The sequence below is a fragment of the Cebidichthys violaceus genome, unplaced genomic scaffold (assembly GCF_023349555.1).
Source record: "Cebidichthys violaceus isolate CVI_PGR_0920_01 unplaced genomic scaffold, fCebVio1.0.p SCAF_27, whole genome shotgun sequence".
In the NCBI taxonomy this organism is placed as follows: domain Eukaryota; kingdom Metazoa; phylum Chordata; class Actinopteri; order Perciformes; family Stichaeidae; genus Cebidichthys; species Cebidichthys violaceus.
Window position 1 is genome coordinate 5173306 of NW_027176450.1, and position 72089 is coordinate 5245394.

The 72089-nt window shown below is 42.4% G+C and overlaps 1 long non-coding RNA gene across 2 annotated transcripts; it reads left to right on the forward strand.

The window, feature by feature from the left end:
- The first annotated feature begins 13178 nt into the window (after window positions 1–13178).
- Window positions 13179–57307, forward strand: LOC137880181 (uncharacterized). 2 transcript variants are annotated; one of them, XR_011103794.1, is made up of 4 exons: window positions 13179–13662; window positions 43370–43438; window positions 56102–56257; window positions 56889–57307. It is a non-coding gene; the product is annotated as an uncharacterized lncRNA (long non-coding RNA). The 2 variants fall into 2 exon arrangements; XR_011103795.1 differs by having other exon boundaries at window positions 56893–57307.
- The last annotated feature ends 14782 nt before the right edge of the window (window positions 57308–72089 follow it).

Below are 72089 nucleotides of genomic sequence, written 5' to 3' on the forward strand. Positions count from 1 at the left end.
GAAGTATTTGTAATTAAAAGAAGCAGTATAAGTAGTAGTATCAGTAGTCATAGTAATAGCTGTAGTAGTGGTCGTAGTATTTAATATAACAGTAGTAGTAGTAGAAGAAGTAGTAATAGTAATGGCAGTATTTGAAGTGATAGCAGTAGTATTAGTACTAGTAGCAATCGTACTAATAGCTGTAGTAGTATTGGTACTGGTAGTAGCATGAATAGCAGCAGTAGTGGTAGCAGAGAGAGAGCCAGAGGGAGAGAGGGAGAGACAGAAAGAAAGACAGAGAGAGAAACACAGAATGACAGGAAGACAGAGATAGAGAGACTGAATGAATGAGTGTGAGAGAGTGAGAAAGGCAGACAGATAGTTATTTGTACTGAGTGAATGAGACAGGCAGACAGACAGTTATTTGTACTGAGTGAGTGAGTGAGACAGGCAGACAGACAGTTATATGTACTGAGTGAGTGAGGGAGACAGGAGGACAGACAGTTATATGTACTGAGTGAGTGAGGGAGACAGGAGGACAGACAGCCATCTGGATTGAGTGAGAAGAGCAGACAGACAGTTATATGTACTGAGTGAGTGGGAGAGAGAGACAGGCAGACAGACAGTTAGATGGACTGAGTGTGTGGGAGCGAGAGACAGACAGACAGACAGACAGTTAGATGGACTGAGTGTGTTGGAGAGAGAGAGACAAGCAGACAGACAGTTATATGAACTGAGTGAGTAAGTGAGACAGGCAAACAGACAGTTATATGAACTGAGTGAGTGAGTGAGTGAGACAGGTGGACAGACAGTCATCTGGAGAGTGAGAAGAGCAGACAGACAGTTATATGTACTGAGTGAGTGGGAGAGATAGACAGGCAGACAGACAGTCAGATGCACTGAGTGTGTGGGAGAGAGAGACAGGCAGACAGACAGTTATATGAACTGAGTGAGTGAGACAGGCAAACAGACAATTCTATCAACTGAGTGAGTGAGACAGGAAAGACAGTTATATGTACTGAGTGAGTGAGAGAGACAGGTGGACAGACAGTCATCTGGATTGAGTGAGAAGAGCAGACAACAGTTATATGTACTGAGTGAGTGGGAGAGAGAGACAGGCAGACAGACAGTTACATTGAAAGAGTGATTTGGAGAGAGAGACAGGCAGACAGACAGTTACATTGACTGAGTGATTTGGAGAGAGAGACAGGCAGACAGACAGTCAGATGGACTGAGTGTTTGGGAGAGAGAGACAGGCAAACAGACAGTTATATGAACTGAGTGAGTGAGTGAGACAGGTAAACAGACAGTTATATGAACTGAGTGAGTGAGTGAGACAGGCAGACAGACAGTTATATGAACTGAGTGAGTGAGTGAGACAGGCACACAGACAGTTTTATGAACTGAGTGAGTGAGTGAGACAGGCAGACAGACAGTTATATGAACTGAGTGAGTGAGTGAGACAGGCAGACAGACAGTTATATGTAGTGAGTGAGTGAGTGAGACAGGTGGACAGACAGTCATCTGGATTGAGTGAGAAGAGCAGACAGACAGTTATATGTACTGAGTGAGTGGGAGAGAGAGACAGGCAGACAGACAGTCAGATGGACTGACTGTGTGGGAGAGACAGGCAGACAGACAGTTATATGGAGTGAGTGAGTGAGACAGGCAGACAGACAGTTATATGTACTGAGTGAGTGAGGCAGACAGACAGTTATATGTACTGAGTGTATAGAGAGAGACAGACAGACAGACAGAGAAAGAGAGAAAGTGTGTGTGTGTGTGTGTGTTTGTGTGTGTGTGTGTGTCATTGGTTCCCATGGTGACGACGCAGCAGTTGGAGAGTCTGTGAGTCTGTGTGTTTATAAACATTAGTAATTAGCTCAAGCACGAACACCTGTGAGCCTGCCGCCTTTTCATGAGAAAAAAAACAGGAAAACACCGGTCAAACAAAACCACAAAACCCCCATAACCATAGCCCCTATTGCTCCGATATTAAAACTGAAGTGCAAGGATGACTTGAAGAACAGATCATGCGAATATTGGATCTGTAGTGTAAAAAAAAGTGGCTTCAATGGCGATTTAGAAATGGGGTACGTTTGTCTGTGCAAGACTTTTTTGAAGTACGTTTTAACATTGGGGTCTATGGAGGAGAAAGTTGGTTTTCCTCTCAAGTAAAGGCTCTTGAGCCAAATGTGTAAACCTGTGGGATTCCAAAGTCATATGTCTATGACAAGGACAAGATTAGCTACGTTTCCATCCAAAAATTATGCATGTAGAGTGAAAATTGAGGAGTCAGTCGCAAAAGACAAATATTTTTTTTCACAGGAATCTCAGGCTTCTCTTCACTCTAGCGATGACATCACGCACTCTAAGCTGCGCAATACACACCCATTATAAAAGCAGAAAAGGACTGAAAAACACATGAAAGCAAAAATGCTACTATTCAAAAAGTGTAAAAGATATCAAAATGATTATAACATACAATCATTGGTCAGGGTTTTCTCAACATTTGAAAGTTTAAATGGTGTCTGTAGCTGAAAGTATGAGGAAGTAGAAGGATCTGAAAGTTGAACAAGTTTAAGAGGATTTAAAAATATTCTCCATAGACATCCCATTCAAAAAATAAGTTGCAAAAAGCTTAATAATTCAAAAAGTTGAAAGATTAGAAAAATTATGAGAAATAACACCCCTCTCCTGAAAAAGCTGAACATTTATATAGTTGAATGGTTTCTGTAGCTATTAAGTGCCAAAATACGTACAGAAGAAATAGTTGAATAAAGATTCGAAGAACAATACTTGGAATGCTGAATCAGCATTCCAACAATAACTAGAAAATGCATTTCCTGCTGAAAATGCGTTGGAATGCTGAAAGCAGCAATTAATTGCAAAAACATTGCTGAAAATACAGAAATGAGAGACTACCTGTCTGAAAAATGTTGAAGCCCGAAAGCATTTAAACTGCACTGCTGAAAACCCTTCTAGTTGAAACGTCTAACTATGGTGTCAGTAGCTGAAAATATGAGAAAGAAGAAGGCTTTGAAAGTTGAAGAAGTTTAACAGGATTTGAAGATTTTCTCCATAGATATCCCATTGAAAAAAACTTGCAAAAAGCTTGATTCAAAAAGCTTAAAGATTACAAACATGAAAAATCATATCACCCCTCTCCTGAAAGAGCTGAACATTTTGATATTCTAACGGTTTCTGTGGCTTAAAAAATTTCAGCAGTAGTGATATTTGTAGTAGTAGTAGTAGTAGAAGTTGTAGTGGAAGTATTGTTTAAAGTAGAAGTATTAGTAGTATTAGAGATATTTATAGTAGTAGTAGTAGTAGAAGTTATAGTTGTAGTAGAAGTAATATTAGTAGTAGAAGTATTAGTAATTAGAAGAAGTGGTAGAAGTAGTCGTAGTGATAGCTGTAGTAGTGGTTGTTGTATTTAATATAACAATAGTAGTAGTAGAAGAAGTAGTAGTAGTAGTAATAGTAATGGCAGTATTTGAAGTAGCAGTAATAGCAGTAGTAGAAGTACTAGTAGCATTCGTACTAATAGCTGTAGTAGTATTAGTACTGGTAGAAGCATGAATAGCAGCACCAGTAGTAGCAGTTGTAGTATAAGTAATAGTAGTAGTGGTAGTATTAGCAGTAGTTGTAGTAATAATAGTAGTAGTAGTAGTCATAGGTCTACGACAAGGACAAGATTAGCTACGTTTCCATCCAAAAATGATGCATGAAGAGTGAAAATTGAGGAGTCAGTCGCAAAAGACAAACATTTTTTTCACAGGAATCTCAGGCTCCTCTTCACTCTAGCGGTGACATCACGCACTCTAAGCTGCGCAATACACATCCATTATAAAAGCAGAAAAGGACTGAAAAACACATAAAAGCAAAATTGCTGCAGTTCAAAAAGTGTAAAAGATATCAAAATGATTATAACATATAATCATTGATCAGGGTTTTCTCAACATTTGAAAGCTGAAAGCTGAAATGAATTGCAAAAACATTGCTGAAAATACAGAAATGAGAGACTACCTGTCTGAAAAATGTTGAAGCCCGAAAGCATTTAAACTGCACTGCTGAAAACCCTTCTAGTTGAAACGTCTAACTATGGTGTCTGTAGCTGAAAGTATGAGAAAGAAGAAGGCTTTGAAAATTGAAGAAGTTTAACAGGATTTGAAGATTTTCTCCATAGATATCTTATTCAAAACAAATTGCAAAAAGCTTAATAATTCAAAAATGTAAAGATTATAAATATGAAAAGTCATATCACTCTCTCCTGAAAGAGCTGAACATTTTGATATTCGAATGGTTTCTGTGGCTTAAAAAATGTCAGCAGTAGTGATATTTGTAGAAGTTGTAGTAGAAGTATTGTTTGAAGTAGAAGTATTAGTAGCATTAGATATATTTATAGTAGTAGTAGAAGTTGTAGTTGTAATAGAAGTATTATTAGTCGTAGAAGTATTAGTAATTCAAAGAAGTAGTAGAAGAAGTCGTAGTAATAGCTGTAGCAGTGGTTGTTGTATTTAATATAACAGTAGTAGTAGTAGAAGAAGTAGTAGTATTAGTAATAGTAATGGCAGTATTTGAAGTAGCAGTAATAGCAGTAGTAGAAATACTAGTAGCATTCATACTAATAGCTGTAGTAGTATTAGTACTGGTAGTAGTATGAATAGCAGCAGTAGTAGTAGTAGTAGTAGTAGTAGTAGCAGTTGTAGTATAAGTAATAGTAGTACTGGTCGTATTAGCAGTAGTGGTAGTAATAATAGCAGTAGTAGTAATGGTAATAGTTGCAACAGCAAAAGTTGTAAAAAGTTAAAGTAGAAGTAGTATTAGTAGCAGTAGTAGTAATACTAGAAATATTTGCAGCAGTAGTGATAGTTGTCGTAGTATTAGTAAGAACATTAATTATTTCAACAAAAAAGCCTCATTTTGAGCTTAATGTTTAAGTACAGTTAATCCATGGGGCTTTTATTTTGAAAGGGTGGGGCTGGGTGGGTTAGACAGGAGGAGAGGAGACTGAATCATAATGTTAGATAAACACAAACAGGTTATTAAATGACAGGCTTCATCAAAAGCATTTCAGTTGGAATTCATTCGGTGGGGCTTGTACTTTAAAATGGTGTGTGCGTGTGTGTGTGTGTGTGGGGGGGTCCTCTAAAAGTCTCTAATACCTGAATGACTGTATAAGAGATACACACGCAGAGAGAGAGAGACACACAGAGAGATAGAGAGACACACAGAGAGATACACACGCAGACAGAGAGAGACACACAGAGAGAGAGATACACACGCAGAGAGAGAGAGACACACAGAGAGATAGAGAGAGAGGCTTGTGTCTGTGAGTCTGTGTGTTTATAAACATCAGTAATTAGCTCAAGCACGAACACCTGTGAGCCTGCCGCCTTTTCATGAGAAAAAAACTGGAAAACACCTGTCAAACAAAACCCAAAAAACACAATAACCATAGCCCCTATTGCTCCAAAATGAATACTTGAGAGGGAGGATGACTTGAAGAACAGATCATGCGAAAATTGTGTCTGTAGTGTAAAAAAAAGTGGCTTCAATGGCGATTTAGAAATGGGGTACGGTTGTCTGTGCAAGACTTTTTTGAAGTACGTTTTAACATTGGGGTCTATGGAGGAGAAAGTTGGTTTTCCTCTCAAGTAAAGGCTTTTGTGCCAAATGTGTAAATCTGTGAGATTCCATAGTCATATGTCTACGACAAGGACAAGATTAGCTACGTTTCCATCCAAAAATTATGCATGTAGAGTGAAAATTGAGGAGTCAGTCGCAAAAGACAAATGTTTTTTTCACAGAAATCTCAGGCTTCTCTTCACTCTAGCGATGACATCACGCACTCTAAGCTGCGCAATACACACCCATTATAAAAGCAGAAAAGGACTGAAAAACACATAAAAGCAAAATTGCTACAGCTCAAAAAGTATAAAAGATATCAAAATGATTATAACATACAATCATTGATCAGGGTTTTCTCAACATTTGAAAGTTTAAATGGTGTCTGTAGCTGAAAGTATGAGGAAGTAGAATGATCTGAAAGTTGAACAAGTTTAAGAGGATTTGAAAAGTTTCTCCATAGACATCCCATTCAAAAAAAAATTGCAAAATGCTTAATAATTAAAAAAGTTGAAAGATTAGAAACATAAAAAGACATAGCACCCCTCTCCTGAAAAAGCTGAACATTTTCATATTTGAACGGTTTCTGTAGCTTAAGAAATGTGGACGTTATTAAGTGCCAAAATACGTACGGAAGAAATAGTTGAAGAATAAAGATTCGAAGAACAATACTTGGAATGCTGAATCAGCATTCCAACAATAATAATAATAATAAGCCCGCAGGATTACAGTCAGTGTGCTTTGGCACAGGCAATATTACTGCCTTGTGCCACAAAGCCACACTGAATAATAAGCCCGCAGGATTACAGTCAGTGTGCTTTGGCACAGGCAGTATTACTGCCTTGTGCCACAAAGCCACACTGAATAATAATAAGCCTGCAGGATTACAGTCAGTGTGCTTTGGCACAGGCAGTATTACTGCCTTGTGCCACAAAGCCACACTGAATAATAAGCCCGCAGGATTACAGTCAGTGTGCTTTGGCACAGGCAGTATTACTGCCTTGTGCCACAAAGCCACACTGAATAAGCCCGCAGGATTACAGTCAGTGTGCTTTGGCACAGGCAGTATTACTGCCTTGTGCCACAAAGCCACACTGAATAATAAGCCCGCAGGATTACAGTCAGTGTGCTTTGGCACAGGCAGTATTACTGCCTTGTGCCACAAAGCCACACTGAATAATTAAAGCTGCAAGCAGCATTGATCGGGCCCTCGCAACGTCACACACGTCGAGGGTACTGGCAGGACTCTGGTTGATGCGGCAATGTATTTCTGTGACCATCATACACTGCATGCACAAGTTAGATGATATTTCCTGCGTCGACCAGCAGCATAGCAAGACCATGTTGCCAGGTCTTAAGCCTCAAATGTTTTAAGTGTACCTCCAATACAATCATAAATGTAAGCCTGTTAAGATCATTAAGAAAATGAAAGTGTGAATGTTCTTCAGTATTTGTAACATAACAGACTGTCAGGTTACTGGGATGGAGATTAACTCCCTGCAGTGTCCTGCTGATTGTATTTGGACTTACATGAAAGTTAGGAGAACAGTAGTGTGATTTGCTTGTACTTGAACACTTCAATTTAACACTGTTTTCATTTTAATTCATTATAACATTTAACCTGATTCTCATGTAGAAGCTCTGGGCAGATCATTTATACTAATGCCCACTGACATGGTTTGAGAACCACTGTTGTCTAACTTTTGCTCTCCAAGCATCTTAGTTTGCACATATTCAGATCAGATAAGTCTTTTTCTCATGGTGTGACCACAAACCCTTTTATTAAGTTCAGTGTTTGGGCCGCTGTAATTATAGAATCCTGCTTACGTCTGTGGTTGCCAGTAGGTGGCGCTATGACTATGAGTTAATATTGGCATGCAGATGTCCTAAAATCATGACAGTAATCAAGCATGTCAACTTTGGGACAGTTTTGACAAAGTACAGTTGAGTTACAACAGCTTGATGGATGATGGCGAACCATGTAAAATGGCCGCTACACCAAGTCCATGTTTGATGAATTCTAAACTTTTAATCACAAAGGTCTTTAGATTGTTCTGACCAAATTCTAAGCTGATCTGATTAATTACCTAGGACTAGTTCGTAGTACAGCACCTGGAAATGGGAAAAATACACGAGAAATTCATACAAAATTAGAAATGGCTGACTTCGGTTGGGTTTAGAGCATAGACCCCTAAGACTTTTTTTTAAATCCACATGTGATACATCTGCTTACCAAATGTTATACGTCTAGGTGAAACGTACTGCGAGGGCTGCATCGTCGAAATATTGTAGGGGGCGCTATCAAGCCGAGTTGCCGCTCTGAAGCATTAAAATCACATCAGATAACTACATTCAGGATTTTAAATGTGTGTGACAAGTTTGATTTTGTTTTGAGTATTTTTAGCCCCTCAAAAACACTTTTGTTTTTCATGGCAAAGAATGCGTCGCCACGGCAACGGCATTTCACGAAACAACAACCTTTGAGTAACTTTTCATCACAAAGATCTTTAGATTGTACTGACCAAATTTGAAGTCGATCTGATTAATTCCCTAGGAGGAGTTCGTTAAAGTAGAGCACCTGGAAATGTCTAAAACGACACTAGAAATTCATACAAATTTAAAAATGGCTGACTTCCGGTTGGGTTTAGGGCATGGCCCCAAGAGACTTTTATTTAAGTCCACATGTGATACATGTGCCTACCAAATTCTGTTAATCTATGTGAAACGTACTGCGAGGGCTGCTTCGTCGAAATTTTGTAGGGGGCGCTATTGAGCCGATTTAACACTCTGATTGAATAAAATCATATTATAGAACTACATTTTGGCCTTGTGATCTGTGTGTCAAGTTTGCTTGTGTTTCGAGCTTTTTTAACCTCTCCAAATGACCATCGTTTTTCACGACGAAGACTGCGTTACCACGGCAACGGCGTTCGACGAAACATCAAAAGCTTAGAGAACTGGCATTATGAACTTCTTACATTTGTGTGGAACAAATTTGATGTTGATCTGATTTTCCAACTAAGAGAAACAAGCCAAAGTATAAAGACTTTAACTTACTGTTGCCAGTAGGTGGCGCTATGACTATGATTCAAAATTGGCTTGCAGATGTCTTCAGGCCTGGAGTTTAATCAAACATGTGAAATCTGGTAAAGATCTGATGATGCGGAGTCGAGTTACATCAGTTTATTCGTTCATGGCGAAGGATCGAAATTTGCAGAGCCGCCACGTCGCCACGCTTCGACAACTTCCTACAATTTTCACAATGAAGCATTATCAAGGTCTTAAGGCTTTTGTGACAAAATTTGAGAGGGATCCGATTAATCTGTGAGCAGTAGGGTGTCAAAGTACACAACCTATGACTTCCTGTTGCCACTAGGTGGCGCTATTACTATGATTCTAAATTGTCATATACATGTGTTCAGGGTGAGGATGTTATGACATATGAGAAATTTGGAGCAGATTAGGCAATGTACAGCCGAGTTACAACAACTTCCTGTTTCATGGCGAATGGTGCTTTTTTGCCGCCACGCCACGGACACATAGTTCGAGAACTTTTTGATCTTTGAGTATCGTTTCACTGCCAAGGTCTCAAGAGCATACTGACCAAATCTGAAGGCAATCGGGTTTAATCTCTAGGAGGAGTTCGTTAAAGTAAAGCGCCTTGAAACGGTCCAAAAACGTCATAAAATTCAAAATGGCCGACTTCCTGTTTGGTTTAGGATATACCTCCTTTTGACTTTTTTGTACGTCCCATCACGTTCCACATACCTACCAAATTTCATACAGCTAGGTGAAACCCAAAGTTGGGGCTACTCTGTAGGGGGCGCTATCGAGCCAAAATGTCATGCCGCAGCTGGACACCCCAATAATACTGGAATTTTCACCACGATTGAATTTTGTGCCAAATTTCAAAAGATTCCCAGTATCCCAAGCAACTCCTTTTTGCGATGAAACTGGTACGATAATAATAATAATAATAATAATAATAATAATAATAAAAAACATTAGAATAACAATAGGTCCTCCGCTCCGACTACGTCGGTGCTCGGGCCCTAATAATAATAATAATAATAATAATAATAATAATAAAAAACATTAGAATAACAATAGGTCCTCCGCTCCGACTACGTCGGTGCTCGGGCCCTAATAATAATAATAATAATAATAATAAAAAACATTAAAATAACAATAGGTCCTCCGCTCCGACTACGTCGGTGCTCGGGCCCTAATAAAAAACATTAGAATAACAATAGGTCCTCCGCTCCGACTACGTCGGTGCTCCGGCCCTAATAAAAAACATTAGAATAGCAATAGGTCCTCCGCTCCGACTACGTCGGTGCTCGGGCCCTAATAATAATAAAAAACATTAGAATAACAATAGGTCCTCCGCTCCGACTACGTCGGTGCTCGGGCCCTAATAAAAAACATTAGAATAGCAATAGGTCCTCCGCTCCGACTACGTCGGTGCTCGGGCCCTAATAATAATAAAAAACATTAGAATAGCAATAGGTCCTCCGCTCCGACTATGTCGGTGCTCGGGCCCTAAAAAGCAGTAATGGCATCGGCAATAGCAAGCAATGAGACTAATAATAATAAAGATAGTAGCTGTGGGCGTCCGCAGGACCACAACAGGAGGGAAGACCGGGGTCCAAATAAAACCACGATCCATGGAAACCTGTGAGGAGAGAAAGCACAAAGACTCTGAGGAAGACGCAAAGTTAGTAATGAGCATTAATGAGACATGAATTCATACAGAAGTAGATGAAGAAGAGGAGAGAGGAGCTCAGTGTATCCTAGGAAGTCCCCCGGCAGTCTAGACCTATAGCAGCTTATCTAGGGACTGGTCCAAGGCAAACCTGAGCCAGCCCTAACTGTAAACCTGAGCCAGCTCTAACTATGAACCCAAGTCAGCCCTAACTATAAACCTGAACCAGCTCTAACCATAAACCCAAGTCAGCCCTAACTATAAACCTGAACCAGCTCTAACCATAAACCTGAGCCAGCCCTAACTATAAACCTGAGTCAGCTCTAACTATTAACCTGAGCCAGCCCTAACTATAAACCTGAACCAGCCCTAACTTATCCTGAGCCAGCCCTAACTATTAACCCAAGTCAGCCCTAACTATAAACCTGAACCAGCTCTAACCATAAACCTGAGCCAGCCCTAACTATAAACCTGAGTCAGCTCTAACTATTAACCTGAGCCAGCCCTAACTATAAACCTGAACCAGCCCTAACTTATCCTGAGCCAGCCCTAACTATTAACCTGAGTCAGCCCTAACTATAAACCTGAGCCAGCCCAGCCCTAACTATTAACCTGAGTCAGCCCTAACTATAAACCTGAGCCAGCCCTAACTATTATCCTGAGCCAGCCCTAACTATTAACCTGAGTCAGCCCTAACAATTATCCTGAGTGAGCCCTAACTATAAACCCGAGTCAGCCCTAACTATAAACCTGAGCCAGCCCTAACTATTATCCTGAGCCAGCCCTAACTATTAACCTGAGTCAGCCCTAACAATTATCCTGAATTAGCCCTAACTATAAACCCTGAGCCAGCCCTAACTATAAACCTGAACCAGCCCTAACTATTATCCTGAGCCAGCCCTAACTATTAACCTGAGTCAGCCCTAACTATAAACCTGAGCCAGCCCTAGCTATTATCCTGAGCCAGCCCTAACTATTAACCTGAGTCAGCCCGAACAATTATCCTGAATTAGCCCTAACTATAAACCCTGAGCCAGCCCTAACTATAAACCTGAACCAGCCCTAACTATTATCCTGAGCCAGCCCTAACTATTAACCTGAGTCAGCCCTAACTATAAACCTGAGCCAGCCCAGCCCTAACTATTAACCTGAGTCAGCCCTAACTATAAACCTGAGCCAGCCCAGCCCTAACTATTAACCTGAGTGAGCCCTAACTGTAAACCTGAGCCAACCCTAACTGTAAACCTGAGCCAGCCCTAACTATAAACCTGAGCTAGCCCTAACTATAAACCTGAGCTAGCCCTAACTATAAACCTGAGTCAGCCCTAACTATAAACCCTGGATTTCATTAGAGTATACCATCTGAGTATCGCCATCCACAGCTCAAGAACTACCTTTGCAAAGGTGCACCGTATTCATATATATATATATATATACATATATACATATATATATATATATATATATATACGTATATATATATGTATATATATATATATATATACATATATGTATACATATGTATACATATATATATATATATATATATATATATATATATATAGCATCTTATATGTTGTGTTGTCAGCAATGTCCTCCTGCTGTTCATTTATAGCAGTGTTATCATTCATGGTGGTTGTTGATGAGTAGCTTATTTTGTACAATGATTAAAACAACTAGAAAACATAAAATATAGATTAAAATCATCTCTGAGCCTCCTCTACAGTGTTATGGCCCTTATTTATATGACAGCATCTTCAAATTCAGTCAACATCTGAATTAGCAAACCTCACAATATATAACCTTTACACATATTAAACACCTTAATACTATTCCTCTGTCCTCTGTGCAATATTACTTTAAAGACTCTCAATATCACGCACAATATTACTTGACTATTTTAGTTTATTTTAGGCACTGGTCTTATGCACTTTATTTATTTATTTCATTCTTATTCTTATTGCCGTTCGGTTTTGCAATGGTGTCAGTATTACTTCTTATACATTACATTACATTGCAGTCATTTAGCAGACGCTTTTATCCAAAGCGACTTACAATTCAGTATCTATCTACACACCGTAGACGCAGCTACGGGAGCAATTGGGGTTAAGTGTCTTGCTCAAGGACACATTGACGCGAGACTAGTAGAGCAGGAGCCGGGGATCGAACCGCCGACCCTCTGATTGAAAGGCGGCCCTGCTCTCCACTTAGCCACGGTCACCCCCATATACACTATATTTACTACTTTTTATATAGTATATACAGTATATATATATATTTATATATTTATTTATTTTTTACTTGTTTTTTCCTATTCTGTTGTAATCTTTGATTAGTCTCTGAGACTTCCCTTGGGGATAGATACATTCTATCTCAGCGTGCATTGATGGTGACTCTTCAGTGGTGTCTATGTCCCACAGTATTATCTCCCTCAAGTGGCTGTGTGGCTACGGTTATGTGATCTTGTGAGGCCAGGCTGGCCCCTGCAAATTTAAGTATACACAGACTTAACTTCCCTGCCCCTCTATCACACACACACACACACACACACACACACACACACACACACACACACACACACACACACACAGAGTCTGACCCGGGGGTCAAGGTGCAGTGACTCTGAGGGTTGTCTAACTGGGCCTCTTGAAACTCTTGCCTTGCATTCCAGCGCCCGGAGGAGGAGGTTGTTGCCAGAGAGAGAATGTGTGTGTGTGTGTGTGTGTGTGTGTGTGTGTGTGAGAGAGAGAGAGAGAGAGGGAGAGAGGGGGAGAAGGGAGAGAGGGGGAGAGAGAGAGAGAGAGAGAGTGTAGTGGGGGTAGAAAGAACTGGAAGGTATTATGCACTATTTCCTCGGCTTGTTCCCTCCCTCTCCTACGACACAGCAAAGGGGGACGCTGAAAACTTGAACCTGCTATTCTCCAGCTGCCTCGGCCTCCTAACTAGCTCACTTGTTTTCCTGTCGTTCTCTCTCTCTCTGTCTCTCTCTCTCTCTTTCTCTCTGTGTAAGAGGATCACTTTGTTTCCATTGCCTTTTTTTCAGCGGGGCTGCAGACACACATGGAGGAGAGGATTGGATTTGAGGAGATACTGACGGGGGTGCACAGCTGCAACAGTGCCCTCCATCCAGGACTAATGCCCCCCCCCCCCCCCCCCCCCCCCCCCCATCTCTCACTCTCTTTCTCTCTCTCCGTCTCCCTGTGTGTTTGACTGTCCCTTCGTCGCACTCTTTCTGCCTCTCGGAGGGGTGGGGGGTGCCATATGGGAGCTCAGAAAAATGGAAGTGGATTCGAGATAGGCAAGAGAGGAATCTGTCATTCTTGGGCTCGGATGTCGGGATCTACTTGGTAAGTAAGCGCTTCTCTCTTTCTCTCTCTTAGCACTTTTTTTTGGGGGGGGGTTGTGTTCTGTAGGCGAAACAGGACTCTCCACATGCCCTGCTCACCGTGTCCGATCCCTCCATGCTTTTGATTCATGTGCTGCCAGCAGTTACCTGTTTTGACTTTTACACTCAGATGCTGTTTTCTTCCACTTCCCTTAAATGTGTCAGAATGAATTTGTCCGCTCTGGCGGTGAGAGAGGGCTTTGTGCGTTTTTGAATTTGCACCACAAGTGTTGAGGGTCAAGGTAGAGCGGAGGCCGACTTGGGGGGAAGGGATTCTGGAGGGGTCAAAGAGAATGACACTCAGTCCAGCAGCACAATGGCTCCAAACTATTCATTGTATTAGTATGACATCGTCACTGTGGAACATGTGCTTGCCTCTGAAGTTGGACGCCGCTCTGCATGTTTCAGCTGGCTTTGTTGCGGAGGCCGTTTAGTTGCTCAGCGGTTTCACTTTTTACTGAGTTTTGAATTTTCACGTCTTGGTTGAGCGAAGTTCTCAGATACTGAGCAGCTTTTAACGTCTCATTTTAATATGTTTTAAAATAATTTCTTTTACAGAAATGAGCCCAGAGAAGCTTACTATCACATTCGAAGATGAGAAATGTATTGTTGCTGACAGTGCAAACTAATGCTTCAGTGCAGCCTCACTGAATGATGTGATACATGTGAGAGAAACCTCTTGGACTTGCTTATAGAGCTACATGTTTGTTTCTATTTTAATATATTTTGTAGATTTTATAGTAATTTTGGTGATGAGGAAATATTGCAAGAAATGTTCCCCATACATTTTATTTATTATTATAATAATTAATAAAGAATCAATAAAGTTACAAAATGTATTTGAAATGTTTTTGGCTAATTTTCTAATACAGATTATTGACTGAGATAAAACTGTTTAAAAACCACAAATCCCCCCAAAAACTTGTCCTTTACCAAATCTCACAAAAATCTACAACACAACATACCATTTTATTACTCAAACACTTTCTGTGGCATTAATTCAGAGAAGCTATGACCAGCCTTCTCTCTTCATAGAATGACTTATTAATTAACTAGCGTGCATCTGTGACACGAGTCCAGTTAAGTGAGTCAGGAATTGAACTTGAGAGCAGTGATTTACGTGTCCCACCTGGACGCTTCATCTGCAGTTTGGGACTTTGACCTCGTTCCCTTGTCTCTTTGAGCAAATCACTGCCGTCTCTGTGCCCGACCCGCTCTGTGCCTCCCTCGCTCCCTCCATTCATTAGACATCTTAGTAATGTGGGAATGAAGTGTCTTGACCGCCGTTAGCGGACTCCTTTCTCCTGTGAGAGGTGGTATTTAAAGCAAAACAAAAGTGGAGTTTAGTTGCGCCTGTATGATTGTATTGTTAGTGTGTTCTCTAGTGCAGCATAATGTCTTCTGAACTAACTAAGCATGCTGGGAAGATTTTCAGGATTTCACTCACTACTAATACACACAAAGTGCCCGATGCAGAGTCTAGTTCTCTATGTGGGGCATGTGGGTCAAGAGCTAATGAAACAGCGCTGCACACCTTAATGACGTTACTGTGAAGACGTTTTAGTCCTGGTTCAGCTGTGTAACGTCACAAACTATAGAAGCATGAATTGTCTGCTCAGCACAGAAATAGAAAATACATTATGGATTACTTTCTTATTAATGAAGAGTTTATTACAGAGTTTCTAATCTTTTCTCAGTGTTTAAAGCACCAGCATGTGCTGTTTATATTGTTAATATATTTCAGTTGGGGTGATATTCATTTCATTTCTATAAATCATAAAGCACAATTGTTAAATGATTAAGAGAGTAAACAAGTGAAATAGACTAACAGATAGCACCATGTACAGTAACCTCCCCACTTACTTACATTAAGAAAATTCTTTTTTGTATTACAAGTTTTCTGAATTGTTTTTTTTAAATATGCAAATTGTCTTATGTGCAATATTTGCACACATTTCCAGAACAGAAATGTGAACATTGGATAGACCAGGTTCACACTTCTTCATTTTGTAGAACATTAGAGTGAAATGTCTTTAAAAAGGTCAGTTTGGATATCTCTTTGTATCGCTCCGTAAATCAGAAAATACTGTCAACAGCCATAAAAAAATACTTTGCCATCATGTTTTCAGTAATAAAATATGATATAAATGAGTCTCTGAATGAGATGTGAACAAACCCTGTAACACTGTGGAAACCTTCAGAGTACAGAGAGGAATGAAAGAGTAACGTTTGGTGAATGTAAGAGCTACTGAGAACAAAGTAATTTAGAGAAAACGTCCTTTAAAGAGATGTTAAACATAAGTTAAACATCAGTAATCAACTGGTGAAGTTTCATGGTGATATCTATTAGTTCATTTTTTACCTATCCTCCTGTAGTGTCTTCGTAATGTCTGTAATTTAATTAAACATCTATTTAAATATGCGAATGAGGCATTATTTAATGGTTATTTTCAGTGAGTTTAGTAGAAATCTACAGATGCAAAGAGACAAAGCAATAAAATAAACACCTAAATGTGTATTTTGGATGTTTTTCCACTAGTCTGAAAGAAGTTTATGGAAGAAGCAAAATAGCCCAAAATCTCTAAATGGACCAGTGCATAAAAGTATTGTTTTTCCTATAGTGTCTCCCCTTAATACTTTGTGAACCGTAATAAAAATAATCATTTAAACATGTTTCTGAATTCATATGAGATAAAGAACAGGACTACAGTGTTTTGTGGGTCACTGTTGAGTCCTTTGGTACGGTACAGTTCATTCTCTCTCCACGGAGCCTTTATTTATTGCCATATTTCATGTTTTTATGAATAATATTCATCTGGTGTCTGTCTTCAGATGATCCTAGTTGTTGGTTGTCCTTCATGCCAGATGAAGACATGTCGCAAGATAACCTGCCTGACCTCCACAGCCAATTTTAGCCTCTCCCTCATGCCTCCTCTGGTTATAAATTAGCCCGGTTGCTGTTTGCAAGCAGTGAAAGGAAAAGCTCACTTAGTAGCAGTGATTTATTAGCTGTTGAGCCTCCTGCTGCCATGTGAAGGACAGAGCTGCCATTCAGGATGAAAACAGAAACCCTGACAGCAGGCAGGATCTGACTTCTTCAGGAAATAGGAGGTAGTCCCTCTTCTGCCACTCAGCCAAGAGAAGAAAAGAAGAAATGCATTTGAATAGTGCCACTGCTACTCCACATGAGTTGTTTGATAGCTATCAGATCTGTGCACACCTACCGGGAAACAAGAAATAGGAAAGTAAAGGAAGAACTGAAGCACCGTTGATGTTTACATCACCTTAACTCAAAATCTGCAGTGGTGCTTGCATTGGAAATCCATTTACTGTTGCCCCAAAAAGCAGGTTTTATTTTTGCTCGACAAACACACTGCTTTGCATCCGGTTCACTCTGGGACTTTTGTGGCACGGGAAAACAAAATCAGCACGCTGAAAGAAACCACTTTATAGGGTGATCCATCCCATAGTACGCTCAATAAACGGCCTCCCACTCTTAGGCTACCTTTAACGGCTAGGTTCCAACACGTGCACAAAGCCTACGCAGTCTACCCAGTGAGCAAATTAGAGAAAGAATGATGAATTCATGTTTCTTTGCACTAACATTACTGATACAGCACACACATTGGAAAGACCTAAAGACCTAGCTAAACGGGTAACAAAGTAGCCAGGAGGCCCTTCCCTCTCTTCACCACGGCATTAATTCAGCACCCTCCGTCAACGGACAGCAACACATAGCAAAGGGAGTACCCTCCTCATCAGTAAACACAATATAATGCAGGGTTGTCCCAAATAGTTTGAAGCTTCTTTTCTACATGGACATTCACATTTTAAATCAACATTTGAATGCCATGCAGATGTCCATTCATTGTGATCAGGCTATTGTTATTTGTATTACACTATTTGTAGAGTTAGATTCCAGTGGTGGCTGCGTACGATTGTTTCAGACGTGTGTGATGAGAACATTTCCAGTAACTCCAGAGGATAGATGAAATCATTTTCAACATGTTGTTATCTAACGAAATATTCTGCTTCAATCAATATTTGTCTCATATTTCTAATTCTTTTCCATCCCGTGAATTAATGCGCTATTGTGCGTCGGATTGTTTCAGACGTGTGTGATGAGAACATTTCCAATAACTCCAGAGCATTGTAAAGTCCAAACGTACACCAGTCAATGGCCGTCAACTCTATTTGTGTGCATCATCTTAAATGCATGTCAAGCACATTATTAAATAGAAAAAGAATCCAAAGACCGGGACAACGTTATAAAAAAGGTAAGCCCGGTGTGTAAAACATTATGGCGGACTGCGCCACTGAAGGGTGCACACACATCGAGGGTCATGTGAGAGATGGAAGAGTAATCCATCTCTGTAAATTCAGTTGTGCTTACTCTGTTTACAACCATGATGCAAGAGCGATAACTTTGTTAAGAGGGTTGTCTGACAGTCACAATATTCTCAGTATTGCTTTACTCGGCTTGTGATGAAATTACTAAAGAGCATGTAAACACAATGAGTCACAACCCCGTGTGTCTCTCCTGTTCTGTCCACAACACTCTCCGTCTCCCACAAAAAACATCATGGCAGACCAGGACAAGGACTATGTTGAGGAACAAACTCCAGACCGCTCTATCTGGGTTTTTTCTGTTGTGAATGGGTAGAAGATGTGAAGTATTCTTAACGATATGCCACAGTTCCTCACTGACAGATCAGTAGTGGACAGTTACCCTCCTGGGCCTGGACAAAGGGACATGCCTCTAGTTGAGTTTTGCTGACTAATGTGGGCGCACAGTGGCTGACTGTGAATCCGCGCTGTTCCAGGAAGGCATATGATATGAGTAGTTATGAGAATAATGCTCTAACAACGCAGCTGTTCATGCAGCCCAAGGAGTTCACAACCCTGGAGCCTGAATGACTTTGTCTGGTCCCACCCTGGTCTCTCTTCAGTGCTTGGACTTACTGGCACAACTATTACTTCTTTAGAAAGACCTCTTCAGGATCCAGCTCCTGCACATTACCAACGTGACCATCCGTGTGATTATGCTCAAGAAGGAGGTCCCGCCCAAATTTGGATGGCAATGGACAAGCTCAGTCAGACACCGACACCAACGCTTCAAGGAATCCTGGTGTTCATGTGTTTCTTTTAATGACAGCAGTCAATACAATAACTGAATGATTGTTTGAACTGTACATTGAACAAAACATCAGAACATTTCTTTTTATGACAATTATCTACAATTTTGTCACTGCAGAGTATCTTTCTGGGCTTCTGGAAGAACATTTCCAGAGCCTCTTGATATGTATTTATGCATGTATGTACGTATGTAATGTATTTATTTATTTATTTACTTACCAAGATCAGTCTTGTACAGCCAGGGGGAGTATTTCCCCTCTGACTGCCAAGCTGGGTCAGAAAACTGTCATCTGGTGGTGACTGGACTTTAGCTGCTTGTGTGTGTGTGTGTGTGTGTGTGTGTGTGTGTGTGTGTGTGTGTGTGTGTGTGTGTGTGTGTGTGTGTGTGTGTGTGTGTGTGTTTTGGTGAGTGTGAACTCTTTAAAACTCTGTTTGTGATACAGAGAGCAGAGGAGAATTGTAAACAGACCGTGTAGAGACAGAAATGACATGCCGTCTGATATATAATATCAGGGGAAGGTAGGGGAAGCACTGCAGTTAATGTGACGTCAGCATTTTGAATTCAGACGTCAAGTGATATTTTAAAGACAGTGAGAACATTTTTCACTCCTCATCATGTGGCCAGTGATTATCTAAAGAAGTATTGATTCCTCAACATGGATCTGAAAGCTGAGCATTCAGAGACACAAGGGCCATGATATGTCTGAAACAACTTCAACTTTATGAAAGACAGTCTTGGCATCATGGGTCATTACACGACTTACTTTGATTAATAGTATCAGGGACATATGGACGCAAGATGTCATTCAACACTGAGATAATGATGACAGATGATATGCATCATAAGTCAGATTCTTTATTGAATTATTAATGACTTTGAGTCCTGGGCCCTGTCAGTGGAAAGCAACGCAGATGTTTTCTGCAATAAATGAATACCCATGGCTACATTTTCAGTTAAACCTATTATTGCCATATGAGTAAGAAAAGCAGAACAACATGTTGGTGTTTGAACCGAGAGCCGTGCAAACGAGCTATCTCAAAGACAACCAGGTCGTAGCACACACACACACACACACACACACACAATCTCAGCATTGAATTCTAGCACAAATGGCCCCCAATGGGTTTCCTTTAAAGGGGGTGAGGTCATGTCTGTGATGGAGACTGTGTCCCTTTACCACTGATCCATTTCTTATCCAGCTGTCCTCACTGACACAAAGCACAGTGGAAGAAAGGGAAGGACAAAAGAAAGAAAGCCCACGTTTACTTTATTTTTTTCTCACCCACAACTTTTTCCTCTAACATTGAAATGTCGCTTTGATAAGTTAAACAACGCTAAGATAAACTTGCTACTACTGCTATTTAAACACTTTATTTTCAAAAAACGTGCTGATCTTTGTCTGTGTTTCGGTGCATCTGATTTACATGTTATTGCACATTTCATTTTGGTTTCCATCAATTTGTATTCTGGACCGTGGCCTGTGTCTCGGGTCAAGAGATCATTAGCAATTTGTCTGCTCGCCTTTGAGCTAAATGGAGCTCTTCCTGCTTGTTTGCTAGTGAAGGGGGTGCGGGATTTCTTTGTGGAATCAGTTGTGTGTTTGTGTGTGTGTGTGTGGGCTGAGCCCAGTGTTTCTAGCCACATGACTCTCTACAACATGACTCTGTCTACAACAGCTCGGCTCCTTTAACCGCCTCAGCCTCTCGGTGGTCACACAGACGTGGGGTGGGGTGGAGGGGGGGGGTTGGGGTCCACGGGGGAGGGGGGGCATACAGAGCTCAGGGGCACACTGGGAAATGGCTTCCATGCATTAAGCATTTCCTCTTAGCAGTCCGGTGTGGTGCAGTGGAGTTTGTCGCGTCAACGGCAGGCAGCGAGGGAGGGGTGGAGGTGCTGGATAATGCAGACACAACGGGCTAAGGCTAACACTGGGAGTGAGACAAAGGACACTCCACTCAGGTCACAGGGGGGAGCGACTCTTCCCATTATCTGGGGAAGTGATCTTAACTGAGGGACTTTTTTTAAATCCATCAGCAAATTAGTGGCTGCGCTGAGTTGCTATGTGCGCTGGGTCACAATCAAAGCCTGAAGAGAGGTTCCTGGTGTTGATAGAGGACAACACCATGAACAACAGCAGTCACAATACCAGGAACAACAGCAGGAACAACACCGGGAACAACACCAGGAACAACACCAGGATCATCACCAGGAACAACAGCAGGAACAACACCAGTCACAACACCAGGAACAACAGCAGTCACAACACCAGGAACAATACCAGGAACAACAGCAGGAACAACACCGGGAACAACATCAGGAACAACACCAGGAACAACACCAGGATCATCGCCAGGAACAACAGCAGGAACAACACCAGTAACAACACCAGTCACAACACCAGGAACAACAGCAGGAACAACACCAAGAACAACACCAGGAACAACAGCAGGAACAACACCAGGAACAACATCAGGAACAACACCAGTCACAATATGATGCGACGCCAAGCATGCTATCATGACCATGTTGTCACTGTCACAGTCAGGGGTATGTACACATGGGGAGCAGCGAAAACACCACAAGCACCAAGTGTCATAGAATGTCAGCTGAGTGCATCCAGCACAACCAGGCGCTCACATGTAGGTCAGCTTTTAGCGTCTTTTATTAGCTAAACGGCCTGTCAAGTTGTTCTAATTTAGTGCTTGAAAACAAGGCGTCAATTACATGCTAATTACACGCTCTTAAAGCTAGCGCTTAACTGCTAGACATTATGAGCATTGCTTTTGTTGTCTCTCAGTAAAAATGCGATTTACCGTGAGGGTTGTTTAGCCACCGGGAAACAACAGAATCAATTCAATTAACCGCTTTGTATCAAATTAAGAAAAATATAACCAGAAAGGAATATGTAGACATGCAGAACTCTATTTCAGGGTCTTCAAAACGGTCTATATATTAACATGTGCTTGTCCAACTGTGGGTGCTGTTTGGGTTTAGTTAGATTTTTGTATGAAACACTATGCGTGTTTGTGTGACTGAAGGGCCATTATGGGACAGGCTTTTAAGAGAGATCTGGGAAGTGGAAACCTAATACTGCCTGACTGCTGCTCTTGTGTACATGAACCCCACAGCTGCTGGAGAGAGAGAGAGAGAGAGAGAAAGAGAGAGAGAGAGAGAGGAATGAAGGAGAGAACTGAGGGAGAAAGGGAGGAGTGGGGTTTGAGGAGGACAGCGTGGTGCGCTCAGTAATTAGTTGTCTGGTTTTGTATTGACCAGTCTGGTGCTGGGGCCTTGGGGACTGTTAAATTTGCTATTGAAAGTGAAAGGATTATGCACCCAAAAGAAATTAAACGGGCGCAATGAATAGATTGTGGGCCACATGGTGGACTACTGCTTAGTTGTTTTCCTTCTTCCACCGGCCTTCACTCTTCCTCAGTGAGACGCGGTTGTATTTTCCCTGTCAGAAACGTCTGTTTTTCACGTTAAAGGTAAATTGAAAAAATACAGCACAGGGTCGTGACAGTTTTACGTTGTGATAATGACACCTCATCTTTAGACCCATTAAAATAGAACACTTGTTCGCCCTTTGACTGTCAAAGTCTTCGTCGGGCTCCGTTTTATTAAATGGAGGCTAAATCCGTAAAATCATTTCTGCATGTTAGCCGCCGAAGGGCGCGATGACGAGGGTGTCTTGAAATGTGTTTGAATGCAGACGTGCTGATTGTTGGGAATTGATGCCTCCCGCCTGGACCGCCTGGAGGGAAGAGAGCTTTGTGTCTTGCGTTGGCTCCTGCTGAGGTTGGTCGTACACATTACAGGTCAGGAGGGAACATCCTCCACATGCCCGCTGAGGCGCAAGACCCGGGGAGACCGCATTCCCTCCAGTGTGCAGCACGGTGGAACTGCTGTCGACCTCCAGTCTGTCACCAGTTCAGTGACAGAAGAGAATCCGCTTCAGACCAAACCTTTGTAATGACTTCCAATGTGGGTTAAGCAGGCCCGCGCTCTGCAGGGTTATACAAGTGTGGCAATAAGATAGGAAAATGCTAAATATTTTCCATCAAAACTATTCATAAAGACAACGATGCAACAGTATATGTAGAGCATGAACTAGATATTTTATTGAGTTTCCTTTTAGTAAAGTGCTCTTATAGAGTTTGAGTTCCCTCTGGTAAACGGTTACTGTGTATGTGTGAAGGACTTTTATTATGAAAGGTAATAATAGAAGGAGTGGATCTGGTCTGTGCTGCCTTTTGTCAAGGTTGAAAGGAGTAATAAAGTGTGCCGTCTTAGTTCGGACTACTTGTTGTTGTATTACAGTGTGTGTTTTAGAACTGTCTGTTCCGGTGCGAAAGCTTAGAAAAATCAACCTGTGTTCTGTACGAAAGTACTCTCAACAAAACCAACGGTTCGATTAAAGATGTTGACGTGTGAATTATTCGCTGCGTAAAGGCCTTCAAAAGAAGGATAACGGTAAAAGACTGTATTTCTGACACTGTTCTACCTTATCGGATACAGCGCTTACAAACACATACTAGGTGCTGACCCGCTCCACCAGGAGCATTTAGGGATTTAGGGATGTCTTGCTCCAGAACACTTGGAGCGGGACGATGCGAACCCTGCCATCCACCTGCACTGAAGCGAAGATCTCTGGCTCAGTGAGTCAACATTAGCCACCATCTGCATGGAGCACTTGAACCGGCTGAACCGTGAGCCTGGAGGGAATCTGGACGATAGAGGGGTGATGTCATGTTCTCTCTCACTGTTTGTATAGCTGGCAGAGGGTCAGCCGAGACCAGAACGGCCCAGTAGGACATTGTCCAAAAACATGGGATCAGTTTTGTTCTTGCTGCCACAAAAAGTCCACTCTTCTTTTTTGCCTCTTTGATTCTGTTTTGACACGGTGATTTGAAATCTGGCAGCAAACATTCCGTGTTTTTAATCTGTTAGTGTGAGCGGTGCTCTTTGTAGATTAGACACATATCTACAAAGAGCACTCACTGTAAATACAATCTGGTCCAGATCCCCCTTTGTGATGATCACAACCTAAATACAGGAGGGCCCGTGCACAGGGGGTGGGCGCTGGGCTGATGGTAACCAGACCGGACCGGTCCCTGCATGTGGACAATAACTCACACAAACGGCACAGAAGCATCACACAGTGGAACGTACCGTCATGGTCAAGAGTGTAAACCGAGAGCAGGTCTCACAGTGACTGGTCCTAACGACCTGTGTCTCGCAAGGGGCAAAATCCTAGCCGCCCGATTGGCTCTTTCTGAATAATGACGCGTGACGTACGGGTCTGGCCAGGCCCAGTGATTCACTGTGCTCCAGACCCAAACAGTCGGGAAACGGAGCCCGTTGAGAGAAGTGATGGGGGGGGGGGGGGGGGGGGGGGGGTGAGAGTCTCACTCCTTTACATTAATGCTCTTACACAAACACACGACTCTGCAGAAATAGTGTACTGCTTGGTAGAGTTTGGGTTTGTGGGGCACATGTTGCTCCTACAGATTTAGGTTATTTGTTTTACACAAATAGTTATTTTACATACGCATAACTGGTTACAGTAATATTGTGTAAATATCAATTTACACAATAAGATTTTTGATAAATAACCATCAGTAATGTGGATATAGTGACTAAGTGGGTAAAGGCAGACAATAGAACAGCTAGAACACTTTAAAGAACAACACTTTAAAACCAGGAACAGACACTTACCATATCCAAAATGTAAGAGCATATCTTGTCTCATATCATATCGATATGATATTGATTTATTGCCAAGCCCTATAATAAGTAGGAACCAAAACTGTTTTTAAACTTGTGAACCATCCAAAAATTAATCTAGATCTTCTTACATAACATATAATTATTCTCAGTTAATAACTTAAAGCCTAAAATAAAATAAAATCAGTCAGATTTGATGTCCTATTGCAAAAAAAGTTAATTAAATAAGTAAATAGTTTTTGAATTAAAAATAACGACATGTTTGCAACCCATTTATTTATTTTTGTTGTTTTAATCAAAACTGCTTTCAATTATCAGTAATATCTACCACAGTGATTTGATCATCAGAGGACAAAGAACCAACAATAGAAACAAAATGATGTCTAATATATCTGCTAAATGATTTTCAATGAGTTGGTTTCTCCGTGTTTATCTCAGGGATGAATATGTGTGGTAGGTTCAATAGGAGGCTCAGACCTGTTGTGATAATGTGAGAGGTCGTCTGTGGTGTTCTTATTTCATGCCTCAACACGGTGAAAAAGGATCATTGCACCTGTGTAGCTCAGGATGCTCCCCCCCCCCATCCCTCCTGGCAATAGATGGCCTCCTTGCTCCGGCTTTGAGCCCACCTTTAAACGTCCAGACGGGCCTGGGGTTTGTCTCCGGCCGAACGAACAATGGGAGCGTGACATTAGGAGGCCCTCGCCCTAGTGATGCGGCGTCGATGGTGCGCCGCTTCGGCTTGGGCCTGACAGGAAGCTGCAGAGAGAGAGGACGCCGTCTTCGCTCTCTGCAGTCCGCCGCTGTTTGTCCAACATGGACCGATGCAGCGCTCGTTGCCGTCACCGTGCTTCCTGCTGTTTGTCTTTCAGGACAAACCCCTTTGTCCCGGCAAAGCCTTTATGCGGTGACGGGAACGTGTGTGCGCTCGTCCAGTCATTATAAAGCATCTCTAAATATGCAATGTTTTGATTCATAAGCTGCAGGGCCGACGGCGGCAGCAGCGGTGACCTCGGCTGGGTTTCCATGTGTGTGGAGATGAGATAGAGAGAAAGTGTGTGTGTGTGTGTGTGTGTGTGTGTGTGTGTGTGTGTGTGTGTGTGTGTGTGTGTGTGTGTGTGTTAAAGCTGTGTTTTTATTATTCTATCTAAACGTGCTCACGGTGCCAATATCTCTGTCATTTGCCATGGGGGAGGATACAGAGCCCTCCCTGCTCCTCACCCTGTGGGACGACGATCCTGCTCATTTTTCTTTAGCATATTCCACATTCATATGGAAATGTTTTTTTTTTGGGGGGGGGGGGGGGGGGGGGGCAGAGGAGGGACAGAATCTCACATCAACTTGATCTAGTCATGAATAGCTGCCAGTGTTTGGTCTGACCCAGAGCTGGCTTTAAAGCCCCCCCACCAGACCACAGAGCCGAGCTCATTTTCAGCCGCGTGTTCCCATGATGAAAAGACTAGAAACACCGAGCGCTGCCTCTGTCACCTTCTAACAGACGGCCACGTTAAATCCCACTGTTGCAAAACGCTCTCCTCTTTCTCTCTCTCCATCTCTCACACATAGTGGTCGCTTTAGCAGGAAGAAGGAAGTTTCACTGTTGGTTTTAATTCATGTTCATGTTTTTTTTATTCATTTTACTACAGTACTAAAATGTATTTAGTAGTACATTTTTTTTCCTCATTACATTTAACAATTAAATTGAACGATTATGTGTTTATGTTCATTTGGGATACAAAGAGAATGTCATGAAGGGATTTCTATATTTTATGAGAACAGCTGCAATCGATACAGATGTAAACTAAAAATGTTGAATGTTGTGTTTTTGTGGTTGGTGAATATAAAACTGTGCCACAGAGAAATTGCATGCAGGCCTCAGTTAGGTTGAGACGGTTAGTCTGTGACTCAGTGTTGTGTTTGAGGAGTCCCGTTGATAATGCAGTTTGAGTGCGTTTCCTTCTCGGGCGTCCCGACACAATGGGCCTCCCGGACCGGCAGTGGGGATCCATCAAACCACATTTGCCTCAGTGGATATGGTGCTTTTTTGTCCTTTCAGGATTAGAGCCCACCACCCGTATTCAGCCCCAGTCTGACTCTGTGTGTGTTTTATACATCTGGACCGTCACCAAAACGTCTGCCGGGAGAGATTTAATTAATTTATTTACAAATGAGCCTTTTTCTTTTTTCTTTTCCAACCTTTTTTCATTTTAATTTTTAATTTGGCTTATTTCAGTGATCCAAACATTTTATCAAATTCAAAATAGAAAATCTGATGAAATAAATATAAAGTGCAAACTAGCTTTTCTTATACAATTTAATTAAATACCAAACTGCTTTTTAAAAATTAGAAAGATTATTTACAGTAAGTGAATGCCTTGACATTATTACACGTTCCTATTTCTTTCTGCATTTTAGCAGTGTTTCATTTTTGTATTTAGGATTGAATGAATTAAATAATATTTCATATATAATGTCTGAATTATGAATTTAACAGCAACCTCATTAGAATGTCTTTATTATTTATTTTGAAAGGTAATACTTGCTCTTTTTGGTTGTCGGTCGTTATGTTCAGTCGCTGCATAAAATGTGTCGAGCTGAAGCGTGACATGTTGTCCCTCAACTCACGAGCACAAGTGTCCTCAGTCTATAAAAAGAGCAACGCGCTGCAGGAGGGCCTCACACTGTGTGTGTGTGTGCGCGCGTGTGTGTGTGTGTGTGTGTGTGTGTGTGTGTGTGTGTGTGTGTGTGTGTGTGTGTGTGTGTGTGTGTGCTGTTTTGTCTCTCCATTAGCACCCATTCAGGAGACAATGAGTCAGAGAAGCAGCCGATGGGCTTGTTAACACACACGCATTAGTGAGCAGTGTGTGTATTTGTGAGGGAGGGGACGCTCCTCTAGTGTTATGACGGGAGGCTGCTCCCCGACGACGCACTCCACTCCAACGACCACAAGTGTGTGGCCTCTGAATAGGGAGGATTTGTTGCCCTGCACCTAATTAAACAGCGCTTTGAGGAGCGGTTACGGCGAGGGGCCCCTTTGTTCCAGCTCACCTTGGAAGGCTTAATGTTTGACTCCGGGGACAGGGGAGCCGCGTTGCTGCGACACATACAGGAGCTGAATGATGGGATGCTCTTCACGCTTTTTAGTCCAATGCTGTGCGTTATCTCGTTAGTTGGTGCACGTTTTCATAAAGAGAGGAGTTCCATTTCCTCGCGGGGTGGCACTAAAGCCAAAAACACTGGTCCACTAACAGATTTGATCTCTTTTGCTTCCATAACACGTCTTCTTTTAGACTCGTGGACAGAAAACACCCAGAATACACATTCAGGTGTTTATTTCACTACTTTGTCTCTTTGTGTCTGTAGATTACCGCTAGATAATCCCTCATTTGCATATTTAGACATATTTGAGAAAAGTTGTACAACAAAAAGTACTTGTCTTAATGTAATAACTGGGGAAGTTACATGTGATGTTTATTATTTGTTGTTATTTTCATGTTCAGTGTGATACTGAGTCTTCTCATCCAGAGGTTCCTCCTTCAACCAACAGCAGCAATCTGTCCGGATCTGGTTTTCCGCGCTTATTTTTTCATCATTCATTTTGTAAATTCATCCTTCATTTGAAGTCTCCCAAGGAGTCGGTGTAGTCCGTCACCCTGACAACTCCGAAATAATGAAATCAGTTTCAAGTCTAAATGTGTGAGAGGCCTTTAACATTTTTAACATCCTGACACTAATAGAATCTGCAAGGTGAAGAGGACTGCATGGCCTTCATTTCTTTTAGTCATGAGGGGATTCAGCAGAAATCCACGTTGTGTCTTCTCCTCATGCACAGATAATAAAAAGAATGATCGCTGTGCAGATGTTAGCCGCAGTCACACGGTTTGCTCTCTGGCCAATCTGCATTCAGGAAGCTCGGACAGGACCGGTTCAGGGACGGGGGGAGGTGGGGGAGGGTGCTGTAACTTGTCGTGGTTTCTGGTCGGCCTTGATGCCTCGTAATGACGTTTGTGTGTGTGTGTGTGTGTGTGTGTGTGTGTGTGTGTGTCGGTCTTCAGCGGCAGCAGACGTGGTGAGCTGCACTCCGGCATCGGGCCGCCTCTGTTCCCAGGCAGCATGATGAGGACGGGACGCTGGTCAGCTTGTGTGTCCCAGGGAACATCTGCCAAAGCTTTGTGTGTGCATGTGTGTGTGTGTGTGTGTGTGTGTGTGTGCGTGTCTGTTTGGGACCCCCCCCCCCTCCCCCCACCCTGGATAATTTGAGAAAGAAAATGATAACAATTGTGGATTAATTCAGCCATGGTGAAGAAATAACTAGTTTGGGATTGGTTTCAAACAGCAGTGAAACATGAAATGCTTAAGGTAGTATTTGATCCTGTTATACACAAAGCGCTACATTATATCATTGTATTTAGTATTTGGTGTCTGTGAGTAAACATGACACTAGTGTAATATGAGACGTGTCGCTTCAGTCGAGATACCCCCCCCACCATCTCCCCCATTGTTCCTGCTCACACCAGCCAGCTCTCTTTTTTGCACCAAAGGTTGATGATTAATATTCAGCATTTTTTGGGGATTTTATTTTATACTTGTTTGTGCTCTACCTTCCTTTTTAAATATTCCTTTTTAAGTGGAAGAGATTTCAATAATATAAACATTTATAATTACATAATATAACATTTATAATTACAGGACATTAATGTAAAAATTCTTCACGTTGTACTCTTTAAAATAAACTGTATTAATATTATTAACATTTCTGTTCAAAATAGGAATGTCAAATTGCAAGAATTGTAATTTCGTTAATTACATTAGTTTTATTACACTGTTTATATATATATTACATCTATGTACATATAATACTCCATATGTTTGTATTAGAACCATTATGTAATATATTTATTTGTATATATAAATATATATATATATATTTGATATATATTTATATATAAATATATATATATATGTAATATATATATATATATATATATATAAATATATATGTAGTATATATATAAATATATATGTAATATATATATTTATATATTACATAATGCTTCTAATACAAACATATAGAATAGCGATTTTACTAAATATTATTTTCATTTGTCAGAATTGTTTGTGAAGAATTTTTTCTCAGATTATAATCTTAGTAAATGTGTATCATGTAAATCTCAAAGTAATCCTGGTGGACACATTGCTCTTTAATAACGCGGTTAGTTATTTTCTCATGAAGCCACATAGTCTGAACCAGCAGCAGACCTCCTGCTGCAGCCCCTTTGGCTTTGAGCTGTGTGGATGGCTCGCGGTGGCAGCGGTACTTTTGGGGGGGCCGGCCCGGTGCTGAGTGTGGGAGCAGCCTGGATTGTTGTGTGGACACAATGGCTTCTTACTTCACTGGTTCCTTTGCTCTCCTTCCTCTGCCTTTGAATTTGCTCATTTTCTGCCCAGTTTGTCCCCCCTTTGTCCCCCCTTCGGCCCCCTTCGGCCCCCTTGGATCGGCCCCTGCATAGCAACGCGTCAGATGGTGCATGGAAGCTACGACTGCTCCTCTTTCTAATTCAGTAGTGTGTTTTCAATATTTACAATTTCTTAATGTGCTGTATATAAACAGTATATATTTATTTTTAACCCTCATCATGCAACAAATACATTCGTTAGAATGCATTCGATCTCTTTTCAAATTAAATTAAATTGTTCTCATGATGACATATGATGACTGGCGTTCTAAGCATTTGTAAATGAGATTCTGCACATTTCTTTAACCGAATGATTAAATGTAGTCCTGAACCAGTGGAACCAGTGGAATCAGTGGAACCAGTGGAACCAGTGGAACCAGTGGATGACTTCTGCTGTTTTAAAGTTAAAGATAAATTGCAGGATGCCGAGTCCTAAAAGCACATGTCCGTGAAACAGTCGCTTCTCCGCGGCCTCGTCCTCCATTGAACAACATTGATATGTTGACATTGATCGTCTCACCTTTTTGCTGAAGCTGTCACGGATGCTCTCGCCCCATCGCCTCGTCCAACATGTGAACACACACACACATACACGCACACACATAAGGGTTGTGTTCAAAGACAACTTAAGAGTATTCTGACTTTCCTTATATGGGTCAGATGCATTCATTTATTATTAATGTATTATTCCCTCTCTATAAAAAATGATGAAATAATTTACCACAAGCAGCTTAGAGAAGTCAAGTATTTTTTCCTTTTTCTTTTCTTAAGATTTAATACAAATAGTTCACATTTAATTTAACAAATTACACATCAGTGTAACAAATGCATTGCAAATTAAATAAAGTTTTTTTTTACTTTCTCATCTGATCCATTACTAATGGAAAATTATTATTGTTTCTCTTTTTTACATTATTACAACATTTTAGTTGGCTTTTTTCCATACGTGTATAAATTAAATAAATATGAAATAAAAAGTCTAAAATGAAATCAAACAAAGAATGAAACAAATCCAACACACTTTCTGCATCATTCAAAATATCAGGCCACATCACAATTACACAGCAGGAATTATGAAAGAGTTTAAATATAAATGACATTCTCACAATTAGTGCGTAAAGAAGGGTTGCTGGGCCCTCGACGTGGCCTGAGAGGAGGGAGGGTAAAATGCTTGCTAAGCTATCCGTTTCACACACGCGGGACAGAAGGTTCGATATTCATTCGATCGATGAATGAAAAGGCACAATGGCAAAATCGGGACGGGCTCCTTTTTAAATCCACGTCTTCAATGCCCCCCCACCCCCACCCCACCCGCAAGCCACCCCGCCCGCCCCTCCTCGCCACCCCTCCACATTCTGCAGTCGCTGGGCGGCTGGTGTGGCAGGCAGAGAGAGAGAGAGAGAGAGAGAGAGAGAGAGAGAGAGAGAGAGAGAGAGAGGGAGAGAGGAGAGCAAGGGTTACATCAAGGCTGCTCCCTGGACCGTGCAAACAAGTCTAGACCGGTGACCTGTTCAATGGCTCCTTTTGAGGAGCGGGGCAAGTTCGGTCAGAGCGAGGAGAAAGGAGGCACAGCCTCTTTTCAGCGGCGAAGCCGCTCACAGCCTGCGATCGACAGGAGGTAAGGAGGGCCGGGAGGGCAGGCATCTGCTTCCATGGTTACGGGCCGGGTATGGGACCCTGCCATTGAGGAAGCTCCGTTCTCATGCTCCCACAGAGGCAATGTCACGCATTTAGAACAAAATTAAATACCAAAAATGCGTCAGGCCGGGTGCGAGGAGGACCACATCCACCGGCGGCTGAGGCGCTCTTTGAGATGGGGAATAAAATGATGGCACGTCAGTTTAAGGAGGAGGGGGAGAAGAGAAAAAACCAAAAGAGCAGGGGGAGCGTTTTGAGATGGGGGGGCGGCAGCACGGGCTCGGGGAGACAACGAAATGCATCACATGATCGCAGCAAATCCTAATTCAAAGTAAGATGTTTGTTTGTTTGTTTTTGTCCAGCGAGCAGCGTTGATGCTCTCCGATCCGTGTTCATTTTGAGCCGCTTTGAAGTTGTGTCGCCGCGCTGAAGTCAGCGGCACGGATGATTTACCGTGTGAGGGAGCAAAGGTCAAGGTTTATGTGGTGGACTCCTTTGTTGAGAGGCAGACCTTCATGAGGATTCTCTCCAAACAGCAGGAAGCTGGGGAAGGATGGGATCCTTTTCACTGGGATCTATTCTTTAACATTTATTCTCCTTTAACAAGTATTTAAAGGCCTTCTGAACAGATAGCTGCAGCAAACTGTTAACTGCTATAGAGTGTGTGAGCGCTTTGGATTGCAAATCTGTCGAATATGAGGAGTCACATCTGTCTGTTTGTTTGTTTGTGTTTAGGCACAACCTGTGTGTGTGTGTGTGTGTGTGTGTGTGTGTGTGTGTGTGTGTGAGAGAGTTGAATGGATGCTTTTTTCTCCGTGAAGGAGGGGTGTGTTGGAACGTTGAATTTGGTCATGCAGCTGACGCTTCACCCCCAACACACTCCCTAACAGAGCGGACAGATGGCCGGCCCTCAGGACGGGCTCGGGGCGTCGGGTGTGCTCTCGGAGCGTGGGAACGTCTCTGGCTGACTTCACCTGCTCGGGGATGTGACTGGATTAAAATGGCAATAGAAAGAAGGAGAAAAGGGAAAGCTACGAGGACAACGACGCACACATGGCTTTGTGCGGGCGCAAGCCTTTTTCATATATCTCGTTTTAGAGAAAGAATGGAGAGGAACGTTTGAATTTGACAGTAAACATAAAATACTTCTTTCTTAGCGGGAGCAAAGGGAGAAGGGGTGGATGGGTTCACTCTATTTTTTGCATGTGTCTTTGTAATCCTAATTGGAACCAGTTGATCCTCAGCTTGTTGGGACATTAGACATGATGCTCGGCCATCTCTCTCTCTCTGCTTTTGATTATCTCCGTCACAGAGAGTCGGCCATGTGAGCGCTTTGATTTATTGTTATTAAAAAAGAATGGGGCCGTTTGTCAGGCTTTCATCCGACTGATGCCGAGACGCACGCACACTTCAGATTCATACTCAATAGAAACCACGGGCCTCTCATTTACGGTAATGCTTCGTTAATTATCAGAGTGCAGCGGCATTAGGTGGATTACTTATTGTGCGTTCGCTCGTTTCATCAAGTGTCTGGATGTTTCAATTCATGAAGGCGCACACTCAAAGGCGCGCTGACAACCATACAAATGAACAGTCAAAAAACAAACCACTCATCACTGGATGAGGATCAGTGACCTGTGCTGCAGCTCTTTATGTGATCTGAAGCGTCACCACCTGCACTGATGACACACCAGTTCATATTCTGCCTGAGTTACATATTATTATTGCTGTTGCCATGCCAGTGAACTCATCTTTAGTATTTTGAGGATGGCACGTGTCAGATTATTATCCAGTTCATCTTTTGGATATTTCTTTCTGATTTAACTTGGTGGGAAACACAAAAAATAAATTTGACGAGCGTCTTCTGTGCAGTGGTAAATGATTACATAGCTGTCATGTTCACGACACCGGCCATGGCGTCTGTAAATGTCGACTCCGTCCACAAAGAATCCCCGATAGCTGAGCGCCATGCTCTCAATGAAATACTCCATTGCAGTTGGGCTACAAAAAGGCATTATCTTTAATACAAGTAGAGAATTCAGCTTGGGTACGAGTCAAGTGCTCTCCATCCGAGCAGGACGGGCGTTGTGGTGGAGGACTAATGGAATGTGGTTCACAGTCGCTGTTTGACAAGAAATGTGAACTTGACTCTGCAGTGCTCAAGAGGACCCTTCAGGACTTCTATGTTGCAGGTTTATATGCTCTTCAGATTCCCAACCAAGCTGCCTGCTTTTCTGGGAATGATTTGCGCCGCAGGGATTACATCATACGGTTGTACGTTTGATATTCACTTGCACCACGTTCCTCACCAGAGCGGTGACGACAGCGCCGTGTCAACACGAATTTAGATGACATCGTTGTTTCCTTCTCCTTTTCTTCCTCAGCTCTGTCTCTGTGTCACTAGCTTACAGTTAGTATTGTTAGTGAACAGATACGATGCTCCGACTCATGAGCTCATCTTAAAAATACAAAACTAAATGATTCTGTTTTGTGAGACTGTAGAGCTGCAGACTCTGTCAGTGGACAGACTCTAATTGGGTCAGTGGAGCTGGTTCCCCCGCTCGCTCACACACACCGTATATAAATACACACTCGGAGACATTTTGTGCTCCGGCCTCGCTGACCCGCTCACATTGTGGTTTATTTTTACAGCGGTAATTTGCCATCGGCGCGATGGTTTGGTTTCAGAGGCCCACGTCATTAATCACGGAGAGCATTACTGCGGTGTAATTACACTTTCTCTGAGTGTACCCGCAGCGCTTCCCTGCTCTGTCTCTGTCCATACCACAAACACACACACATGGTCGGGATGTAGAAGTGCCTGCTCTATATCACTGAAATACTGCACACCAGTGAGCATCCAGGGAGACATAAGAGGCATAACATCCAAATGTAAAATGCAAACGTTGATATCTTTATTAGGTGTTAACAACAGCACACCGGGACGTCACTTCAAGGTGCTGAACGAGAAATTAAGACGAGAGTTGGCGATAGTTGAAACCGCAAACACCCCAGGAAACTAATGAATGTGTGTGTGTGTGTGTGTGTGTGTGTGGGGGGGGGGGGGGGTGTTGGAGTCAGTGGCAGTGCTGTGTAACCCCTTTAAGATCATTACTCCACACAAAATGCACCCCCGGGGTGTGTGACACATTTGTGAATGGCTCCTTCCACGGGATTTAACGGGTTAACGGCAGACAAAGGGAGCTGGGATCATGTAGCCCAGCAGGGGGGACCCCAGTGGAAACACCAGGCTGCCTCCTAATCCCCCCGCTCCGTCCCCATCACCGCTGACTGACTGACGCGGGCTTCGGGGGGCCGAGAGCAGCCACATGTTTTCAGCTGGAGCGCATCTCTGCAGAATCTCTCTCACACACACACACACACACACCTCAAGGCCATGTGAGGATTGGTCACGCTGTTATAAGACAAATGCTTTGATTCAAATGGATGGACGTGAACTTTGGATGGATGTTTTATTGTGGTTTCATGCTGTATCCCACAGTGTGTGCTACGGGTCATAGAGGCCCAGCAGGATAAGTCCAGTACATAACGCAGTGTTTCACTGTGTTTATGTTTAAAATGTACTGTCTGAAGCACTTTAGTGCCCACTATAAATTCCTCTTTTCTGTATTGAGTAAAATAACAATAGTGAGTTATTTATGTTACAAATGGGCTTTTGCTTATTTCACAATATTTCCTTTAATTCAAGCAGATTCTTATGAACACCATTTGCATTCCATCCAATTCAAAGCCACGGCATCAACATTCAACTTCGCCTTATATTTGGACAATGCACAATAAACAGAAAAAGCTGATATGTGTAAGACGACTGTTTGAAGGCTCAGCAACAAATCTTCCTTTCCTTTCCTTTGTACATAGAAATAATACGCTTCTTCGTACAAATCAAACTTTAACCAGAATGAATGTGGCTTGTACCTAAACATGATCATTCTCAATAACCAGATGAAACAACATCATAACTACGGTTCCAAGCTCCTCGTCTTGTACATTACATAGTGTAGATATTGATAAATTATAGATTTATACTGCCAGGTATATCCATTACGTTCTGAGGGTAACGGTTGTTCTAGTCATAGTCGGTGAACGTCTGCTCGTGGTTGATAAGTGGGTCAAACAAACACAGGAGACCAAAAGTTAACCTTAACTTAAATAACAGAACAAACATACTTATTTTAAGCCAAACCGTGAACTTTTACTCAACCTAACCAAGTAGTTTTTTTTCATTTACAACATTAATGGCATGTTTAGTGGGAGGTCACACCTTAACTGATCACGCCTGTGCTGGCAGGTCTCAGAGAGTATCATGTTTACTGGATGTAAAGTAATCGCATATGTGTAGTTGAAAGAAAAGCCTAAATAATTATAGCGATTTTAGCTCATTGTAGAATTATTCGGGCCTGTCAAAGGATGGATGTTCATGTTGCTTATAGGATTATTAACACATGATTTTAGTTTGAGCTCTGTGAAGTCTGCGGCGCGGCCCTGTGGGCGTCCTCAGGATCCAGACCTGCTCAGACGCTGCTCAGGAAGTCAATTACAAGCTAAGCATTCATCGGAATGCAGCGCTGACCAATAAGACCCGGACCCTCTGCTCATTCTGGTCCCCAACTATGAGCAAAAAGGCTTCCGAGGTCCAAAAGATCATCAGATATGAATTCATTTTATGAGTTTCAGCTTATTGACTGTCCCTCCTAATTGTGTCTGATTGTTTTGCAAGAGCCCAATTAAGGTCTGGAATCAGCAATCATTGTCCCCATAGTCCTACGCTAATCAAGTCATTTGCAGTGTTCTTCTTCCCACTGTCAGCGGATTGCTTTGATAATGGCAGGTTGCGCACAGAGATGATCTTTTTGGGAAAGCATTTGGAGAGGACGTGCAAAGAAAAGGTGTCATTATGATAACTAGCTGCCTCCTCAATGAGAAGCCGTCCTTAATGTAGTCGATTACGGCGCGCTGCTCCCGGAGACCCGTTCTCTGAGATGTGCCTACCCGTCACTACCGTCTCATGGCCACGTTACAGATGTGTGGAATCACTGGAGCACCGCGGTGAACGTGAGCTGATTCCTTAAGGCCACTCTATTCTTCATCTGCTGGCCTATTGACAGATTTTGGGCTATTTTGCCTCCAGAATGTGTCTTCTTTCAGACTAGTGGAAAATAGATTTCTCCTAAATTCACCAACACTTTACCATTAGATAAAGCCTCATTTGCATATTTAATCATATTTCAAACTTGTAATACAGAAAATAATTGTCTTAACATAAGAACTGGTGAAGTTCCATGGTGATATCTATTAGTTCATTGTTTACCTATCCTCCTGTAGAGTCTTCATAATGTCTGTAATTTAACTAAACGTCTCTTCAAAGGACGTTTTCTCTAAATGACTTTGTTCTCAGTAGCTCTTACATTCTCCAAATATTACTCTTTCATTCTTCTCTGTACTCTGTACTGTTTCCACAGTGTTACAGGGTTTGTTCATATCTCATTCAAAGCCTGATTTATATCATATTTTATTACTAAAAACATGATGGCAAAGATAGTAATTTCTGATTTATAGAGTGATACAAAGAAATCTGTAAAAACATTTCACTCTAATATTCTACAAAATGAAACAAAACATGTTGACCGGTCTTTATCCAATGTTCACATTTGTGTTCTGGAAATGTATGAAAATTAGCACATATTCGATAAGATAATACCTCATTTGCATATTTAAACATTGTCTTGATATAAGTAGTGAACAGGGGAAGTATCATGGTGAGATATATTAGTTAACATGTTGAACCCTTTTCACCAGGGGTTCTTCAAAATGTCTTAAAGGCCTCATACTCCACATATGAAACTACACTGGACCACACCAAACATTAGATATGTTGCCTGAGGTTCATCACTGGTCTCTGTAGCGTCTTTGGTTCTTAACAGCGGCTGTGTAATGCATTTGTTTTGAGCACAAACCTTATCTCTGTAAAGTGCTAATTCCATCTCTATGTAAATGCCAAACGGAGCTTTTCATTTCTCCATTGTCTTCGTGGTGTTGCCCGAGCTGCCTGATGGGAGACGGCAGTAATTAAAATGAAAGGCCATGGGTCACCAGGCGAGTCCAGCGCACAAAGAAGAAGCTGGCTGGGGGCGAAGGTGGTGCGCCGTCCGAATCCTTTTTAGCTGTCGTTTGAATTAATTTGCAGATAATCGGGTCAATTAAGAAGATGCATTCCTCCGGCTGCGTGTAATGTCATATTCATCGATCCATAGGAGTTCTTTATGCGCTCATGTGTAGGATACATTTATGTTTCTGAAACACGCCGTTTGGAATTCATTAGGTATTGATCCCCTCTTAGCGACCCACGGTCTGATAGCTGCCTCAGTCTGGAGCCGGCTTATCAATCCAGAAGCCCTTTAACTATGTTATTGTGGTGCATCAACATTGTCTACCCCAGCTAAAGCAGACACCTCTGAAGTGTCTGGATGCAGCGTCTCTATTGGTGCTCAGCGAGCTTCTCCTGCTGTGTTTTTTTGTCTGGCTGTGCGTCCCTTGTTGGGAGTTTGCGTGAGGTTCGGTTGTCTCTGCACACCCTCCTTCCTCTCCCTCACCACGCTCACTGTCTGACGCCTCAGCCGTCCCTCCCCACCCGCCGATTGGCTGCCGTTCAGACAGCTGCGGCCAATGAGCCTCGGCAAAAAATCTCAGTGTTTAGTCTGGTGCTAGGCAGCAGAATCAACAGACAGGTGGGCCGGGCAAAGTCATCGGTCCCGGCTGGCTGAACGGCAAAAGAAAGTCTGTTAGCTTTTTAAAGCAACACCGCAGCCTGGGAGCATCAACCACGAGCCAGAATGATTTAGTAAACTGCTCCACAGAAAGAACCAGTAGTTGCTCTCAGGTTTGAAGTTTTGTATTTTATTGTACTGTAACACATAGATGCTTCCTGTGAGATTTTAAGTACATTTACAAAATTAATGTTAATGGTACTAAACTTTTCTGAGTGTCCTGACTCTACCCTACCTGTTCATGGTGACAAATCCGGTTTGCTCCGGTACTGAAGAGGATTCTTTTTTCCTTCGTGGATCCTGTTTGCTAGTGGCTGAACACTGAGAGGGAGGGGCCAGACAAGGGCACATAACGATGGGCCTATCTCCCCCCGATGTGCAAAAAAAAACAGGAAACAGGGTTATCCAAAACAATATGCTTGCAGAATGTACATGTTTTATTATGTCATTCTATCCACATACTCAAACACTGTGAAATGGTCTCTCATCAGACCGACCGCATACACTTCTGCCTGCGCTAACTTGTTGACTGTTTTTCCGTTGTGGCTCGAGGTGACATTAAATTAATGGACATACGAGCTTTGAGACAAAAATAGCGGCGTGTCTGTGGAGAGTGAAATAGCACAAATGATCTTCCTTTGACTTTTGGCTGCCGGCGTATAGGGCTTTGGTAAAGATAACAAAATGTGTTAGACTCTTAAAAATCACTGTTGTCGAGTGAACAACTCCTGATTAATGCGTCTATATACAGTACATGTCTGTTTTCTTTTACAACGGGCGCCTACCAAGGATTGGGTTTTCTGTCACATATACCTCAGCTTTGGTGTTTCACCGTGACGACATGTTAACTTCTGTTGCAACACAGATGTATCTTGTTGTCAGCCTATATTAAAGCTCTATATTAAAGCTCTATAGTAAAGCTCTATATTAAAGCTCTATTGTAAAGCTCTATATTAAAGCGCTATGTTAAAGCTCTATATAAAAGCTCTATATTAAAGCTCTATTGTAAAGCTCTATATTTAAGCTCTACATTAAAGCTCTATATTTAAGCTCTACATTAAAGCTCTATATTTAAGCTCTACATTAAAGCTCTATATTTAAGCTCTACATTAAAGCTCTATATTTAAGCTCTACATTAAAGCTCTATATTAAAGCTCTATATTAAAGCTCTATGTTAAAGCTCTATATTAAAGCTGACAGTTTGAGTGTAGCGTTAACAGCGAGTTAAAAGCCACCGCGGCAGTTTTTTCATATCTGTGCACATATGATGTGTTTTGGTGTCCCGCTCCCCCACCAACTATAGATTTTTCACATCTACCAGCTTGAGAAGTCCGTCTGATTTTTCCGCCCCTGTCTGGTGTGCAATGGTACATCCCGTCCTCAGGGGAGGGGCTTCACCCACCCCCATTCTCATTTGAACTTTGACCCTGGCCTCCTGCCTCTCAGGATATGAAATGACCCCCTCAGTGGGACAATGTTTTGGAACTGTTTTAGATGAGTCTGTTTTTTTTGTTGTAGGCCGGAGCAGATGAGCTCAGAGGGCTGCATGGCCATTTTGTTTATTATTGTATTGTCTATTTTAACTTTGCAATCGTAATGACTAGTTGAGTCTTTAGACAATGAGGACGTCTCTCAAGTGGACTCTTTATATAATGTGCTAGGGTGTTACATGAAATATAGATAGGCCAGCCAGTCATAGCACCGATCTCATGTATTCACTAAACCGATGTGCCAACAGTGGATTGTACCAAAAATGGCTCATCAACGACGATTGAGCGCTTCCTCCTTGTCAATCACATTGGAGAGGTGAGCAGCAGAGATGTGTCGACTGCACGTGATGATAATCAACGTAACGTGCACGCAGCTCTACGCTTTTTGTGCCTCTTCTGCATGAAAACAAAAAACAATTCAACTACCAGTAATGATGTTTGCAGCAGTTGTTCTTGCACCACAGTGATTGCTTACAATTGTCTATTGTCTTCTCTAACCTTTACTTCTCTAAATTGGCAGTAAAGTCTCACTTCACTGAGGTATTCTATTTGTTGCGAAAAGTTGGCAATAGCAGACAACACTGAATTAATACGCTGGGTGCTCCCAAACGTGGCCAATGAATGAAGGACATTATCAAAAAGCTGTCGTTTAGCAACCTAGAGCTCAGCCACTCCTGTCAAATCTTTCCTGCATTTTTAGTTTTTCGACCATCCTCAATTTCAAGCTGATTTGCAGTCAGCTGCCACAATATATCTTTAAGTTACACATCTCTGTGTCAAAGTGCTTTGTGCTGGGAGAAGAAGTGAATTTGCTTCAAAGAGTCCATTCTGGATGATGACCTTTGCTTTTACGATGGTCAAACAATTCTGATTCTGTTCCGAAAACGGTGACTACGTGTACTTCTTATATACAGTCTGTGGTTTACACACAAAACAATGTACAATTAACTTTCGTGAAGTGAAAACACTGAAAGGGTTAAAGTTGTCAGACAAAAACAGACAACACCGTAGCCCCGCCCCTAAAGCATCCCCTGCTTTATGGTCTGTTTGACTCTAAATGGACCATAATGTACTAAATGAACATCATGCTGTATTGAAGAAGACTTGAAACTAGAGATTGAGACCATAAACTCATGTTTACAATGTTTACTGAGGTAATAAATCAAGAGAGAAGTAGAGTCATTTTCTCATAGACTTCTATACAACCAGAGGAGTCGCCCCCTGATGGACACTAGAGAGAATGCAGCTTTAACACATGAAGCATCGGCTTCACTTTTCAGAACTTGAGACTCTCTCCTGGTGTAAACCGGATTGACAGAACATGTCGTCTTTATTTTGAAATGTGTGACAATTGTGTGACAAAGAGTTTGTGGAATGTGAATGTTGGAATTCTGGTGTGGAAAGGTCCTAAAATCAGATAATAAACACCAAATAACAAATATAACTGCTCAGATATAAACAAGGTTTATCACCACATTTACTGGCCTGTAGTATATTCTTCCAAATGATCTATGTGTGATGTCACCAGTGCCTCAGCACCTGTGCAGTCTGCAGTTTGGTCTGGGATGGAAGTGCTCGATGTGTCTTCATACTATCGTTACACTGCTGTAGACTGTGGGGATACAATGATGACTTGTGTATGTGTGACCAAAGACATGTCTAGGTTTTTTTAGATGCATGGCTCCTAAAACATAGCAAGAAACACAAACATGATCACAAACATGTCCTAATTTATTCATGAACAGATTCGGCAGATGCACATCAGTTTTGGTGTCAAATACAGCGAGAGAGAACGAACGCGTGAGAGGCTCTCGAGGCAGAACATGAATGTGGTCTCTGGCGGGTTCCTGGCTCTTTAGTGAGTCCCAGGTCCGTGACATTATACCTGTGTCATTGTAAGAAAGCACCTTGTGTCGGTCGGTTACTGTTCTGGCTAAAGTGCAGAAGCACGGGGCATGAGGAAACACGTTCGTCTGCTGCCAACACGTGATTTTGATTCGTAAGTCACAGCTCGTCTACTTTGAAATGATCTACCGTATTGAGTAACTAAGGAAACGCAGTTAAATGTACAATCACTATGAATCTGATGTACTCCATCTAATCTGATCCACTCACATGGTTTTGGATGAATCCGGTCAACTTTATGTCAGTATTTGGACCAGGAGGAGCGGTTAGTCATTAGCTCACCCCGTGTCCGCTCAAACAATCTGAGCTGAAACCTCAAGCAACCGGAACGCCCACAGAGTTGACTTTGGAAGGCAGCGCGCATTCCTGACACCATATTAGCCCCGACGCCCCCCCACCACCACTTCGACGTGCCGGGCAGCCTGCCAGGTAGAGGTTGCCATGACTCCTAACAGAACCCTTTACAGACCCCCCCCCCCCCACACACACAACCCGACACAACCCCAGAAGGTGCCAGATTTTGGGAGGGGGCAGCCCGGGCTAACGTTTTGATTTGGACAAAAGATGTCTTCACAATGTCAGCAGAATACTTACTGGGAATGCTGTGGCTTTCTGGGAGGAAATCATGTGATCTTTCCAGCCAAGGTTTTGTGATGGTGCCAGGGCGAGAGAGAGAGAGAGAGAAAGAGAGAGGGAGGGAGGGAGAGGGAGAAAAAGGGGGAAACTTTGAATAATGATGCCAGCAAATCGTTTTCATCCAGTCTTTTTCTTCTCTTTCGTATTCTTGTTTGTTTTCGGAGGAAATGGCGGCCGGAGCGTCACCGAAACTGAACTGCGTATTGTCAGCGAGCTCAGTTTTTTAGAAGGTGCCCCCTTGGTGTCTTTTCATCGTTCCTCTCATTACCGAGAATAAAACAAAAACAAAGGGTTGCGGCGCTCGCTGCTCACTACCAGACATAGACACGATAAATCAGACAGGGTAGTAGAAATGTGGGTAAGTGGCGTTTTTTTCTCACTTCAGACTTTCCTTTGTCGCACTGCGGCCGTAGGAATATTCCGCTGTTTGCAGGCTCTCTGGCACTGGCACAGTTAATGGTAGCTGACCGTGGCATGCTTCATTACACTGGCATGCCTCTCTGCTCTCTGCGGTCTTGGCTGAGCGGAGGCAACCTCTCGCCACAGCTACATCGCTGCTGGTCAGGACCAGGACTACTCTGGTAATTCTGCGGGCCAGTTTGGGGAAAGTTCTGATTGTTATCATCACGGACTGTGAATTTCATTTCTGGGATCTGCCGAGGTGTGTGCCGCTCCCAAAACCCGGGGCACAGCGACCTACGAGCGTACAGTCATTTGTGTTTTCAGATTTTAGTGTGGATCTGGTGTTGTCACAACAGTTACTGGCATGTTATGTAACCTCCTACTATTTTTTTCTTCCTCACCATCACACAACTCAATGGTTCCTTTGCAGTTCACTGATAGTTGCTAGTGTTTTATGAAGCACTAAAACTTTCTTTTTCCTTTTTTTTTTTTAAAGGGAAGAACTCAAAATCAACCCCGGCAGCGAAACCCACCCCCCTCACTGAGCAAGACACTTCCATGAAGGGTGAGTTTGTCTGTTGGTGAACTTTCATTTTATGGGACTGAATCTCAACAAAGGCTCCTGCTGCAGTTCCTCTAAATGTCAGTGGAACGGAACTCTTCTGCTCCACACTGTCCCCTCACTGTCAGCTCGGTACAAGAGCATGATCTCTTTCTACCAACAGACACACGTCACACACGCTCACTCGTCACATTATCACAGAACATTTTCACTCCTTTATTGAATTACTTTGATACTTTGGCCATAACCATTTGGCACAAACCCGTAGATCCGATCTTGTGGCAAATCTGACAGCACAAGCTCGCCTCTGTGGGTCTTTGTCATTGTGGTGTAAACGTCGCCTTTCTGGTCTTTTTGCTTTAGTAGGTCACAAGAGTACACTAGATTAAAAAAGGGATCCAACCTCAAAACCCAGCCCGGTGTTGCCAATTCTCTTCCAATGATAGTAGCTAACAGCACTGACAGCCCACCTCCCTCCAAAGCCACTCCCCCAAAATGATCATCAGGAACGTAAACAACCAACACGGCTGCTGCTAGTACTCACAGCTGTCAAGCTAGCAGCTTGTGGAAGATTGTGGTGACGCGCAATGAGTGTATGGGCAGAGTGCGATCAGGTAGACGGGTAGGTAGGTAGACAGGCAGTTTTGGAAGCAGCTTACTTTAAACTTAAACCTTTGTGTTACATAAGGAGGAGCAAAGAGTAATTTAGGCTAATGGTGTGTGATATGCTTCATTTAATGAATAGAGAAGCAGAACCAAAGTTGAAAATGTGTGCATCCGGGTTGAGGTAGTAGGTTGTATGGTTTAGAATTACACCCTGGGAGTTAACTGTACAACCTTCTAGCTTTCCTTGGAGTACACGTATGACATCAGTCTGTACAGAAAGTACTTCTAGCGCAGCATGGACCTCTTCATGCATTTAGTAGCGCCTCGTCATGTAACCTTTGCCCACCTGAGGATCTCATTTCATAGCTGACCTTTAGCCGTGGTCGGCCTGTCTGCTGCGGCTCAAAACCTTCAATTAGCGTTAGCTTGACGTATGTTGTATTTTTAGACATAATGCATTGTGGTCAGCCGGAGTAACCGCACTGCATTGATTGCATTATGGTGTCCCTTTAACTGCAAAACACACAGAGCAAACACACGAGCAGTCTTCCCTCCATCAAACATCTAAAATTCTTGCAAAAGACAAGCGTTAAAATGGACTAACTACTTTATTTATCGTCTGATTTGGAAATTGCCATTTCCCTCACTGAGGTGTAATTGCGTGGCGGAACCTATTTCACACAGCGATGGCTTCGCTCTTCAAACTGTTGCTCCGTCTTCCGGGCCTCGGCCCATTTAGTCGGTGCGGGGGCCGCGTGGTGTCGGTCCCGTGGGAGCTGCGCGCCAGACATGATGATGCACAGATGGTTCGATTACAAACACAAAGTATGAAATATAATAATCACAATAAATCTGACTTGCCGTGTTTAACAGATTCTTTCCCGGTGACTGCCGTGCCCCGTGGTTTTACAGCACTGCTGTTCGCTCATTACCTTTGAATATTTTTACAGCAGCTGACTCAGGTTAGATACATTTCTCGGGGATTTGGAGCTTTGATTATCATACCTAACATATTTAAAGCTGTTTGCCTCAAGCTGCCTGGGCAGTCGTCAGTAATATTCCAGGTTTCCCAGCGTGGGAAAAGCTGAATGTTTCTGCGTGGACTCTGGGCCTTGTGATACATCGTTCGATGGGTTCCATACAATGAGCATTTGTGATATAAGGGTCTAGTTTCAGACTTGTCCACCGGGCTGAATGCGTCTGACTTCATTGCTGTCTGGTACTAAGCCACTGCTTGTAAAATGACTCTGAAGCACCAAGCAGGAGAAAAATGGCTCAAGACTTACCGCAGTTTGTTACTCTTCTGGACGGCTTGATTTGAAATGCAGCTTGTGCAGATCACTTTTTTTCAATTTCTGCTCCGGTTCTTTATCATTGTGACAGTGTTTTTTCGGTTTGATGGATGACGCTGCTTTTGCTGTGTTTATGACCAGGACGGCCTCTCTGCAACCTTTGTCATTTATCCAATTAGCTCTTTGCTTTGGAGTGGGTGAGATTGCATCGTTTTTTTTTCATGGTGTTTGATGCTCAGAGTTTCCACTGAACCGACCTCATACCGAGCCAGATGTGTTGTACTGTATTTTAAATCTAACGTGTAATCATTTACAATAATCTCTTCACAGTTTGTGGGTTGGTAGACACTCCAAATACCCACATAAGTATAAGCACTGAAGAAGTGACCTTTTCTTTCACGATATGTCCCTTTTAACACACAGTTCATTTTATTTACAAAGGTTCCTGAAACCATCTCGGGCACGTAGCCCTAATCTGCCAGTGCAGATATGGAATGGGATTAATTAGAAGCAGCTATTTTTCTGTCATGAGTAGTGAAATGTGGAGTGATACTAACGACTCCATTGAAGCTCGGGGATCCTGCTCAGCCTCGCATCGCCAACAGAGTCCATTGTCATCAAACATGTTCCTGTGAGGGAATAGGATCCCGGTAAATCCCCAGAAACCCAAGAACCCCTTTTATCTCCTGTTTTCAACCCCGGCATCAGGAAGCTCACGCCTCCTCATTCAACCCGACATCTCAGGCTCACGTCGCTGCAGCTCCGACCCGCTCGCATGAAAAATAATACGAATAACTGTTGACAAGTGGACAGCAACGCGGAAGGAATATCGTGTGCTTCAAATGATAAACTAACATTAACAAATGCTTTCTTTGTTCAGAAACAGATCATTTATTTTACAGTTTTGCTAAAACAAAGAGTCTGCTCTCAGCTCTCACACATTAAACAGAGCATGGAGAGTCAAGATGTGGCCTGCTCGGGTTTATTTTAAGAACTGTGATTTTCTTATCCATCCTCACCTCTGGACCCCAATCGCTCTTCCAGATGTGTAGGGGAAAGCGTCAAGCCACTGAGAATCATGCTGCCTCAGCGCTCCCCTGTCCAGCTGCCCACAGCACTGTGGCTAAAAGTCATTGGTTCCAGCTGGGCCTTCATTTATGGGATGGTTGAACAAATAAATTATGGGATTAGATAGGGGCGGTTTAGGTTTGGTCTCCGCTGCTGTAACAGCCCCTTTGAGCAGTCCCAGAAGTTTTGAGGTCCTTCAGCTGACTTTAGGAATTAATAAAATAAAGATTGTCATTATTGAATTTGGTGGAGTCCAAATTACGTGTGGCAGACAGCGCTGGCAATGTCACGAAGCACGACGACGACGACGACGATTGAACGAGAAACAACAAGAGCAGTCCACCACCATGCAGTAAAGATAGTATCTATTGCACACATCACAACTACCTCATTAGGGTCTTGTTATAAAAACTATGCTTAAAAACATAAAGCTGTTAATTCATTCTTTCAAATATCTCTGCTTCATCCTTGACATGGGAAAGATTCAGATCTCCGGCTGACAATAAATCTCCTCGAGATAGAAAAGCACAAACACACAGTGCCCAAAGTCAGGTTATATACATTGTGTACGCATTGCAGATTACACAGACACACACACAGGGATTATACGATATACTTTCTGATACTTTCTCTCCCTCAAGTGTTCTAGAGCCATCCAAATCCATCACAGGGAGCGACACTCAGGCACTTGTAAAACCGGCCAGTCGCCGCTTGCGTCTGCAACTGTTGCGCAAGCCCTGATTGGCTTTCTTGCTCTTGATATCACCGATGGGTGGGGACCTCAGTAACAAATCGTTTGATTGCTGTCGGTTCTGGCCAGGCCAGGCGCTTGGGCTCCACCAACTCATAAAATCTCACTCCCCTATCAAAGCGAGCAGCCCCGAGCACTATTTCTTCCAGAGGAAACGTATTCGCTTAATGCGCTCGGGTTAATGGCAAATGAATAATCATAACACGGCGATGGCAGACGATGGGGGGGTGTCATTGATCTGTCTGGAGTCAGCCCCGCTCCGCCTGCTGCATCAGCCACTCTCCCCCTATTGATACGCTCTTGCCCCTTGACCCCTGGGACAGATCAATGGCATTGATTGGAGAAGGGCAGGGACAAGGGCAGGATCTGCTGACTGGCCCGACAGCTAGTGTGACAAGACATGATCGTCATTAATGTCCCGCTGGCTGGCAAGGCGCTGTGCATCACATATTTCCTTCCTCCCCCTCCTCCGCTCTCCTCCTTCACCCCTCCTACTTCTGCGGCTCCATGTTCCATTCTGTGCTGCTTTCACCGACTGAGATAAGTCCATTCTTTAGATACCTGTCTGATGCCTGCCTGGCATCCGTGACATAGATAGCCATCTAGATATTTTGACGAACTGCAAGTGTCGTGCTGCATAACGCCTCGCGGCTCATTGTGCGTGTTGCTTACTGATCACAACGGAGCTGGTCCTATTTTTTTTGCGTGGGGGGCTTTGAACAGATCTGTCTTGGTACAATTCAGAGCAAGCAAATTAAAGTGCACTCCAACTCACAGCGACGTGCGTCTCCGATGGTTGGCAAACCCTCACAATGATAAAATACCCCGCGTTGCCCGATCCCCACCGCATCTCTGAAATTGTGTCGTTGGTACCTAACAGCAACTATTGCTTGCTCTCTTGGGCCAATTTCATCAAGCCAACGGGTTCTATTTCCAGTCTAGACTGGAAACGAAGCTGGTAGTGTGTGTGTGTGTGTGTGTGTGTGTGTGTGTGTGTGTGTGTGTGTGTGTGTGTGTGTGTGTGTGTGTGGAGGGGTGATGGGCGGGATGCAGCGACAGCTCCAGACTCTGCAGTGACACGGCTGTAATGGAGCTGATTGATCACCTATATGGCCGCCTGCCGGCCCCACTGGCTTTAGCATACAGAAAACTCCCAACACCCCCTCCCCCCGTCTCTGCGTCACTGCCGCCATCACCGAGCCAATCTGCGAAGACCCACCATCCCCCATAGACTTCAACCTGGCCACGGTTTTGACATTGGCTGCAGGATTCTCTTCTCCGGCTCCTCGCGGTGGGCTCGCCCCGCTACCTCGCTGTGGTGTAGAAAGGTGCACGCGCCTTTACCAAAGTGACATTTTCCAATTCAGCCTTTTCTGCGTTGAGTTTAAAAGAAAGAAAAGCTGCTGATTTCCATTTGAATTAAAGAGCATAATCAATCAATGATAACATTTGCAGATCTGTCTCCCTGCCCCCTCCATGTCACACTGGGTCATAACCCTAATCTATCCCGGGTGTTGAGGGTGATTAAACTCTGAGATTAGAACAAGCTGTCAAGGGCACATCTCATTCAGACAGTCTTTTTTTATTTTATTTTATACAGCCTTGCCCCCACAGTTTAATTGTATAAACAAAAAATAAAAACATTTATCACATTCGCAGTCTCTGGAAAGAGCTGTGTCCATTAGTGAAGCACTTGTTAATACCCAAAGTGGTATTTCTGCTGGAGAACGTTTAGTCGACAAGAAAAGAAAATGTAACCTCAAAACGTAAATGAACGCTGAAAAGAACACATTTCTACCTTTTGTTATTTGTGACCCTGCAGCATCGTTTGCATATGATATTTAATAGCTGTGGGTATAAGTGTATATGATAAGTGATATGATTAAGTATTCCGCTGGCAGTCCACACACATGACATGGTTTGTGTATGTAAAGGCCCTCGTGTGTGTTGCTGTGGTGCTGATCTGGCAGAGAGACGTGTGTGTGTGTGTGTGTGTGTGTGTGTGTGTGTGTGTGTGTGTGTGTGTGTTAGATAGTTTAAAGGAACACATTTGGACATATGTACGTCTGCAAATTTGGAGAAAATAAAAAAAAATGCAATTCTGGACAAACCGACAATGTGAGTCCAGGGATCGAGGACACAATAGCAGCCACCATCTTCCCGTCAGACTCGGTCACAATGTTGTCAGAGTGACCACATCACTGCATGCTAGTCACTCTGCGTCCTGTGTCTTGCTTTTCCATTCAAGCCGTGTTGGTATCTCTGTCCTTTTTTTGTCTCCGACATGATTGCAAATTTTGTATCGCAGCCTTTATCTGTTGATTAGTGTGTGTGTGTGTGTGTGTGTGTGTGTGTGTGTGTGTGTGTGTGTGTGTGTGTGTGTGTGTGCAAACTGAATTCATGTTACAAGACGGTGGGATCGCTACAGTGCATCCTCCTTCATGGCCAACCAGTTCGCTGCAGTGTGTATGTGTGTGTGTGTGTGTGTGTGTGTGTGTGTGTGTGTGTGTGTGTGTGTGTGCGTGCGCTGCAGGAAAAGAGAAGAAATTGATCAGCACAGAGAGGAACGTGTTTGCCAGCAAAGGCTGGATGGAGGGTGTGTGAGAGAGAGAGTGAGTGAGAGAGAGAGAGAGAGAGAGAGAGAGAGAGAGAGAGAGAGAGAGAGAGAGAGAGAGAGAGAGAGGGGGAGAGAAAGAGCGAGGGCTGTCGCTGCAGACTCCTGCTGCAGTATCTCACTTTGGGCAAGCAGCTGCATACAGGGAGTAACAGACAAGCGAGACGAGCAGACAGGTACAGACCTGGCGCGATGGGCAGGGACGGGAGGGGGTTATGGAGATAGTGGTAGAGGGCAGAAGATGTTGGAGCGCCAGGGCCTGGGGGGGGGGGGGCGGTCAAAAGTGGGAGGAGGGGGGTGAAAGCAAAAGGTAGCGGAGAAAGCAGATATTTTTGGCTTTTTTTTTTCTTCTTCTTCTGCCGTGGCAGGTGTCGCGTTGGACCTGTGGCAACAGAGGAAAGAGGTGGAAAAATAAAGTAGAGAGAGGTAGATGATAGCGTCACGACGGGGAGGTGACCTAGTGTCTGGAGCAGGGGGGGGTTAAGATGCTGAGATGGAGTTGACAATGCAAGCGCCGGGATGGAGCAATGCTCTGTGCTGGAGGGGGGGGGGCGTCCCACCTCACTGACCTGCGTCTGGCTGCAGCTTCCCGCGGACACCCCAGCTTTACCCCCCCCCCCCCCCCCCCCCCAGCTCCCCCCCCCCCCCCCCCCCCCTTCCTGCTACCACTGCCCTTTCTTCCCTCTGCTCTTCTTCATCCTCAGCTCGGAGGCGGATAACAAAAGGCTTGGTCGGTGGGCAGACTGAGGAGCGAGCGTGCGAGGCAACGCGTCAGGGCGGCGCGGAGCGTTTGTTTCCGGAAGCCTCCACTTTGCCGAGCGTTCCCCAGAGAGAAGGAGACAGTCAGAGACTCCTATCCAATTTATTTTTTCTAGTCTGAAGGGGAGGAGTTTTGAGGTGGGTGGCAGGATGGGGAGGGGGGGTGGGGGGGTGGGGGGGGTTCAGTCAGTGGTGTGTTTGGGTACATGACAGGCAAAAACGACATGGGAATGCTTTCAACATTACATTGTTCATATTCACCGCAGTTTATGGCATTTTATGGCAATTCATGTTTGTATTGTTCCGTTCTAACTGTGCCTCAAGCTTTTTATTTTTTTATTTTAGTTTGATGGAAGCTGTTTCATGTTTGTTGCCTTCAACAACTTATTGCGTGCCAAGCTTGCTGCCGCCGCGGCAGAGTTCAGCAGGTAGGCATCTGGCGTCGAGGGTGTTGCAGTCAGCGTGGAGTTTTAACTGTTCTCGTCGATTCCTAGCATGTGTTTTTCATATATATATATATATATATATATATATATATATATATATATATATATATATATATATATATATATATGTATATGAGTGAACTCTAGTGGTGTCCGCCCCCTGTGGTGGAAAGCCAGAGGCTGAGCCTGCTAGGTGGCTCTCTGTGCTCAGCCGGTCAGTGCAGACGGCTCAGCAGACGGGTCTGGATCCAGCCGCCCTACAGGGACAAACGTAGACTGATGATCGGCCGATGCTCTTTAGGACAAAGAGGCGAGCCCCGGCTGCCTGGCTGGGGGGGCTTTTCCTCTACCGGCACAAAGGCTAGTTAGCACAGAGCAGGCTCGTCCGTCTGTCTGAGACGCTGCTTCTGTCTGGGTGCTGCGATGAAGATCATTTAAGTCTGAACCAATTTGCCTGACGCATCTAACCTCTTCGTCTGCCTTTTTTCATCTCCGCTGTCGTCCTGTGGCATTTCTGTGTGTGTAAGCTGAGAGTGTTTCTACCTCTGCATGTCTTTGTGCTGAAACAAGTCATCTGCGGTGGAGGAACATGGAAACCGTTTTTCTTCATCCAGGATGCAGACTGTTCTTTTGATTGCAGCCCATGTCTCGTATAATACGGAGATGTTGTGGCTGTGGGTGCCTTCGGGAAGAGATTGGGTACTTTGAAGTGGCAGTGGTTGACGAAGGGACAGTGTGTGTGTGTGTGTGTGTGTGTGTGTGTGTGAGAGAGAGAGGGAAAGGTGTCGGTGCCACTCGTCGCCCTGCAGCCTCCTCAGTAGACCCTGTCGTACTTCACCTGCTCCCTGAGACCCTAACTTGTGAGCTCTCTTGATAAAAAATCACGGGTTAGGCTCTTGGGACGCGGGCGGACGGCACAATCGACTTTCTACCGAACGTTCCCGAGGGTGGAGTCGGAATGAAGCATCAACTGATTTACCGCTATAGTGTACGAGCGGTAGGGACGACACGGAGGACGTGAGAGTGAGAGGAACCGTGACAAGGACGTGGCTGAGCGTCAATTAAGAGCACATTTGTGCAGCTGTTACACTGAGGGGACTGTAGATGTAGAATGGACATGTTTGGGATTGCCGCATTATTTTATTTTTTTCAAAATCAAAAACGGCTTTCATGGTCTCAATGTTGTCATCGCCGTAAAATTGAAACACTCGGCACCGTGCCGAGGGCCGACATTGTCATCTCTCTTCATGTCGACGTCTTTGTCTGAATATTTGAGTAACTCGGGATCTGATTAGGAACGGCAGGATATCCACCACACCCCACACCGGAGCCGAGTAACCTGTCAGCACCACGGCACAGTATCCCAGAGACCCAGCCCATGTGTTTGATTCATATTTGATATATTAGGCAGTTGTCCTGCTTACTCCGGCTTCATTCAGACAAACTGAGACCAATGCCACATTCAAAGAGTCTCACACACACTTTAGTTTGGCTTTCATGAACTTAATCCCTCCACAGATAAATACATTCTCCTCTCTGTTCTCTATATATAATATAATATATATATATATATATATATATATATATAATTATATATATATATATATATAATTATATTATAATAGATTATAATATTGTTTTCCAAAATTAATATCAGAATGTAACAATTTAATAAAAGTATTTAAAAAAAAGCAAGTTCCAAAGTTTTTAAAAAATGTAATTTGTATTAACATAAACTGATTAAAATAATGCACATGCATCCTGGTTATGATTTAAACAGTGTATATAAATTGTATTTAAAGTGTGCTGTCACACTAAATTATTAAATCAGTTCCCCATTTTTGCCGCTTTCCTAATTTGATCGTTTCTGTTGAAATGTTCATCATGAGACGTCACACAACCAAATAAATCAATATTCAAACTGGGGGTCCACGAAAAAGACATGATGGACACAGACTAGAGAAGGAAGACGTTGGACTGCTCTCGTAGGCCCGCTGAAGAAGAACATGTTCAAAGGTGTGACTTCTTTCACCGGTACAGCTGGACCTGGTTTTTTGAACTTTCCTGTTTTCCCAAAGCAGCACGCTTTAGTGAAAACCTCATTTCTGCTAAATTGTCCATATTAGGAATGCAGCTCAAAACAATTGATTTTCTCTCTCATACTCTGCTCTCCATCTCTCAGTCTCCCCTCGCTCCCTAATTATGTTTTTTTTTTGGTTTCACACTGAACAATGCCGATGCCAACTAATCAGTCTGTGCCTGTGCCACGGAGCCCCCAGCAACAGCTGAAGGAGCGCCGTGTCCCCATGAATACCAAGCAGCACGGCCTCAGTGCGACAAGTGCTGAGCAGTCAGACGCAGCGCAGCCAGAGCGGAGCTGGTGCCCACTAAACAGCCAGACACTTTTATTGGGGTCTGTCTGACACGCAGCAAAGTCTGGCAACACCCGAGCCCACTGATGAACCCCCCCACAACAGTAACAAAGCAGCGTGCTCAGAGCAATCCGCCAAGGATCCAATAAATATCACCCTCTTAAAATGGGCTCCCGGCTACTCTAGAAACTCTGTTGAACAGGGAACAGAAACTTTGTTCAGAGTGAAACCAGTTCTCTGTAAGGGACTGCTTCATTGATCAGACACATTACACTGCATCAGACACAACGGGGGGATCTGTCACCGACTTATCAAAAAAAAGGCAAATTAATGAAATTTTGTGTCTTTGACCTTTTGAGCATGATGTGGATGCTCAGGGTTGAAATCATATTTTCATTGTAAATGCAGGATTAGAAAGCAGCTTCATTGTTATCATGTATTAAACGTGAACATATTCCACATGAGAGCTTATAATTGAATGTTCTCGTTCTCTGAAGACTTTTGATTTGTGGTCACGGTCACATTACTCAACAGCTGTTTACGTCCTTCAGTGACGTCATGTTTGCAAATATAATTATTTTACACAATTTTATACAAAATTAAAATGAGGAATTAGTGCCAATTAAGACGCAATTTTTTTAATCAAGTGTGATGTGGAAATCTGAATTCATGAAAGTGATCAAGATGCAGAAATGGATCTTTTTCTTCATTCTGTGACGTGCCTCAGTATTTATTAATAAGGCTTCCTCATTAAACAGCGTTCCTCGTGCGGTTTCTACGCTCCGCTCGTCTTCGACTTCCTGTGGGAAGATGAATCCAGACGTTGAATAGGTGTAGATAAACCAAAGGCTCCAGCTGACGGACCAGAGATTACACTCCATTGTTCAGAGGCGGTCATGTAGCACGCTGCGCCGCCGCGCCCCTGCCCGATAAAAGCAATAAGGGACAGATTAACGCTCATCCTCCGCGTTAGGACATAGAAATCAGATGGATTTAGTGAATTAGAGGGCTTGTTTTATTTTATTTTGTTGTTGCGTCGACCGTCAGGTTGTGCTGAAGCAGCTTAGTGTTCAGTGGATCTCTTATCGCAGCGGGATGGGGGGATGGGGGGGGGGGTAAACTACGCCTGATAGAGGAGCAGTGGAGAGAGGTGGGGGGGTGTCTAAATTTCCAGACACTGCGGCAGGAGGCCAGACAGTCACCTTAACACACACACACACACACACACACACACACACTGTGTGCCGATGACATGGCACACTCCAGCAAAAACATTTAATACACAATAACCCCCCCCCCCCCAAAGTCTGCACTAAAACTAATTCAATCTCGTTCCTAATTCAATCAAGGGTATAAATGCTAGTGCCACTTGTAATGTAATTACCCCCGTGCATCAAGCTAAAAGAAAGTTTGTCTTTTATTCTCTGGCGACGGGGATGACAGATAAACCGCATTAACTTTTTCTTTTTTAGATTACAGTAAGTGCTTTGGGAGGCGGAAGAGGGAGGGAAGGGGTGGGGTTGTCTATCGAAAAGGACGGTCGAGCAGCGTCGGGGGCCCGTGGGCCCCGGAGCGGGAGTCTGGAAAAAGCCGGGGGCCGATGATTGAGAAGCAAACGGAGAAAGCTCAAAGGGAGCGGACCGGCAGGTCCTGAAGTCTCAGCACAGCCGAAAGGAATGCTCCCACACCTGGTTGCACGTGTGTGTCGGTACCGTGTGAAGGTCCACAGTGTTTCAGGGCGGACCCCTCCTCGTCTCTTATCTCCCTTCTCCCTCTCATCTGTGGGTCTCTTCGGGGGCTTTGCTTGGTGGACTTATTGAACCGTGACTGGCCGGGATCCCTCTGCTCCGTCTGGCAGGTCGGCGGTCCAGCAGCTGAGACTTGAATGTGACCTTTAGCTGGCCTCGTAGCGTTGCATTTAACCCCTCGGCCGCCGGACAGTTAAACCGCTGTAATCAGAGCGTGCACTTTGAGCCCCTCCCCGACTCTTGCTTTGTCGTACGCCGACGCCGCATTAGTGCCGCAGTCAGTTCTTTAGTAAAGAAACTTCTCACTAACTGTAGCGGACACACATGTGGCCCAGTCACATACTGCTGGTTTTTCTTTGTGTCCCTCAATCGGGGCTTTGACCACAAATTCCCAGTGTGTCCTCGAGTGCATCCGCTCATCCCCGGACAGGTGGGTCATCACAGCGCTCTTTGTAGGGCCGCTCTTTGGTATTCCACCACTTAAAGAGTGGATAGTTCAGAGGTCAATCCCTCACGTTTGTTTCCAGAGGGTTTCCGGTGAACACGGTCAACCCCCCTTTATTTCTGTTATCTAAAACTATTATTATCTCTTCTTGTTCAGGAGTCCTGACAAATGTCTATCTGTCCCCGCGCTCTACGGTGAGACAAGTCACTCTTTTTTGTCAGTGGGAAACCTTCCTGTCTGGTCTTCTTCTGTGCGGTGCATTGTGTCAGCAGGAGTGGGGGGCAGTGCTTTGGGTGTACCCTGACTGCTGGTGCTTCTCGCAGTCGTGGAGTGAGTCGGTAAAGCGTCAGCTAATTAGCCTCGGAGCCGTTTGGAAGCTACTCCGCTCTGCCCAGGTACCACTGTGCACAGAAAGAGACCAGACGACCTTTATACTCAGCTCGTCCCACTGCAGTCACTTAAAATGGTGATGGATGTCACCCCCCCCCCCCTGTTATTTGTCCCATCTCGTCTCCTTCTTGTTTTTCTACCGCCCTTCTCCCCTATTCTCTCTCTGTTCTTCCAGGGTGATGAGGAGGAAGACGAAGAGGAAGGGGCGGGGCAGAGCAGAGTCACACACACACACACACACATCTCGGCTCCTCATTAGCATGCAGCAGTGGTTGCTCAGGTGACACGGCCGCTGGATTTGGTCTCGACTGCAGGAGCATCCTTACTGCAGGTAAGGACAATGAGAAGAGGCGGGGGAGGAAGGGGGAGAGAGAGTCAGAGACAGGGAGGAGGGAGGACGAGGGGTTGACTTCTTTTCAGGACTCCCACACACACACACACACACACACACACACCTAACACTGCTGTAACATACATTTGATCTGGCTAAGGGCAGCTGTGTTATTTTATTTGTATTCTTATAAATATCAGTTATGAGTTGTTGCAGTGGTAAATATCTGTATTTTACTTGGAGTGTGGATTTCCAGAATGCATCAATTGACAAATATTTGTTTCTTGTATTTTATGTCCAAACAGAAAATGTAATAATTGTAGACATCTGCTTTTCATATTGTAAATGAGGAGATTTCATTAAATGTTTCAGATGAATATGTTCTGCGTTTGGTTATTTAAACATCTAATGTTTTGTTCCATGAAAGCAAACAATGAAGGAATGTTTCCCCTCAAAACAATTTCACCATTTTCACCTGTGAGGTTTTCATCCCCCTTGATATGTAGGCAACAAAGAGAGGTGTATTAGAACAAATACTCATACACTCTGTGTGTGTGTGTGTGTGTGTGTGTGTGTGTGTGTGTGTGTGTGTGTGTGTGTGTGTGTGTGTGTGTGTGTGTGTGTGTGTGAGAGAGAGCGTTGGGGGAGCAGTGCGGGCCAGGCTGCAGATATCATCCATCTCCCTGTCACCGGCCCAGGGGCTGCTGGGAAAGTGGCAGACAGCTCCCGGCTCTGACAACAGAGGCGGAATCCTAATTTTCCGACACAGAATGCTTGAAACAAAAAAAAAAAACAGAGGCTGCTCCTCCCTCACCACCCGGTACGGAAAACCATTAACCCCGCGGTCCGGGAACCAACCGTGAAGCTCGGTCCTGGACCAACACCGGCTGCGAGTCACATCGGCTCCCATCGTGCACCGGCTCTAAACATGGAGTCGTAGAATGGGCTCACTTTTTAAATCGGATCAGGATGTTGCTTTACTGACTGACGACATTGCAGGGGTTTCATCCACAAAGTGCATTTTCAAAATAAAAGTTGATTACATGCGTTCTAGGTAGCCGTGCCTGATTGTGTTATAAAGCTGTTGTCGGGCATTCTATAGCTTTTGTTATGTGTGCCAGCTCTCAGCCATCTCTCCAGGACTTCCTGTCTGTCATCTCTGTTTAGTGATTTACATTTCTGGTTCTTTGGTACCGTTCGATACCGAGTACACATCTGGTACCAGTGTTCATTTACTAAGCTGTGTGGGACAGACTGGCATCATTTATCATAAATCATTTATTTATTTAAAGAACATCAGGCTTCATTTAAACAGTGCTTTCCTGACTTTGGAAATCAAAATGTAGATGAATAGATATTACTGATAGTACTGTTATTTATTATTAAAATACTACTTACAACAGAAGCCTTGTGAATACTTTCAAAATTAACAGTAATTACAATTATATATACAAAGTGTTAAACAATTTCAGTGCAGCAAGAAAACATACAAAATAATTCAAATGACATTATGTTATGTATATAGTATATGTGAACATCCATTGTGTACTACATGGTGCATCCCTCTCTCTGTTCCTACACATTAACATCCAATCAGTGCTCATGTGTGTTATATGTATATGAATATATAATATATTATATGTATATATTCCTGCTCCTTTTGGTTTGTAGTTCCACCAGTAAGGACATTCCAGAGACGTGTCTGACAGCAGCGATGAAGTGTATTAACATAATGAATAATACGTTCTCTCATCTGATTCCAACATGATATATAATAGTGGAGACATCATGTAAATAAATGAATATGAATATATTGTGAATAATTTTCCCAGTAGAAATATTCTCTGTAAACCGTATAATGGATTTGTCTACTTATTATTTTTTTTTACATATTACAGAAATACATAGACATGTTTTCAATGATTTAGAGATACAATTATAATTGATATAAATAAACACAATATAAATATATATATAATATAATAGAAATATAATCTTTTATGTGAGGCTCATTAGAATATTCTTTAAATGTGTCTGGATGATAATTACATTTGAATCCCCAAATGTTTCCATCCCAAACCGTCTGTTCCCTATTACAATGGAAACGTGGGAGGAGTCTGAGAAAAGGGGGGGGGGGCCTGATGTGTGAGAGACTGCGGGGCTTTAAACCACATGAATGAACGATCAAAGCCAGGAGGCAGAGGCCGGCTTTAGAGCTCTGATACTTGTGAACAGAACACATCCTCATGTTGGGAGGTGATCTGTGTGAACATGTACGTCTCATTCTAATGTCTGCGATGTATAACCGTACGTGTACAGAGGAGGTGTGACGTAAAGACTGATGTCATCACTTAGTGCAGAGCCTGGTGAAAACCCGTCCAAACAACTTCACACTCGCTCATGAGCAGGGGCACCGCTAAGCAAGGTAGCAGACCTGGGGCCCCAACTGAAAGGGCCCCAAACAGATATAGATTTATATTAGGTTTAGATGTGAAACGTATCACTAGTCTAACTCATTGAGCCCTGAAATACGTTACAAAGGGCCTTAAAGCACTGAAGCAATGTAAAACTCTGTGTAGTTATTGAGAGGAAATCAGTGTAAATCAGTGTAGTGCTACGTAGCTGACAGAGAAATGTTCCTGGACATTTGACTAACTGAATAAAGCAGTTAAAAACGCTGCGTTTCATTTCGTATTATAAGTTTGTATGAAGTGTTACGGCTGACATTGACCCTGCGGGGGGGAAACGTGGCTCGCTCTCAGTCGCAGGTTTCCTTCTGCTTCCTGTTGGCTATCTGATCGGTTTGACTTCGGCCGTAGAGGGAGGTGCAGTCAATGAGCCGCAGTCTGCACGCTACGCAGAGCGCCATTCACTTGTTTATCCAAAGCTCATTAATATTGAATGTTGCATTTCCACATTGTGCACATCCTGTTCCCAGCAACATACCTGCCACGTGTGAAGGATGAGCGGTTCTCACATATTCCTTGTCTTATAGTTTTATATCAACACAGAATAGCGTGAAGGGTTTACTTTTTATTTACTTTTTATTGTCCAAATCATTTACGTATTAGCAACACTTCATGTTAACCCCTTCTTAGCATCCAAGCGCTACATAAGCATTATATACAGTTTATAACAAGATGAAGGTGTTAGTAAACAGATTTTAAGTGATGCACAAACTGAGAATGAATTGTTGGCAATGTGCGATAACACAATTGTAATCATATAAAATATGCGTTTGTTTTTCACATGAAATCTGGATAATTCATATATATTTAATTGTATTTATTTATTTACAAACACAAACACTGAACTGCTGATGAAGACCACCAGATACAGCTGAAAGCCTAGGAAGAAATCCAGTAAGTGGCCCTTATGTTAAGAATGTGTGTTTTAAATACATGCAACTGTTTTAAAGCTGCCTGCGAATAATTAGTGCATAAATAAATGTTTTCAAACGAAATAAGATTCATCCATTTAATCATATATACGTTAATATATGTTACAGCTCTGTTATACTGTTATCACTCATTACATGTTATTCAGTGTGGCTTTGTGGCACAAGGCAGTAATACTGCCTGTGCCAAAGCACACTGACTGTAATCCTACGGGCTTGTTGTTGGAATGCTGATTCAGCATTCCAAGTATTGTTCTTCGAATCTTTATTCTTCTTCTTATATTTCTTCCGTCCCCCTTTTTTTGAAACGCTTCTTGTTGTACAGTTTTTAAGCTACAGAAACCGTTCAACTATGTAACTGTTCAGCTCGTTCAGCTCATGTGTGCTATTTCTCATAATATTTCTAATCTTTCAACTTTTGGAATTATTAAGCATTTTGCACCTTATTTTTTGAATGGGATGTCTATGGAGAATATTTTTAAATCCTCTTAAACTTCTTCAACTTTCAAATCCTTCTACTTCTTCATACTTTCAGCTACAGACACCATTTAAACTTTCAAATGTTGAGAAAACCCTGATCAATGATTGTATGTTATAATCATTTTGATATCTTTTACACTTTTTGAATAGTAGCATTTTTGCTTTCACTATTATTACTACCACTACTGCTAATACTACCAGTACTACTATTACTTATACTACAACTGCTACTACTTCTACTACTGCTGCTATTCATGCTACTACCAGTACTAATACTACTACAGCTATTGGTATGAATGCTACTAGTATTTCTACTACTGCTATTACTGCTACTTCAAATACTGCCATTACTATTACTGATACTACTACTTCTTCTACTACTACTACTGTTATATTAAATACAACAACCACTGCTACAGCTATTACTACGACTACTTCTACTACTTCTTCTAATTACTAATACTTCTACTATTAATAATACTTCTACTACAACTACAACTTCTACTACTACTATAAATATCTCTAATGCTACTAATACTTCTACTTCAAACAATACTTCTACTACAACTACAACTTCTACTACTACTACTACAAATATCACTACTGCTGACATTTTTTAAGCCACAGAAACCATTCGAATATCAAAATGTTCAGCTCTTTCAGGAGAGGGTGATATGACTTTTCATATTTATAATCTTTACATTTTTGAATTATTAAGCTTTTTGCAATTTGTTTTGAATAAGATATCTATGGAGAAAATCTTCAAATCCTGTTAAACTTCTTCAATTTTCAAAGCCTTCTTCATTCTCATACTTTCAGCTACTGACACCATAGGTAGACGTTTCAACTAGAAGGGTTTTCAGCAGTGCAGTTTAAATGCTTTCGGGCTTCAACATTTCTCATTTCTGTATTTTCAGCAATGTTTTTGCAATTCATTTCAGCTTTCAGCATTCCAACGCATTTTCAGCAGGAAATGCATTTTCTAGTTGTTGGAATGCTGATTCAGCATTCCAAGTATTGTTCTTCGAATCTTTATTGTTGGAATGCTGATTCAGCAATCCAAGTATTGTTATCCTAATCTTTGTTGGAATGCTGATTCAGCATTCCAAGTATTGTTCTTCGAATCTTTATTGTTGGAATGCTGATTCAGCATTCCAAGTATTGTTATCCTAATTGTTGGAATGCTGATTCAGCATTCCAAGTATTGTTCTTCGAATCTTTATTGTTGGAATGCTGATTCAGCATTCCAAGTATTGTTCTTCGAATCTTTATTCAACTATTTCTTCTGTACGTATTTTGGCACTTAATAACTTCCACATTTCTTAAGCTACAGAAACCATTCAACTATATAAATGTTCAGCTTTTTCAGGAGAGGGTGTTATTTCTCATACTTTTTCTAATCTTTCAACTTTTTGAATTATTAAGCTTTTTGCAACTTATTTTTTGAATGGGATGTCTATGGAGAATATTTTTAAATCCTCTTAAACTTGTTCAACTTTCAGATCCTTCTACTTCCTCATACTTTCAGCTACAGACACCATTTAAACTTTCAAATGTTGAGAAAACCCTGATCAATGATTGTATGTTATAATCATTTTGATATCTTTTACACTTTTTGAATAGTAGCATTTTTGCTTTCATGTGTTTTTCAGTCCTTTTCTGCTTTTATAATGGTTGTGTATTGCGCAGCTTAGAGTGCGTGATGTCATCGCTAGAGTGAAGAGAAGCCTGAGATTCCTGTGAAAAAAAATATTTGTCTTTTGCAACTGACTCCTCAATTTTCACTCTACATGCATAATTTTTGGATGGAAACGTAGCTAATCTTGTCCTTGTCGTAGACATATGACTTTGGAATCCCACAGGTTTACACATTTGGCACAAGAGCCTTTACTTCAGAGGAAAACCAACTTTCTCCTCCATAGACCCCAATGTTAAAACGTACTTCAAAAAAGTCTTGCACAGACAAACGTACCCCATTTCTAAATCGCCATTGAAGCCACTTTTTTTTACACTACAGATCCAATTTTCGCATGATCTGTTGCTTGAGCTAATTACTAATGTTTATAAACACACAGACTCACAGACTCTCCAACTGCTGCGTCGTCACCATGGGAACCAATGACACACACACAAACACACACACACACACACACACACACACACTTTCTCTCTTTCTCTGTCTGTCTGTCTCTCTCTATACACTCAGTACATATAACTGTCTGTCTGCTTCACTCAGTCACTCAGTACATATAACTGTCTGTCTGCCTGTCTCACTCACTCACTCATATAACTGTCTGTCTGCCTGTCTCTCTCTCCCACACAGTCAGTCCATCTGACTGTCTGTCTGCCTGTCTCTCTCTCCCACTCACTCAGTACATATAACTGTCTGTCTGCTCTTCTCACTCAATCCAGATGACTGTCTGTCCACCTGTCTCACTCACTCACTCAGTACATATAACTGTCTGTCTGCCTGTCTCACTCACTCACTCAGTTCATATAACTGTCTGTCTGCCTGTCTCACTCACTCACTCAGTTCATATAACTTTCTGTTTACCTGTCTCACTCACTCACTCAGTTCATATAACTGTCTGTCTGCCTGTCTCTTTCTCCAAAACACTCAGTCCATCTGACTGTCTGTCTGCCTGTCTCTCTCTCCAAATCACTTAGTCAATGTAACTGTCTGTCTGCCTGTCTCTCTCTCCAAATCACTCAGTCAATGTAACTGTCTGTCTGCCTGTCACTCTCTCCCACTCACTCAGTACATATAACTGTCTGTCTGCTCTTCTCACTCAATCCAGATGACTGTCTGTCCACCTGTCTCACTCACTCACTCAGTACATATAACTGTCTGCCTGTCTCACTCACTCAGGTCATATAACTGTCTGTTTGCCTGTCTCACTCACTCAGTTCATATAACTGTCTGTCTGCCTGTCTCTCTCTCCCACACACTCAGTCCATCTGACTGTCTGTCTGCCTGTCTCTCTCTCCCACTCACTCAGTACATATAACTGTCTGTCTGCTCTTCTCACTCAATCCAGATGACTGTCTGTCCACCTGTCTCACTCACTCACTCAGTACATATAACTGTCTGTCTGCCTGTCTCACGCACTCACTCACTCACTCAGTTCATATAACTGTCTGTTTGCCTGTCTCACTCACTCACTCAGTTCATATAACTGTCTGTCTGCTTGTCTCTCTCTCTCCAACACACTCAGTCCATCTAACTGTCTGTCTGTCTGTCTCTCGCTCCCACACACTCAGTCCATCTAACTGTCTGTCTGCCTGTCTCTCTCTCCCACACAGTCAGTCCATCTGACTGTCTGTCTGCCTGTCTCTCTCTCACACTCACTCAGTGCATATAACTGTCTGTCTGCTCTTCTCACTCAATCCAGATGGCTGTCTGTCCTCCTGTCTCCCTCACTCACACAGTACATATAACTGTCTGTCTGCCTGTCTCACTCACTCACTCAGTACAAATAACTGTCTGTCTGCCTGTCTCACTCACTCAGTACAAATAACTGTCTGTCTGCCTTTCTCACTCTCTCACACTCATTCATTCAGTCTCTCTATCTCTGTCTTCCTGTCATTCTGTGTTTCTCTCTCTGTCTTTCTTTCTGTCTCTCCCTCTCTCCCTCTGGCTCTCTCTCTGCTACCACTACTGCTGCTATTCATGCTACTACCAGTACCAATACTACTAGAGCTATTAGTACGATTGCTACTAGTACTAATACTACTGCTATCACTTCAAATACTGCCATTACTATTACTACTTATTCTACTACTACTACTGTTATATTAAATACTACGACCACTACTACAGCTATTACTACGACTACTGATACTACTACTTATACTGCTTCTTCTAATTACTAATACTTCTACTACTAATAATACTTCTACTGCAACTACAACTTCTACTACTACAAATATCACTACTGCTGACATTTTTTAAGCCACAGAAGCTGTTTGAATATAAAAATATTCAGCTTTTTCAGGAGAGGGGTGATATTTTTCATATTTGTAATCTTTAAACTTTTTGAATTATTAAGCTTTTTGCAATTTGTTTTGAATGGGATATCTATGGAGAAAATCTTCAAATCCTGTTAAACTTCTTCAACTTTCAAAGCCTTCTTTCTCATACTTTCAGCTACAGACACCATAGTTAGACGTTTCAACTAGAAGGGTTTTCAGCAGTGCAGTTTAAATGCTTTCAGGCTTCAACATTTTTCATACAGGTAGTCTCTCATTTCTGTATTTTCAGCAATGTTTTTGCAATTCATTTCAGCTTTCAGCTTTCAGAATTCCAACGCATTTTCAGCAGGAAATGCATTTTCTAGTTCAACTATTTCTTCTGTACGTATTTTGGCACTTAAAAACTTCCACATTTCTTAAGCTACAGAAACCATTCAACTATATAAATGTTTAGCTTTTTCAGGAGAGGGGTGCTATTTCTCATAATTTTTCTAATCTTTCAGCTTTTTGAATTATTAAGCTTTTTGCAACTTATTTTTTGAATGGGATGTCTATGGAGAATATTTTTAAATCCTCTTAAACTTGTTCAACTTTCAGATCCTTCTACTTCCTCATACTTTCAGCTACAGACACCATTTAAACTTTCAAATGTTGAGAAAACCCTGACCAATGATTGTATGTTATAATCATTTTGATATCTTTTACACTTTTTGAATAGTAGCATTTTTGCTTTCATGTGTTTTTCAGTCCTTTTCTGCTTTTATAATGGGTGTGTATTGCGCAGCTTAGAGTGCGTGATGTCACCGCTAGAGTGAAGACAAGCCTGAGATTCCTGTGAAAAAAATATTTGTCTTTTGCGACTGACTCCTCAATTTTCACTCTACATGCATAATTTTTGGATGGAAACGTAGCTAATCTTGTCCTTGTCGTAGACATATGACTTTGGAATCCCACAGGTTTACACATTTGGCTCAAAAGAATTTACTTGAGAAGAAAACCAACTTTCTCCTCCATAGACCCCAATGTTAAAACGTACTTCAAAAAAGTCTTGCACAGACAACCGTACCCCATTTCTAAATCGCCATTGAAGCCACTTTTTTTTACGCTACAGATCCAATTTTCGCATGATCTGTTCTTCAAGTCATCCTTGCACTTCAGTCTTAATATCGGAGAAATAGGGGCTATGGTTTTGGTAGTTTTGTGGTTTTGTTTGACAGGTGTTTTCCAGTTTTTTTCTCATGAAAAGGCGTCAGGCTCACAGGTGTTCGTGCTTGAGCTAATCACTAATGTTTATAAACACACAGACTCACAGACTCTCCAACTGCTGCGTCGTCACCATGGGAACCAATGACACACACACACACACACACACACACACACACACACTCTCTCGCTTTCTCTGTCTGTCTGTCTCTCTCTACACACTCAGTACATATAACTGTCTGTCTGCCTCACTCACTCACTCACTCACTCCATATAACTGTCTGTCTGCCTGTCTCTCTCTCCAAATCACTCAGTCAATGTAACTGTCTGTCTGCCTGTCTCTCTCTCCCACACAGTCAGTCCATCTGACTGTCTGTCTGCCTGTCTCTCTCTCCCACTCACTCAGTGCATATAACTGTCTGCTCTTCTCACTCAATCCAGATGACTTTCTGTCCACCTGTCTCACTCACTCACTCACTCAGTACATATAACTGTCTGTCTGCCTGTCTCACTCACTCAGTTCATATAACTGTCTGTCTGCCTGTCTCACTCACTCAGTTCATATAACTGTCTGTTTACCTTTCTCACTCACTCACTCAGTTCATATAACTGTCTGTCTGCCGGCCTGTCTCTTTCTCCAAAACACTCAGTCCATCTGACTGTTTGTCTGTCTGCCTGTCTCTCTCTCCAAATCACTCAGTCAATGTAACTGTCTGTCTGCCTGTCTCTCTCTCCCACTCACTCAGTACATATAACTGTCTGTCTGCTCTTCTCACTCAATCCAGATGACTGTCTGTCCATCTGTTTCACTCACTCACTCAGTACATATAACTGTCTGTCTGCCTGTCTCACTCACTCACTCAGTTCATATAACTGTCTGTTTCCCTGTCTCACTCACTCACTCACTCAGTTAATATAACTGTCTGTCTGCCTGTCTCTCTCTTCCACACACTCAGTCCATCTGACTGTCTGTCTGCTTGTCTCTCTCTCCAAATCACTCAGTCCATCTAACTGTCTGTCTGCCTGTCTCTCTCTCCCACACACACAGTCCATCTGACTGTCTGTCTGCCTTTCTCTCTCTCCCACTCACTCAGTACATATAACTGTCTGTCTGCTCTTCTCACTCAATCCAGATGACTGTCTGTCCACCTGTCTCACTCACTCAGTACATATAACTGTCTGTCTGCCTGTCTCACTCACTCACTCACTCACTCACTCACTCACTCAGTTCATATAACTGTCTGTCTGCTTGTCTCTCTCTCTCCCACACACTCAGTCCATCTGACTGTCTGTCTGCCTGTCTCTCTCTCCGAATCACTCAGTCCATCTAGCTGTCTGTCTGTCTGTCTGTCTGTCTCTCTCTCCCACACACTCAGTACAAATAACTGTCTGTCTGCCTTTCTCACTCTCTCACACTCATTCATTCAGTCACTCTATCTCTATCTTCCTGTCATTCTGTGTTTCTCTCTCTGTCTTTCTTTCTGTCTCTCCCTCTTTCCCTCTGGCTCTCTCTCTGCTACCACTACTGCTGCTATTCATGCTATTACCAGTACCAATACTACTACAGCTATTAGTACGATTGCTACTCGTACTAATGCTACTGCTATCACTTCAAATACTGCCATTACTATTACTACTTATTCTACTACTACTACTACTGTTATATTAAATACTACGACCACTACTACAGCTATTACTACGACTACTGATACTACTACTTATACTGCTTCTTCTAATTACTAATACTTCTACTACTAATAATACTTCTACTACAACTACAACTTCTACTACTACAAATATCACTACTGCTGACATTTTTTAAGAGAGGAGAGGGGTGATATTTTTCATATTTGTAATCTTTAAACTTTTTGAATTATGAAGCTTTTTGCAATTTGTTTTGAATAAGATATCTATGGAGAAAATCTTCAAATCCTGTTAAACTTCTTCAACTTCCAAAGCCTTCTTTCTCATACTTTCAGCTACTGACACCATAGTTAGACGTTTCAACTAGAAGGGTTTTCAGCAGTGCAGTTTAAATGCTTTCCGGCATCAACATTTTTCAGACAGGTAGTCTCTCATTTCTGTATTTTCAACAATGTTTTTGCAATTCATTTCAGCTTTCAGCTTTCAGCATTCCAACGCATTTTCAGCAGGAAATGCATTTTCTAGTTATTCTTATTCTCCATCTTCCACATCAGAGTTTGCCGCGAAACTAGTCCCACAGCCTTGCCAACACCTGCTCAAAAAGTAATTCAACACTTGCGGCTTGATCGGGAATCGTGAGCTATGACTTTTATAAGAAATTCGTCCAGCGGTTTCCCCGAAAATCGCAATCTACGATGAAAAATCGGCCCATTGACTTGAATGGGATTTCGGCGTGAAGAAAGCAAAAAAAACACTTAACTTTGGACCCATATTGACCAGCCATACTTTAACGTAGAAACATGATTCAAAGTTTAAAACGTAGACAAATTGATGGACGTTATTGAGCCAAATGGACATTTTGCTAGCTAGCATAGTTTTCATGAAGTCACCGATTTAGTTTCAGCAAAACTTTGGGTCTGTTTCAGATTTTATAATGGGTGTGTATTGCGCAGCTCGTTAAGTGCTAGAGTGATGACATCACGGTCAGAGTGAAGCAGAGCAGGAAAATGTTCTGTGATTTTTCCAAACAAATTGCTCCCATTCCCACAATTTGTACTTTTTATACACCATTTTTGGCCAAAAAGCTTGGAAATGTTGTGCTGTTCGCAACAAAGTGTCTATGGAATCCAACGGACTTACACATTTGGCTCAAACAGCCGTGGAGCGACATGAATTCCAACCGACTGCTCCATTAGATCCCATGTTAAATCAGAAAAGAAATTTGTCAAAGAAAGCAGACGGTACCAGTTTTGTAACTTGCGCTGGCGCTCACATTTATAACACTATGAACATAAAAAACATACCAGGGCGTTCGGCAGAGTCTTATCTCTCTCACGGTGCACTTATTTTATTGATTGGACTCATGGTTTTGGTATAAAGTGCATTTGTTTGACAGGTGTTTTCCAGTGTTTTCTCATGAAAAGTCTGCCAGGCTCACAGGTGTTCTTAATTCAGCTAATTACTGATGTTTATAAACAAACAGACTCACAGACTCTCCAGGCCCTGCGTCGTCACCATGGCAACCAGTGACACGCACGCGCTCTCTCTCTCTCTCTGTCTGTCTGTCTGTCTCTACACAGAAGGATTTACAAATAAATGTGACTCACAAATGCATGCAGAACAAATATATTTCTGCATTTGTATGTATTTGTGTGTGGATGTTTTCTATTTGTTTGTGGATTTGTGTGTATTTGTTTGTGGATCTCTTCACATTTGTTGGTGGGTTTTTTGAGACTCCCCTGCCTGGCCGGATTCACAAATAAGTTTTTTTTAACATGGACCTATTTGTAGCCAATCAGATGTCAGCCTCATTTTCAAGCAATCACATGAGCGCAGCTCCCCCCTCCCCTCCCCACGAGGCTGCCAGCTGTGTTCACACCGAACGCAGAGCGAATTATTCGCGTGATGAGATTACATACAAAGTCTTTGCACAGGCGCGATGAGACTGCAGTGACGCGAATTTTGCGCGGCGCGTTTGGGGCGACGCGTTTGAGGCGACGCGTTTGAGTCGGCGCGTTTGGGGCGGCGCGTTTGAGGCGTTTGGGGGGGGACGCGTTTGGGGCGTTTGGAGCGACGTGTTTGGGGCGTCGCGTTTAAGGCGTTGCGTTTGAGGCGTTTGGGGCGACGCGTTTGGGGCGTCGCGTTTGGGGCGTTTGGAGCGACGGGTTTGGAGCGACGGGTTTGGGGCGACGGGTTTGGGGCGACGCGTTTGGGGCGATGCGTTTGAAGCGATGCGGTTGGCGCGATGTTCATCCTGTCATCACTGACGTCCTGTTGTTGTTGAATCAGGAAGTACAAACTGTAGCCGTCTGTGTTCACCCAGAGCTCTACGCAGGGACGTGCGGTCAGGCTGTGATGATGAAATGTAAGAAACAAATAATGCTAAAATAAAATAAATATTAATATTTCTCTACTGATCTGCGCTATAAATGTAATTTCTGTATTATTCCAAACATTTTTATAATCAAAATCTCTGAATTAGCGCATGTCCTGTTCAAACAAAGAGGAGACAGTGAGGTGAGGCAGTGACCAGCTGTTCCTCACCTCAGACTGTGAATCCCTCACTAACTGGGTTGAGCGCGTGCCTTTTGCTGTCTCATTCCTGCACACACTGTAATATTTGTAGACACTTTTATAATATGTCCTTTCTTTCCATATAATAGGTAATGTATTTCACGTCTGTGTAGAACATATTTAGTGTTGCTGATCTGACATTAAGGGGAGGCAAACACTACTCTGACTCAATGAAGGGGGTGCGAGAGCCCAAGGCTCGGGTTTATCGCATCAATTAACACAGAGCAGATCGAACCAGGCAGGAAGTCAGACACCGATAAGGGATAGAGCATCCGGTAAGTTTTCAAAATAAAAGCATCAGCTTTAACTTGGTTTAACTTTTTCAAGAGTATGAATCTAAAATGCAGAAAAGAGAGAAGCATTATCTCAATCAAACCTCAACGATACAACCGGTAACATCAGCGTGTATATTTATATATTGCGACGTCTTCGGGCAGTAGAAGCCACACTGTCAAAATTTCTTGCGAAATTTTGTAGTTCTATACTGTGATTACTCTATACTGTGATCACTCTATACAGTGATTACTCTATACTGTGATTACTCTATACTGTGATTATTCTATATTTATTCTATACTTTGATTACTCTATACTGTGATCACTCTATACTGTGATTACTCTATACTGTGATTACTCTATGCTGTGATTACTCTATACTTATTTTATACTGTGATTACTCTATACTGTGATCACTCTATACAGTGATTACTCTATACTGTGATTACTCTATACTGTGATTACTCTATATTTATTCTATACTTTGATTATTCTATACTGTGATTACGCTGTACTGTGATTACTCTATACTTATTCTATACTGTGATTATTCTATACTTATTCTATACTGTGATCACTCTATACTGTGATTACTCTATACTTATTCTATACTGTGATCACTCTATACTGTGATTATTATATACTGTGATCACTCTATACTGTAATTACTCTATACTTATTCTATACTGTGATTATTCTATACTTATTTTATACTGTGATTACTCTATACTGTGATTACTCTATACTTATTCTATACTGTGATTACTCTATACTGTGATTACTCTATACTTATTCTATACTGTGATTATTCTATACTTATTCTATACTGTGATTACTCTATACTGTGATTACTCTATACTGTGATCACTCTATACTGTGATTACTCTATACTGTGATTACTCTATACTTATTCTATACTGTGATTATTCTATACTGTGATTACTCTATACTGTGATTACTCTATACTTATTCTTTACTGTGATTATTCTATACTGTGATTATTCTATACTTATTCTATACTGTGATTACTCTATACTTATTCTATACTGTGATTATTCTATACTGTGATTATTCTATACTTATTCTATACTGTGATTACTCTATACTTATTCCATACTGTGATTAATCTATACTGTGATTACTCTATACTTATTCTATACTGTGATAATGCTATACTTATTCTATACTGTGATTACTCTATACTTATTCCATACTGTGATTACTTTATACTTATTCTATACTGTGATTATGCTATACTTATTCTATACTGTGATTACTCTATACTTATTCTATACTGTGATTACTTTATACTTATTCTATACTGTGATTATGCTATACTTATTCTATACTGTGATTACTCTATACTTATTTTATACTGTGATTACTCTATACTTAATGATATGTAACTTCAAAATGAGTCATCCTCAACATTGGTGTTGTTATGGTTTCAGAATGATGAAGACAGTTGGAGAACTGAAGGCTCTGCTCCTGGTCCCCACAGGACCACCTGACTTGTTCTCCACCGTGACATTGACGTTTGTGGTTTTCAGTGAGACTATTGCACGGATTGCGATGAAATTCTGAACATTCACGTTCCTCGAACAACTCCAGATCCCTAAAACTTTTCTTTAGCGCCATCATCAGGTCAAAATATGAATTGCGTTTTGGTAAAACAAGTTAAGTTCCCATCGGCCTGCTAATTAGCAAACGCTAGAATGCCAACAAGCTACATGTTAGCATGAAGACAGCTGTTCCTCAGAGCTGTTTCTTTATGACTTTCATCATCTTTTCATTATTTTTGCATCAACAAAAAATTACTTTTTTAAAGTTCGACTGAGAAACCACATCCTTGGGTCAAATGACAATATAAAGCAATATGCATTCATGTGTTAATGTTTCTATCGTATTCACTTTTAAAGATGTACTACTTATTGAAGCGTAAGCTTTAAATCCTCATTAAACCAGCAGCGTAGTCCAACAAGGGTATGGAGGAGCCAAACTCCACATGATAATACCATAATATCTGTTTTCTTTGTGGTTAGACAGAATACATGATTAAATACTTCAAGATCATTGATCATTTCTCATGTAATCCTACTTCTGACCATCAACATGAGATGATGACATCTGCATGTTTTAGGCCGGATACAATAAACCACAATATGACCTCTGCATTGAGCACACACACACACACACATACACACACACACACACACACACACACACACACACACACACACACACACACAAACACAAACACACCTTCCGTTTATTGATTCATCTTTAT